The sequence below is a fragment of the Coregonus clupeaformis genome, chromosome 25, assembly GCF_020615455.1.
Source record: "Coregonus clupeaformis isolate EN_2021a chromosome 25, ASM2061545v1, whole genome shotgun sequence".
Lineage (NCBI taxonomy): Eukaryota > Metazoa > Chordata > Actinopteri > Salmoniformes > Salmonidae > Coregonus > Coregonus clupeaformis.
Window position 1 is genome coordinate 3,941,460 of NC_059216.1, and position 60,948 is coordinate 4,002,407.

Below are 60,948 nucleotides of genomic sequence, written 5' to 3' on the forward strand. Positions count from 1 at the left end.
TCAATCAATCATTAATTCGTTCATGCCATCACACAGCATACGAGACATTCATGCTTTGAAATGCATTCAAGCATTTTAGTTTTAAAATTAAATAACAAAAGGAGCTTTGAATAATTAGCTTAAAAGATAAATAAACCGCAATTCACAATTGCATGCAACTGTTTTTAGTCTGCTGTAATAAAGGCTTAATACATCTTTTTTTTTTCTCGTTAGAACAGACTCTCTGGTACACTTATTTATTTAGTGTTGTTTACACTGTTCCAAATGGTCAGAACAAATAATAATATTGTAATCTAATAGCAACTGTTTGGCACACATAATACTCACGCAACGCTTGATCCTACAACCTCCTTTTTCTTGATCTCAAGTCAAATGTCTTCCACAGATCTGACTTCCCCTTTCCCCCCTGAGCAACCAGTAAACAATTGCCCATTTCGAGTTTCTTTTTCACGTCCTCCCATTTTGCTGTCAACATTACTGTGTTCAGCGTTTTTTTATTGACGTGATTATGATAAGCTATAGGTCAGGCCCTATTGGCCACATGCATGCGATGCTTACATGTTTCACGTAAAGACAGCAAGGGTTGCTGTGTGTGTGTGTGTGTGTGTGTGTGTGTGTGTGTGTGTGTGTGTGAGCGTGTGCTCATGTCAGTCAGTCTCCAGGTATCAGCACAGTGCAAATGTCAAACCGCTTCCATTTAACTTCCATCTAAATGTCATATCTACCTATTTCCCCCTACCCCCAATTCTCATATCCTTTCTTCCTTTGTTGTGGTTGCCCCCCCCCCCACCCCCAACCCAACCCTTCTCTCTTTGTGCCCTTTCAACTGCCTCCCAACTCATGTGGTTAACCCCCTGCCCCCACCCCAAACACACACACACACAAACACACACACACACACACTTAACCCTGTGCATAGAGCTCAGGAATGCACTTACAGCGCTCATAAAACATGCTCTCTTAGAGCCAGTAAGGGGCTCTGGCTTCATCCTCTACTACCTCCATCCCCCTGCACTGCTGGTCAATACCACACACACACACCGTGATGCATACTCCAGTTATTCCAAATGACTGAAACTCTGGGATAGTTCATAGCTGTCCAGTCCTCTTATAACCAACTAGTTTCTCATTAAACAGAAGGAATGCTGGAAAATAACACGTCTTAGCTACCATCAGCTCTCAATTCTTTACCTCCTACGCTGCTTTCTCTTTATCTGTCATCACTCTCTTCTTGTCCTCCTTATTCTTCAACGTCTCTACCTTTTCCTCTCCTCCCTCTATCCTTCTTCATCTCCTCTCTCCATCTCCTTCTCTCTGTCATTTCACCTCTCCCCTCATTCTCTCCCTCCTTCCCTTTATCATACAGTAGGGAGGTACAAAGCTATTCCTACTAAATGTACAACTATCCCAGAACAAATGAGGCTGATCAGCCTCCGTACTCAGACGCTTCTATTGTGTCCTTATCTGAAGCTAGCTACTGTAGCAAGCCTTCTACAAGTCTTATGTGTGTGGGTCATAGAGATATACACTGAGTGTACAAAACAGTCTTTCCATGACATAGACTGACCAGTTGAATCCAGGTGAAAGCTATGATCCCTTATTGATGTCACTTGTTAAATCCACTTCAAGCAGTGTAGATGAAGGGGAGGAGACAGGTTAAAGAAGGATTTTTAAGCCTTGAGACAATTGAGACATTGTGTATGTGTGCCATTCTGAGTGTGAATGGGCAAGACGTAAGATTTAAATGCCTTTGAACGAGATATGGTAGTAGGTGCCAGGCGCACAGGTTTGTTTCAAGAATTGTAACGCCTCTGGGTTTTTCATGCTCAACAGTTTCCCCTGTGTATCAAGAATGGTCCACCACCCAAAGGACATCCAGCCAACTTAATACAACTGTGGGAAGCATTGGAGTCAACATGGGCCAGCATCCCTGTAGAATGCTTTCGACACATTGTAGAGTCCATGCCTCGACGAATTGTGACTGTTCTGAGGGCAAAAGGGGCGGAGGTCCAATGGAACCCAGCTGCTTCTACAGTACACTATGGCAGCCTCATATGAACTTAGCTAGCTGCTTCTACAGTACACTATGGCAGCCTCATATGAACTTAGCTAGCTGCTTCTACAGTACACTATGGCAGCCTCATATGAACTTAGCTAGCTGCTTCTACAGTACACTATGGCAGCCTCATTGAACTTAGCTAGCAGCTTCTACAGTACACTATGGCAGCCTCATATGAACTTAGCTAGCTGCTTCTACAGTACACTATGGCAGCCTCATATGAACTTAGCTAGCTGCTTCTACAGTAAACTATGGCAGCCTCATATGAACTTAGCTAGCTGCTTCTACAGTAAACTATGGCAGCCTCATATTAACTTAGCTAGCTGCTTCTACAGTACACTATGGCAGCCTCATATGAACTTAGCTAGCTGCTTCTACAGTAAACTATGGCAGCCTCATATGAACTTAGCTAGCTGCTTCTACAGTACACTATGGCAGCCTCATATGAACTGCTTTAGCTATCCTTCTCCTGTCTGTGTTCTCCTCTCAGCCCCTGTAGCTGTTACTGTGCTCTATTCTTCCTTCCTCCCCCTAAAGCTAGACAGCCTCTTGCACTGACTAACACGCACACGCACACACACACACACACACACACCTATACTGACTAACTCACCACAGAGAGAGAGGTTACTGTGACTTCCCTTAGTACTGAATATAAACACTGCATTTCAATATTCATTGTTTATTATAATTTGTCATTATCTCAACCCCTTTAGAAGACGCAAAGAGGAACATCTATACTATCACATAGCTTAAAGTGGAACTGACAGTGTTTTAACTACTTTGCAGATATTAAACAAACAGACAATCATAATATCAGTCAAAAATATCAAATTCCCAGTTTATGCTACAAAAACTACTTTATAACAGTTTTAAAAAAATATGTTCTATTTGACTCAAAATTCCATGACGTACAGTAAGGCATTGTTGGTAGAATAGATTAAATGCAGTTCAGTGCATGATTAATATAATCAAAGATTATGGATATACTGACAAGATACTAGTCTCAGCCCTAACAATGGGAGTCGTTGTCCACAAAGCGGCAAAGCTGGCTGTCTAGCTCCCGCCTATCCTTTCTTTGGATTGGTGGATACATCTCATTATTGTAATCTTTTTTTGAATATTTGATGAGGGTTTTATTTATATATTTTTTTGTTTAACTAGGCAAGTCAGTTAAGAACAAATTCTTATTTACAATGATGGCCTACCCCGGCCAAACCCTCCCCTAACCCAGACGAGGCTGGGCCAATTGTGCGCCGCCCTATGGGACTCCCGATCACGGCCGGTTGTGATACAGCCCAGGATCGAACCCGGGTCTGTAGTGACGACTCTAGCACTGTGATACAGTGCCTTAAACTGCTGCGCCACTCGGGTTGTTGATGTCAACCGCCTGAATTCAATGGAGAGAGATGCTATGCTACTAGCCTCATGCCATGAATCTGCATTGCCATCTCGAGACAACTCTGATATAAAATGTTTCTTTCTTAAAGTTGACAGGATGTCACGTGTCCTACTTATATCAGGACAATCGTAACAAATTCAGCATTACGAAACTTCTATTCGATCAAATAAACCTCACGTAGCAAATTAGCCATTCATTTTATTTATTTTTACGAAATTCGAAACTCTCTCCTTGAGAGAGGCCCAACTCCTTGCTTGGTGTGCGAAACAATGGAAATATGCCACCTGCTGGAGGGAGACAGATTTTCCGCCAAGTTGGGCCTCTTTCTTCTTCTTCCTCTCTGATATAATTAATCAATACATTTCTTGGTAGTCCAAAAACTATTGCTATCAGGTTGTAAATCATAGATGGCCTGGTACATAGTTTGCTGCCTCCACCCATTCGGGATGCACTGTTTCAGTTTCAATGACTCAATATTTTGGACAAAAACAGATGAATGTAACTAAGGCTGGGAATGTCAGTACAATCAAACTAGCAAGGGCAATGATCACAAATCAGTCATAAGGTGGTTAATAGGCTAGCGTATCTATTTATGTAGCTATAGCAAGCTAAAAACACGGAGCCTAACATTAGCTAGCTAGCTAGCTAGCTGCTGGGAGGATGTCATGTCATTGGAGGAATGGGTGAGTGACCGACTTTTTCCCCTCATATCGTTTTTTTCTGTCACTACAGCTAGAGATGCAGGTGCAGTGGTGTAAAGTACTTAAGTAAAAATACTTTAAAGTACTACTTAAGTAGTTTTGGGGGGTATCTGTACTTTACTTTACTATTTATATTTTTGACTACTTTTACATTCCTTAAGAAAATATTGTACTTTTTACTCCATACATTTTGAATGCTTAGCAGGACAGGAAAATGGTCAAATTCTCGCACTTATCAACAAAACATTCCTGGTCATCCCTACTGCCTCTGATCTGGCGGACTCACACATGCTTCGTTTGTAAATTATGTCTGAATGTTGGAGTGTGCCCCTGGCTATCCGTATTGTTATTACGGATTTTTTTTTTTTTTATGGTGCCGTCTGGTTTGCTTAATAAAATTAATTTTCAATAATGAGTGTAGCTCAGTTGGTAGAGCATGGCGCTTGCAACGCCAGGGTTGTGGGTTTGATTCCCACGGGGGGCCAGTATGAAAAATGTATGCACTCACTAACTGTAAGTCGCTCTGGATAAGAGCATCTGCTAAATGACCCAAAATAAAAAATTTACTTATTTGAGTAATTACATTTACTTTTGATACTTAAGTATATTTTTAAACGAAATACTTTTAGACTTTTACTCAAGTAGAATTTTACTGGGTGACTTTTACTTGAGTCATTTTCTATTAAGGTATCTTTACTTTTACTCAAGTATGACAATTGGGTACTTTTTCCACCACTGTGCAGGTGTCATTTGCTTAGCTAGCAAGAAATTTGAGTCGCTTTGCTAGCTAGCTAGCTAGCTAGGCTGAACTTGAACAACCGCTATCCAGTTAGCATATCTCTTGCGTTCGTAAACTCTGGCTATCTACTCGAAAGTGCAACCCCAGCCTAATATGACCGGTGTCAGTAAACGTTGGCAAAAAAAGTAACTCAATTGTTGCCAGCAGCACAGTTAGTCACTAACGCTCTAGTTAACATGAAAACATCCTAACCAGCTCTGCTAGGGCGTGTAAAATGGTCAGAGTGAGATGTTCTCTCATTTGTGTCCATAAATCCATTCAGTGGTATTTTGTGGCTTTTGGCGAATGCGTTCTAATAATCTAAAGTTGCATTGTTGCTACTGCCTGTAAACACACAGTCCAGTTCAAAGTGAATGATGGCAGGCCCGTGTGGCAAATGTCTTATTTGCATAAAGGCCTACTGTAGCTCTGATTGGCTATGGCACACCGGTCTGTGTAGACTCCGGTCCTGGACGAGATAGATGTTTTTATTAGGTTTTATTTACTGCAGTGTCTATTAATTGTCCAAACGCATGGCCGCTTTCCCACTATATTGCTATAGAATTTTCACAAATGCCTTACTCTATGTCATTCCCAAACATTCTATGAATTTATGGAAATGTGAAAATGACCATATCTAAGTGCTCGCTTGTCTGAAAAAGTAAAATAATATATATATATATTCTTCCTGGGGGTGTATATGAACAGATTTTAATAAGATAAACGCTGTCAGTTCCACTTTAAACATTTACATACTTCCCCAGATAGGGATGGAGGACTTATATTAATGTAGATCTATATGGTATAAAGGTGAGATCACACAACCCCTTAAATCACACAGCACTCCAACACAGTCATAACATTGTTCTAATAAATTCTGTAATAACACAAGAGTGTGTCTGTGTGTGTGTGTGTGTGTTTGTGTGTGGGTGCGCGTGTGTGTCCACTGTAATGACATCAACCAAGAGCTATAGTATTGAGCTGGCCTCTAGTCTAGAGAGCATAGGTGATGAGGTTCTCTATAGATTCAGCTTTGCCCTCAAGTCAGAGCTACATATTGATAACTGTTTAAGGAACTCGATGTGTTCAATGTGTCTCAACTGACTGACTGACTGTGTCTCTCTCATTCCCCCCTTGTCCCACACATGCACACACACTTCTCCAGTATCTGACACTTCCAACACCTCAGACTCAGAAATAACCATCAAACAACGTCAGTGAGAGCTGGGGGAGATGTCTAATGATAGAAGAGCCTTTAGCATTACTGTAAATAACCGCTTAGGCCATATTCCAACTACAAGATATGAAGGATAGTCTGAGGAGCGGGGTGGTGAAAGAGAATTCTACTTTTCAATTCACATTACATCCCTGTCTTACTTTTCATTGTGGCTGGCAACGCAACATTCTTGGTCCGCAGCTCAAATTGACCGTAAATATCACAGTAGCCACTAGCCAGTAAGCACAAACTATTCAACAATGACAGAAACTTTTTAAAAATCTAAACCACATTACACTATTGAATAATGCAACAATTCATAAGCATGTGCAGAAAATTAAAGGGTTTATTTTCTCATCTGTAGGCTATACTCATTACATTTTAGCTTCAAGAGAAAAGCACAGAGTTATTGACAGCATGTCTTCGCCAAGTAACGTTAGCCTATCAAAAATGTACGATTAACACTCTCATACCAATATAAAAGTACAGTAGGCCTACCTTACAACATTACAACAAACCAGGCTTCATTTTTATCAGTTCTCTTGCAAATCATCACATGTGGTAAAAGCAAATTGCGACGTGGGTATAAGTGAATTCACCGCAACGAGCTGTTTTATATGAAAGCACATACCCGCCATGTGCTCTGATCCCATCTGGGCCAGGGGAAACGTAACGTCATGTTTTTATAGCCTCAAATAGGCCCATTTATTTGTGTTCTGAGGAAAGGTGAATGAGATCAAATGTGGTTTCTATTCACATAGGCCTTTTTAATCCAAAATGATTAACTGGAATGAATCAATCAACAAAATGGTGATGACATACTGTATGAGTATCTTTTTAATTACAGATGCAAAGGCCTACACAATGGAGCTCAGCCCTGTTAGTTTTTGTTCAATCGCAGCTGTTTGTCTGTGTTTTCATCCTCCCCGGGCCAGGAGTTTTTCCACGTGTTTTTTTATTTAACCATATGACCTAATTAGAAAAATAATCTGGTCCCATCATAGCCCATATAAATCCGTTTTTTACAGCTGATTTACAGTGCATTCGGAAAGTATTCAGACCCCTTGACTTTTTCCACATTTTGTTACGTTACAGCCTTATTCTAAAATGTATTAAATTACACATTTTCCTCATCAATCTACACACAATACCCCATAATGACAAAGCAAAAACAGGTTTGAAAATATATAAAAAATTAAAAATTAAAAAATAAATACCTTTAAGTATTCAGACCCTTTGCTATGAGACTCGAAATTGAGCTCAGGTGCATCCTGTTTCCATTGATCATCCTTGAGATGTTTCTACAATTTGATTGGAGTCCACCTGTGGTAAATTCAATTGATTGGACATGATTTGTAAAGGCACACACCTGTCTATATAAGGTTGACAGTGCCAAGCCACAAGGTCGAAGGAATTGTCCGTAAAGCTCCGAGACAGGATTGTGTCGTGGCACAGATCTGGGTAAGGGTACCAAAAAATATATGCAGCATTGAAGATCCCCAAGAGCACAGTGGCCTCCATCATTCTTAAATGGAAGAAGTTTGGAACCACCAAGACTCTTCCTAGAGCTGGCCGCCCGGCTAAACTGAGCAATCGGGGGAGAAGGGCCTTGGTCAGGGAGGTGACCAAGAACCTGATGGTCACTCTGACAGAGCTCCATAGTTCCTCTGTGGAGATGGGAGAACCTTCCAGAAGGACAACCATCTCTGCAGCACTCCACCAATCAGGCCTTTATGGTAGTGGCCAGACGGAAGCCACTCCTCAGTAAAAGGCACATGACAGCCCATTTGGAGTTTGCCAAAAGGCACCTAAAGGACTCTCAGACCATGAGAAACAAGATTCTCTGGCCTGATGAAACCAAGATTGAACTTTTTGGCCTGAATCCCAAGCGTCACGTCTGGAGGAAACCAGGCACTGCTCATCACCTGGCCAATACCATCCCTACGGTGAAGCATGGTAGTGGCAGCATCATGCTGTGGGGATGTTTTTCAGTGGCAGGGACTGGGAGACTAGTCAGGATCGAGGGAAAGATGAACGGAGCAAAGTACAGAGATCCTTGATGAAAACCTGCTCCAGAGCGCTCAGGACCTCAGACTGGGGTGAAGGTTCACCTTCCAACAGGATGATGACCCTAAGCACACAGCCAAGACAACGCAGGAGTGGCTTCAGGACAAGTCTCTGAATGTCCTTGAGTGGCCCAGCCAGAGCCCGGACTTGAACCCGATCGAACATCTCTGGAGACACCTGAAAATAGCTGTGCTTCAGAAGATCTGCAGAGAAGAATGAGAGAAACTCCCCAAATACAGGTGTGCCAAGCTTGTAATGTCATACCCAAGAAGACTCAAGCCTGTAATCGCTGCCAAAAGTGCTTTAACAAAGTACTGAGTAAAGGGTCTGAATACTTATGTAAATGTGATATTTCCGTTTTGTTTTATTTAATCAATTTTAGAATAAGGCTGTAACATAACAAAATGTGGAAAAAGTGAAGGGGACTGAATACTTTCCGAATGCACTGTATTACTGTGTCATACGCTACAACTAGGGTCCGGAGTTGGTTAGGTTAGGTTAGCTCAGATCAGGAAAAACTCTGGGCCCCAGAAAAACAATTCCCCACCACGACTCTGGGACCTATGGTGCCACCTCGGAAATCACCACACAATGTTACAAATAAAAATATATATTATATTTGTATGATCTACATTTTACATGTTTTTGGTGGTGGGGATCGGCTTCCATAGTTTTACGTGGCTCAGTGCAGATGGCAGCTACTGCAACAATTTCAGAATGTAACATGCTGTTACTGCAATTTCAGGTAAAAACTCAATAAAACAGGTCTCAAATATTAGGAAAATGTCTATACATTTCAGCTGTTTCAAAAATATTGCTCTGCTATTACCATTTATACTGTAGGAGTGTTGGCTCAATGAGACAATTCTGTTTACACTGCCCTGCTTCAAGGGCGAGTGTCGTGCGTTACCTCCGGCGGTAGTGGTCGAGACGTAGCAAGTACACAAGTTTACATTTGAGTAATATGTGTAGCCGACAGTATTTTTACGCGAAGTGTATTAAGTGTGAAGAGGCTCTTAGTCGTCCACACGTCTAGTGTCTGCCTGAACAACAACACTAGAGCTGGAGGCCTGACAAAACACTCTGATTATAAGGGTTTTCATGGCTCTGTCTAGCACCCCAAAGTGATATGTGTTTACACACACACACACACACACTATTTGGAGAGGAAAGCCGTAACATGTAATCATAGCAGCAGAATGAGCCAGTGAGGCTAATACTAGCCAGGCTAAAACCAGACTCTCTCTGACTGAACCAGCGGTTACACCTCCACTGAGACTGAACCAGCGGTTAGAACCAGCGGTTACACCTCCACTGAGACTGAACCAGCGGTTACACTGAGACTGAACCAGTGGTTACACCTCCACTGAGACTGAACCAGCGGTTACACCTCCACTGAGACTGAACCAGCGGTTACACTGAGACTGAACCAGTGGTTACACCTCCACTGAGACTGAACCAGTGGTTACACCTCCACTGAGACTGAACCAGCGGTTACACCTCCACTGAGACTGAACCAGCGGTTACACCTCTATCGAGACTGAACCAGCTGTTACACCTCCACTGAGACTGAACCAGCGGTTACACCTCTATCGAGACTGAACCAGCGGTTACACCTCCACTGAGACTGAACCAGCGGTTACACCTCTATCGAGACTGAACCAGCTGTTACACCTCCACTGAGACTGAACCAGCGGTTACACCTCCACTGAGACTGAACCAGCTGTTACACCTCCACTGAGACTGAACCAGCTGTTACACCTCCACTGAGACTGAACCAGCGGTTACACCTCCACTGAGACTGAACCAGCGGTTACACCTCCACTGAGACTGAACCAGCGGTTACACCTCCACTGAGACTGAACCAGCGGTTACACCTCCACTGAGACTGAACCAGCGGTTACACCTCCACTGAGACTGAACCAGCTGTTACACCTCCACTGAGACTGCAGAGAGCAGAGAATATACGTCTATCACACCACATACCTCTACACACACACACACACACAAGCATACATGCACACACACATGCTGTGCAGAAATAGGGGTGACAGTCCGACATCAGCATGATAATCTAAGATCATCATACCAACCACACACACAAACAAACACGCACACACACATACATATATATATATATATATATATACACATACATCCAGCTCCTGTAGAGAGGAGCAGGGGAGGGAGGGAGGGAGGGAAGAGGGCGGAGAGAGGGAGGGAGGGAGGGCAGAGGGAGGGCGGAATAGTCAGTGACGAAGAAGGCGGAGGAGAAGGACCCCCCTTCTAAAGCTTGTTGTCATTGTGTCTATAGCTCTGTGCACAGTGAGAACCATGCTGGTCTAAACCAATAAAGCAGGAGCAGAAAACTCACAGCTTACACTCCCCTGTTGGGACCCAATCACACAGCCCAGCGTGCACGCATATGTGTGTGTGTGTGTGTGTGTGTGTGTGTGTGTGTGTGCGTTCATGCGTGCGTGTGTGTTCAGCAAAACCCAGTAGCTGGGAGGGAGGAAGAAAATCAATTTTCTCCACTTGTATTTATTTATTTATTTCCAGAAAATATTTATATATTTATTTGTCTATTTGTGTGAGAACGGAATTGGGGTTGGCCACTCTCTCAGTGTTGCCATGGTAGTAATGGTCCAGTGTTCCAAACGACACGGCAGGTAGCGGTGGTACAATCAGGGGCCGTATTCATAAAACATCTCAGAATAGTAGTGCTGATCTAGGATCAGGTCCTCCCTGTCCATGTGATCTTGTTCATTATAATCCAAAAGTTTATTTGTCGCAGATTTGTAGATGTTATCGCAGGTGCAGCGAAATGCTTATGTTTCTAGCTCCAACGGCGCACAAATATTTAGTAATACAATAAGAATACACACATAATCCAAAAGTTAAAAAAACTAGAACTAATAAATATCAGAACGAGCAACATCAGAATGAGCAATATCAGGGCCTCCCGACAGGCGCAGTGGTCTAAGGCACTGCATTGTAGTGCTAGCTGTGCCACTAGAGATCCTGGTTCGAGTCCAGGCTCTGTCGCAGCTGGCCGCGACCGGGAGACCCATGGCCCAGCGTCGTCCAGGGTAGGGGAGGGTTTGGCCGGCAGGGATGTTCTTGTCCCATCGCGCACTAGCAACTCCTGTGGCGGGCCAGGTGCAGTGCACGCTGACTCGGTCGCCAGGTGTACGGTGTTTCCTCCGATACATTGGTGCGGCTGGGTTAAGCGGGCACTGTGTCAAGAAGCAGTGCGGCTCGGTTGGGTTGTGTTTCAGAGGACGCACGACTCTCGACCTTCGCCTCTCCCGTGTCCGTATGGGAGTTGCAACAATGGGACAAGACTGTAACTACCAATTGGATACCACGAAAAAGGGGGTAATACCAAAAATAATAGAATGAGCAGAGTCCGGAATATAAATAAATACATAGTGCCTTCAGAAAGTATTCACACCCCTTGACTTTTTCCACATTTTGTTATGTTACAGCCTGAAGATATTGTTTTTGTCACTGGCCTACACACAATATCCCATAATGTCAAAGTGAAATTATATTTTTTGAAATTGTTACTAATTAATACAAAATGAAAAGCTGAAATGTCTTGAGTCAATAAGTATGCAACCCCTTTGTTATGGCATGCCTAAATAAGTTCAGGAGTAAAAATGCATGGATTCACTCTGTGTGCAATAATATTGTTTAACATGACCATCTCTGTACCCCACACATACAATTATCTGTAAGGTTCCTCAGTCGAGCAGTGATCCTGAGTGGGCAGCGGTCTAAGGCACTGCATTGCACTACAGACCCTGGTTCGATCCCAGGCTGTATCACAACCGGCCGTGATCGGGAGTCCCATAGGGAGGCGCACAATTGGCCCAGCATCGTCCGGATTGGGGGAGGGTTTGGCAGGGGTAGGCCGTCATTGTAAATAAGAATTTGTTCTTAACTGACTTGCCTAGTTAAATAAAGGTTAAATAAAACATTCAAACACATATTCAACCACAAAGACCAGGGAGGTTTTCCAATGGGCACCTTTTGGTACTTGGGGAAAAATAATAATAACAAGCAGGCTATGAATATCCCTTTGAGCATGGTGAAGTAATTAATTACACTTTGGCTGGTGTATCAATACACCCAGTCACTACAAAGATACAGGCGTCCTTCCTAACTCAATTGCCGGAGAGGAAAGAAACCGCTCATGGATTTCACCATGAGGCCAATGGTGACTTTAAAACAGTTACATAGTTTAATGGCTGTGATCGGAGAAAACTGAGGATGGATCAACAACATAGTTACTCCACAATACTAACCTTTTGAGTGAAAAGAAGAAAGCCTGTACAGAATAAAAATATTCCAAAACATACATCCTGTTTGCAATAAGGCACTAAAGTAAAACTGCAAAAAATTTTGCAAATAAATGAATTTTATGTCCTGAATACAAAGTGTTATGTTTGGGGCAAATCCAACACAACACATCACTGAGTACCACTCTTCATATTTTCAAGCATGGTGGTGGCTGCATTATGTTATGGGTATGCTTGTCATCGGCAAGGACTAGGGAGTTTAAGATAAAAATAAATGGAATAGAGCTAAGCACAGGCAAAATCCTAGAGGAAAGCCTGGTTCAGTCTGCTTTCCAACAGACACTGGGAGACAAATTCACCTTTCAGCAGGACAATAACCTAAAACACAAGGCCAAATATACACTGGAGTTGCTTACCAAGACAACATTGAATGTTCCTGAGTGGCCTAGTTATCGTTTTGACTTAAAATCGGCTTGAAAATCTATGGCAAGACATGAAAATGGCTGCCTAGCAATAATCAACAACCAACTTGACAGAGCTTGAAGAATTTTTAAAATAATAATGTGCAAATATTGTAGAATCCGGGTGTGCAAAGCTCTTAGAGATTTACCCAGAAAGACTCACAGCTATAATCTCTGCCAAAGGTGATACTAACATGTATTGACTCAGAGGATTGAGCAAGTGATGGTGAAAAATAAGCAAAAAGGAGAGAGACGGATACAGAAAGAGCCTGTATGAGAAGTTCTTCGAGTCAGCTATCAGCATCCCTCCATCCCTCCATCTCTCTCTCTGCCTTTTTATTTTTCATCCATTCATCCCATCTCGCTGTATTGACGAAGGGACCTCTTTATATGGTAATGCCTTTCCCACCTGTGAGTCATGAAGAGCACATTAACGCTGACACACACACAGGCGTGAAGAGCACATTAACGCTGACTGAGATATGTATGCATCTCACATGTCATATGTCGCTGCAACGGAGGGTGACACGGTTACGAGAGCGATGCTGTATGTGTGGGTGATTCTCATGAAACCAGTTTTAGCAATTTGAGTTGCAAAACCATTATGCATCTGCAAAGATCAACTACAGTATCATTCTGAGGACTAAGATGTCTCGTTTTTGGCAAAGTGTCTTATTTTAAATACATTTTACATTTTCACCTGAATTTTGTTCATTTCCATCCCAAATTCTCATTACCAAAATGCATCCAAATTAAATTATTTGGTCATTTTATACAATACAAATATGTTGCTGTCGTAGTTTGTCCATAAATCAGAAAAATTGTATACTAGTTGAAGTTTACATTAAACTATAATATGTATTACGAACAAACAATGTGTCTGTGGACAAGTGTCTCATTACCATAACACTTTTTCAAGTTCCTTTAAATAAAGTTGTATTCACCCATGATGCATCATATAGAGGAGTAGTAGTAGAAGTTAAGTAAATGTATTTGCTTATATGCCTTCAGAATGAGGTTCTTATTCTAAAACATCCCCTTTACCCCACTTGGCCTTCTCGGAAACAGCTAAAAATCTCAAAGTGGGAAAAATATAAAATTGTATAATTTAATTTTTAACATTTTTATTTTCAGTGGTATGTTTAACACAGGCCTTTTCATTAGGGCAGACATTTTTTAAAGTATTAATGAGAATTTGGTGGAAATGGTGGTCAAATCCAATAATATCTGATCAAAAAACATAATAATAATTATGAAATACAAAATCTCAGCGATCCAAGATGAAATGTTTTGAAAAATGACAAGCTCTCACAGTCTCACTGCAGAATCCAACTTTTGTCCATAAACGTCACATTTCTAAGGTTAAGTTTAGGCGTTAAGGTTTGAACAAAAACAACTCCACGGTTAAAGGAACGTTCCAGACATTTCTTTCCTCAACATTGTTGAACAGAACACATTACGAACATGTAGGACCAGATTTTACCCTCAGTGACTTATTTGGGGCTAATCACGTGTTTTTTGAAAAAACGACAACGGCTTCAGGGAGGAGTGAGGTTGATTTCCTGATCTTCACTTGTCTCACCCCCAAATGTGGGAATTTGAAAAAGAGGGTGCTCCTAGTTAAACAGCCATGAGCATGTAGTTCTGTGTCAGTCAGAGAGCTTTTCTCGTTAGTACTGTCAGAGAACCTATAGTGTGTAGAATGGCTGCTGCAAGCGATGACAACCCTGCAGAGTTGGACGATTACAACTTTTATCAAGGGTTGTTGAATGATCAGAATCAGAATCACCTTTATTCACCAAGTACATTTACACATACCCGGAATAGACAAGACACAGCCCACTGAGCACAGACGTCAGTTCAATGTTTCGTTTTGGTTGAGTTGTCAATTAACGTGAATTCAACGTGAAATCAAAAATAAATTCACCATGTCATTGGATTTAGGTTAACGGTTGGTTTTTGCCCTTACGTTGATTACTTTTTGCAAATCCAATCAGTTTTCCATGTTGATTCAATGTTTTTTGGTTGAAATGTGGAAAACAATGTTGATTCAACCAGTTTTTGCCCAGAGGAAGAATACAATATCGGAGCATAAAGCTCTGGAGTATAGGCTGATTGCTTAGTTTGTCAATTTTTTGGCAGAGTGAACGCATGTTGGAGAGGAACAAGCCAGGAAGCAAAGCACGGAGGCCCCGTCTCCTAAAGCGCACAAGAGCCCTTGGAGTCAGAGCTCGTGGCTTACATGTGACCCTCGGAGTCAGAGCTCGTGGCTTACATGTGACCCTCGGAGCCGGAGCTCGTGGCTTACATGTGATCTTTGGAGTCAGAGCTCGTGGCTTACATGTGACCCTCGGAGCTGGAGCTCGTGGCTTACATGTGACCCTCAGAGTCAGAGCTCATGGCATTCATGTGACCCTCGGAGTCAGAGCTCGTGGCTTACATGTGACCCTCGGAGTCAGAGCTCGTGGCTTACATGTGACCCTCGGAGTAAGAGCTCGTGGCTTACGCCCATCTGCCATCCCCGACGCCCGCAAAACCCAAGCCTACTTGTTGGTAATAGCGCTCACCGTTGTCCCCTAGTGGCCGCTTACCTGGACAGACATGGAATTTCGAAGTAGATGTTGACCATACTGTCTGGTAAGGTAGTGGCACTCTATGTTACATGGGAGTCAGTAACAGAAATAAAACCTCCCTAAACTGGGATCTGAGCCAGGGACACACCTACTTGTACATTATAGTAAATGTCCCTTATGGCTCATACGCATACATGCCCACACACACCCACACACACACACACTCTCTGACCCACTTCATTGAGCTGAACCTGACTAACCAAGAACAGACCGCTCACCAGTTACGATTTGGCCGTGGGTGGTTGAGGGTTACATGCGCACACACACACACGCACACGCACGAACCAGGTCTTAAATAACTTCAACTGTGTTACCAGATTTTTCTCTGAGCCTCCAGCTACAAGTGCGTCTATAAAAACCCTCCCATGCAGTGTCACTGACATCTACCTCTATTCCCTGACCCCTCTCCTCCCTTACTGTCTCCCTCCATCACCCCTCCTTCCTCTACAGTCCATTCCTTCCCTTCTTCCCACCCTCTATTCTTACATTTCTCTCCTTCCTCCCATACATTCTCTATCCCTGTTTTTCTTTGATAGCACTCCTCCTCCCCTCCTTCTCCTCCCATCCTCCTCCACCTCACTCCTGCAGCTGGCTTGTCAGTCATAAAAGGTGTAAGCTAACACAACGTCTGAAACCTGAAGCACAGCACAGCTAACAAACACGTCCACTTCAAAAACAACTATGATTTCAGATCCCTCCATTATGAATGGAATGGGAGAATGGGGGAGGAAAAAGCTTCTACCATCAATCCATGAAGTCCATCAGAAACAGAGACCCCTCTCTGCTCTGCTGTCCCTGTAGTCATGCAATAGGGTTCATCCCTTTCTTTCCTTTTTCCTTCTCTTTCCTTTTCCTTCTCTCCATCGCCCTCCAACCCAGAGCCTTGCGGACACACACGGCAGTGGCAGATATCGGCGAGTGACATTTTCTAACATGGACCCCGCTGCTGCACTCTTCAACTGTGCGGTGTCGTGTCTGTTTCAGTGCCCCCCTGTGTGTTTGTGTTTGTACGCTCAGCACGCTTCCTGGAAGCAAACAGCAGAGACTGAGAACCAGGTCTCCCCACAGTGGCTCTGTGAAGGTCATGATTAGCATAGGAACACTAATGTCTGCTGGTTCTGTCAAAGGAGGGAACAGGAAGCAGAAGATTACAGAGGTGATGGACGTATCATCCCTGCGTCCCAAATGATACCCTATTCCCTTTATAGTGCACTACTTTTGACCGGTTCCATAGGGCTCTGGTGAAAGGTATCGCACTATATAGGGAACAGGGTGCAATTTGGAACAGAACCCATGTCCCTGCCCTCTCAAAGAGACTTAGCATCTACCAGCCCTGTTCTTGTCAGAACAACACAGATTTGCCCAAACAACAACCCTCAGGTCAACCTCTCTCTCTCTCCCCATCCCTAATAGTCTTGTCCGAGCCAGAACAGCTCATAGGGCAGCAGCCTATCTCCTGTTTCTGTAGCGTGAGACAGATTTATGTACAAGTACACCCCCTGGACAGGATGCTAGTCTATCGCAAGGCCCAATCAATAATAACAGTACACTTTGTCCCAACGATGAGAATGAATCAAATGAATCACATCAAACCATTCTAGTTATGCATCTTTCTCCTGATAAGAACAGAAAGTTGCCCAGCCAGAGAGCTCAACCAGCAAATAAAGTCTACCAACGTCCCTTTACACAAATCAACAATTTGACCGCCCAGTGCCTTTAATAGTCCTGTATTAGTGGTCCGATATATCCGTCTGGAGCGCCAGCGCTGGCAGCACCCCACCCCCAAACTACTTCCCGTGGCTTTGCATATCGGGTGGGCCATTTAAAACGGTTGATGCTTATCATCACCATCATCATTATAATTATCATTGGAAGAGCAGTCACATTGATGATTCAAAAAAACAAAACAAAAATATTATTATCATTTTTTAAATTCTGATTTTTCAGGGGTGCTGCTCACCCTACTTCCTGCGGCTATGCTGATATTGTCACGAGTTACAAAGCCAGAACCCAGAAGCAGACCAGGACAAGGTAAGTTGAAACGAAGGTGAGTGTTTATTTACAAATTCAAGAGTGATGCTGAATAATCCAGGGAACAGAGCGGGCGGCGTTGATTAGTTGTTGGGGGTGCAGTGGTTGATCCCATCATGGCTCGGCAGCCGCCGACCACCAGGCAGAGGTTGGATGAAGGTTCCGGACGAGTGACTGCAGATGGAACAAAACGGAGGTAAGTAAACAACAAACCAACAAGGTGCAAAAACAACAAAACTAACGCTAGAAGCTCTAAGACTGATACTCTGGTAAACCTACTGTTCATGGCTAACGATCCGGCAGGGAATGGATGTTAGGCCAGAGCCTAAGAAGGGTGATGATCAGGACCAGGTGTGCAGATTGCTGATGGGATGCAGGTGCGGAAATCAAGAGAGCTCCCCGGAGCGTTCCAGAACCCTCGGGAAACTGGAGATCACGAGCAGAAAAACTAGTCCACAGACAGGACCCGACTCAGACTGCCGGGATCGTTACAGTACCCCCCCTCCGACAACGCCACCGGGCGGACTCCCCGGAGCGCCAGGATGGAGGCGGTAGAAGTCACGGATGAGGTCAGCATCTAGGATCTGTCGCCGCGGAATCCAACTCCTCTCTTCAGGACCATACCCCTCCCAGTCCACGAGATACTGGAAACCCCGGCCCCGCCGTCTGGAATCCATGATGCGTCGCACCGTGTAGGCAGGACCACCTCCGATCATCCGAGGAGGAGGAGGAGGAGGCGGAGGAGGCAACAGAGGACTGAGGAAAACAGGCTTGAGGCAGGAGACATGAAAGGTGGGATGGACTCTGAGCGTCCTCGGTAGTTTGAGTCGAACTGCCACTGGATTGATCACCTTCTCCACCACAAACGGACCAATGAACTTCGGTAACAACTTCCTAGACTCAGTCCGTAACGGAAGATCCTGTGTGGCCAACCAGACCCTATCTCCGATGGTATAGGTGGGAGCGGGGATCCGGCCACGATTCGCCTGGAGCTGATACCGGTCCGAAACTCTAAGGAGTGCCTTTCTGGCCCGATGCCAGGTCCGGTGGCAACGACGAATATGGGCCTGAACAGAGGGCACTGAGAGCTCCTTCTCCTGAGAAGGGAACAAGGGAGGTTGGTAGCCATACAGGCACTGGAAGGGAGACATCCCAGTGGCAGATGTAGGGAGAGTATTGTGGGCATACTCAACCCAAGGCAACTGAGAGACCCAGGAGGTGGGGTTGGAAGAGACCAGGCAGCGTAGCGTGGATTCCATCTTCTGGTTGGCTCTCTTCGCCTGACCATTGGATTGGGGGTGAAAACCAGATGTGAGACTGACTGTAGCTCCAATGGCCAAACAGAAGGACTTCCAGACAGCAGAGGTAAACTGAGGGCCACGGTCGGAAACGATATCACTGGGCAAACCGTGGACCCTGAAAACCTCCCTAACCAGGATCTCGGACGTCTCCGAGGCAGAGGGAAGCTTGGCAATTGGCACAAAGTGGGCGAACTTGCTGAATCTGTCCACGATAGTCAGAACGACCGTGTTCCCCTCAGAAGCGGGCAACCCAGTGACGAAGTCCAGGGGCCAGATGCGACCATGGTCGCCGGGGAATAGGAAGGGGGGTGAAGTAGTCCAGAGCTGGGCCGATTGGTACTCTTATTCTGCGCACACACTGGACAGGCAGCAACAAAACCCCCGAGTATCCTCGGCCATGGCAGGCCACCAAAAACGTCTGCGAAGAAACGCCATCGTCCGAGCCACGCCAGGGTGACAAGCCATCTTGCTGGCGTGGGACCATTTGAGGACAGCAGGACGAACCGACTCAGGCACAAACAACCGACCGGGTGGACCGTTACCGGGACCGGGCTGAGTCCGAAGGGCCGCCATCACCTCCTCCTCAATCTTCCACATAACTGCTCCCACGACGCAGTTCCGGGGGAGAATTGTCTCGGTCTTGGACCCACTCTCCTCCGTCTTGGAGAACATCCGGGACAAGGCGTCCGCCTTGCCGTTCTTAGATCCAGGTCGGAACGTCAGGGAAAACTTGAATCGTCCGAAAAACAACGCCCACCTGGCCTGACGGGAGTTGAGACGTCTAGCCGATTGCACGTAAGCAAGATTCTTGTGGTCAGTCCAGACAATAAACGGTTGCTCCGCCCCTCCAACCAGTGGCGCCACTCCTCCAAGGCAAGTTTCACCGCGAGAAGCTCCCGGTTACCCACATCGTAATTCCTCTCCGCAGGCGAAAGGCGACGAGAGTAGTAGGCGCAGGGATGGAGTTTACTGTCCGTGGAGCATCGCTGCGACAGGATGGCGCCAACTCCCACATCAGACGCGCCCACTTCAACGACGAACTGACGGGCCGTGTCCGGTTGAGAGAGAATCGGTGCGTTGGTGAATCGCCTCTTCAAATCCAGAAACGCTCGATCCGCCTCCGGATTCCACTTGAAGGTCCTGATACTGGAAGTCAAGGCAGTTAACGGAGCGGCCACACGGCTGTAATCCCGGATGAATCTGTGGTAGAAATTCGCAAACCCCAAAAATCTCTGGAGCTGCAATCTCGTACCGGGCTGGGCCCATTCCAGAACCGCTCTAACCTTCTCCTGGTCCATCCTAATCTCTCCCCTGGAGATGATGTACCCGAGAAAGGATGTCGTGTGGGCGTGAAACTCGCACTTCTCGGCCTTCACGAACAGGCGATTCTCCAACAATCGCTGCAGAACCTGCCGGACATGCTGGACGTGGTCGGAAGGTTCCTTCGAGAAGATCAGAATGTCATCCAGGTAAACAAACACAAAGAGACCGATCATATCTCTCAGGACGTCGTTCACCATACTCTGGAATACCGCTGGAGCATTGGTCAGTCCAAACGGCATCACCTGATACTCGAAGTGACCCATCGGTGTATTGAAACCCCGTCAACCACTCGTCCCCCTCTCTGATCCGGACCATGTGATACGCATTGCGTAGGTCTAGCTTGGTGAACACCGTAGCACCCTGTAAGGAGTCGAAGGCAGAACTCATCAAGGGCAGGGGATACTTGTTCTTGACCGTGATGTCATTCAACCCCCGATAATCAATACACGGTCGAAGAGAGCCATCCTTCTTACCCACAAAGAAGAATCCTGCCCCCCAGGGGTGATGACGAGGGACGAACGAGACCAGCAGCTAGGGACTCCTTGATGTAGGTCTCCAAAGCCTCACGTTCAGGTCGGGAGATACTGTATAACCTTCCCTTGGGGTAGACAGCTCCAGGGAACAGGTTGATGGCACAATCATATGGTCGGGTGGGGAGGGAGTGACAGAGCCTTCTGCTTACTGAAAACTTCCCCCAAATCGTGATATGTCTCGGGAACCAGGGACAAATCTGGGGGTTTAGCCTCAATCACCTGACTGGGAACCGAATGGGGACAGGCAGTCTTGAGACAGTTAGCATGACAATCAAGGCTCCAACTTCGTTACCTTGCCCGTCACCCAATCGAACGTGGGATTGTGTTCCTTCAGCCAGGGGTATCCAAGGACCAGAGGAACATGGGAAGACGGCAGAATGAAGAATGAAATCATCTCAGAATGATTCCCCGACAACAGCATCTTAACCGGTTCAGTCCTCATCGTGATACGTGCCAGACTACTGCCGTCCAGAGTGGTAGCTTCAATGGCTTCCGGCAATTGCTCCTTGGAAAGCCCCAGCTGTTCCACCAACTCGGCATCTAGAAAGCTTCCATCGGCACCTGAATCGATAAAAGCGTTAATCGCTAAGCTCTGATTCCTGTTCATAAGGGTAGCCGGGAAACGGGGTCTGACAGAGGTATTGAGAGGTCGAAACTGGCTCGCTAAAAGTCCTCCCAACTTTAGCGAGCCGCGCAGTTTGACGACCGCCGGGAACCAGTGGCGAGGTAATGTCCCGAACCACCACAGTAGAGGCAACAGTTAGTCCTACGTCTGTGTTGGCGCTCCTCCTTGGTTAACCCGTGCCGCCCCACTTGCATGGGTTCAGAATCGGGAGACAGAACCTCTCCACTAATCCTGTGTGGTGGCCGATGATCGACGTATTCTGATCCAATCCCCGACCCGACTGGAACCTGAGAAGCTGATCGGTTGGACGGAACCCATTGCTTCTCCCTCCTTCGCTCTCGGACTCGATTATCCACCCGAATAGACAAGGCTACCAAGCTGTCCAGGTCACTAGGCTCCGGATAGGAGATCAACTCATCCTTGAGCTGCTCCGACAGACCCTGGTAAAAGGCCGCTTGCAGAGACTCCTCATTCCACCCACTCTCCACAGCCAACGTCTTGAACTCGATCACGAAGTCGGCCACGCTGCAGTTCCTTGGCGAAGCGAAAACAGGCGCCTAGCTGCGTCCCCCCCCTCGGACGGAATGGTCGAAGAGCTTCCTCATCTCGGCCGTGAACCCCTGGTATGAAGCCATGCAGGATCCTGTCGTCCCAAACGGCTGAAGCCCACTCCAGCGCTCGACCACGCAGCAACTCCAATCACAAAGGCTATCCTAGCCTTGTCTGTGGCATAAGAGTAGGGCTGTAGATCGAACACTAATCCACACTGCATAAGGAAGGAACGGCATCTTCCCAGCTCCCCCTCATATTTATCCGGCGTCGGAACCTTGGGCTCACGGAAGGACACAGCTCCAGAAGCGGCAGGCGAGATGGGTGAAACCGGTAGTGGATCCTCCACCGGAAACTTGCGTTGGTTCTGGACCTCCGTCAGACCGGTAGAAAGGTTCCGAACTGACAACGCGATCTCCTGTAGTACCGTGCTATGATGGCCCAACATCTTCTCCTGATGGGTAATGGCATGGCGAACAGAGTCCAGGTCCGCTGGGTTCATTACTGGCCGGATCGTTCTGTCACGAGTTACAAAGCCAGAACCCAGAAGCAGACCAGGACAAGGTAAGTTGAAACGAAGGTGAGTGTTTATTTACAAATTCAAGAGTGATGCTGAATAATCCAGGGAACAGAGCGGGGCGGCGTTGATTAGTTGTTGGGGGTGCAGTGGTTGATCCCATCATGGCTCGGCAGCCGCCGACCACCAGGCAGAGGTTGGATGAAGGTTCCGGACGAGTGACTGCAGATGGAACAAAACGGAGGTAAGTAAACAACAAACCAACAAGGTGCAAAAACAACAAAACTAACGCTAGAAGCTCTAAGACTGATACTCTGGTAAACCTACTGTTCATGGCTAACGATCCGGCAGGGAATGGATGTTAGGCCAGAGCCTAAGAAGGGTGATGATCAGGACCAGGTGTGCAGATTGCTGATGGGATGCAGGTGCGGAAATCAAGAGAGCTCCCCGGAGCGTTCCAGAACCCTCGGGAAACTGGAGATCACGAGCAGAAAAACTAGTCCACAGACAGGACCCGACTCAGACTGCCGGGATCGTTACAGATATGGCTGCCCTCCAACATTGCTCTGAATGGAAAAGTTTGTAATGTCCGTTCTATTCTCATTCTATGTGAAAGCCTTTACCTGCTGAGTGTAATTCACTGGGAGAGTGCCCAACGTTCACCCTATAATCCACTATAATACTATAGACTGACACTCTAGCCAATTACCAGTATGTAATGGAGGCTGGGAAAGAGGTCAACTTTATCTGAACCCATACACAAACACGCACACGCACACAGGACTAAACACAGATTCTCCCACCCTCTTTAATACCATGCTCCATCTGACCGTGCAGCTTCTAGGGGATCATACCAACATCCTTTACCATTTCTACTGAATAAATCAGTAAAACAATGAATTGTCAAAGTCCAGATCCAGATGTTGGATTGGGTTTGTATAGGTAGTGAAATTGTCCCAAACATGATGGTTTCTCCCAGTTCCACTATGATTGTAATATAAATCTGTTAACCTGGTTGTCTGTCCTGATTGGTGAGCTCCTGACCTCGATAGGCTCCAGCTGTCTGGTGCTACACCCCTTGTGTCCACACTGGGGACTGCTCTATTGGCCTACCACAGTATGCTCTACCTGTCTGATGGTAAGAGATCCAGGGTGGTTGTCTCCACAGTATGCTCTACCTGTCTGATGGTAAGAGATCCAGGGTGGTTGTATCCACAGTATGCTCTACCTGTCTGATGGTAAGAGATCCAGGGTGGTTGTATCCACAGTATGCTCTACCTGTCTGATGGTAAGAGATCCAGGGTGGTTGTCTCCACAGTATGCTCTACCTGTCTGATGGTAAGAGATCCAGGGTGGTTGTCTCCACAGTATGCTCTACCTGTCTGATGGTAAGAGATCCAGGGTGGTTGTATCCACAGTATGCTCTACCTGTCTGATGGTAAGAGATCCAGGGTGGTTGTCTCCACAGTATGCTCTACCTGTCTGATGGTAAGAGATCCAGGGTGGTTGTATCCACAGTATGCTCTACCTGTCTGATGGTAAGAGATCCAGGGTGGTTGTATCCACAGTAAGCCCTACCTGTCTGATGGCAATAGAGGAGGTCACTCTGAGAAGAGATTGTTTACCGTAGTCACTGCGGTCAGTGCACAGGTGATGAGTTAGTGGATACAACCACCCTGGATTTCTTGCCATCAGACAGATAGAGAATACTGTAGATACAACCATCCTGGAATGGCAGACTATGGAGAGAACCCTACTTCAACAACCATGCTTGTTCCCAAATAGCAGGGTAAAAAAATGACAACTTTTATGTTCAGACCATGAAGGTTAGGCTGGAATGGGGAGATGGTTTAGTTTAAGTATAAAGTTGAGTTTATGAGTGCACTAACTCATAAACCCCTTAGAATAGACTCGTTTATGAATGGGACAATTAAGCACCACGGGAGTTGAACCCCATCTCATTTTTATCCTTTTAATTGGGATCATCCCATCACTACTTCCCCTCCCCCTGCGGTCTTTCTACAGCAGTCAGGGTCATGACGCATTTCCTCTGTTCGCTCTGGGTTTACAGTATGCGTGCTGTGCGGAGCAGAACGCTGTTATTTGTTACCAAATAACTCCCTCCCCAACCGGCTGCATTCGTCACTCTTTAGGGCCTAGACTCTTGGCAACGCAGAGAACATGGCAAGGCCGCATGAAATCCCCAATAAGTGTAAAGGCCTATTGCGCTTTACAGCGAGAGAACCTTCTTTAAGCAACACACGCGCGCGCACGCACAGACACACACCCCTGCACAGTGAAAATATTACGTATGCACCTCTTACTGTACATACAAATCCCTGGCGTTCATTTATCTGGGTTCAGAAAAAATAAATGGGTGGCCAAATTGTTCTATCCAACAGAAAATAACCCAACAATGGAAACGTAAAAAAAAACTATCATGGCAATAATCCATTAGGCCTTCATTAATCCCTATACAAAACGATGTGTAATGAATTAAATGGTACTGATTGATTTCAACTTTAGAAAAAGCTGATCGAACTGTATGTACATCATCATAATCATAACCAGGCCCAAGTTTGGGACCCCTGTTTACACCATAAAAATAAAAAACATTGTGTGGTCTTTGCCTATTGGTCGCCCGTCGCCAGATTCAGAGGCTGCTATAGCCGGGCAGCAGTGGATATAACCGGGCTTACCTTGCTGGAATAGGGGCCGGGAATCAGCAGCTTCAGCGCCTGCCTCTTCAGCTCTGCTAGCCGGGCGTTGCAGTTCTCACACCATATCCCCCTCTCTCTCTCAGAACCAGGGGAACTCCCACTGCCAGAGCCCGGCGAACCTGTACCGAAACCTGGCGAGCCACCCAGAGACCCGGGAGAACAGGTCCCGATCCCTGGGGATATGGTCCCGGGGGAACCAGAGAAGGAGCCCGGTGAAGAGGTGCCAGATCCTGGGGAGGGGGTGCCTGTGGAGCTAGGCATGGAGCCGGCTCCCTCTGGAGCGGGTCGGCTGCCGGTCCGGGACTCCTCGTAGGCCTTTCTGTACCATGTCTCAGGGGAGAAGGAGGCTGATTTAGTCGGAGACGTGTCGGTAATCTGTGGGGAGCACCATAAAGACAATCCTACCTTTAAGGTTCATTTCAATTGAGGAGACAAATATTAACTCACTAGAAGCACAACTTGGTCCATGGTATAAGACTTTACAATGTTTATAGGCTAAATTGCAGAGATGCAAAAATCCACGTAGGAAATAAACAGTTTGAACAAAAATAGCAAAAAAAACATGAACCTACAAAAACTAAAGTTGCGTATGATCTATCTGTTTACTGTTGCGTTCCCTAGCTAGCCTACCCGCTTCACCGCAGTAGCCTAATTAATTGCCAACGACATTCAAACCTGTAGCAAACATTATGGCACACCCTTACTGCTCTGATGGAATAAATGATAGCTCTGCTACACTTTTCACTGTTGTTGCTAGTGTTACAGATATAATCATCCAATCCACATAAACTAGAAAAATAGACTAGGCTACTTACCCCGTATTTTCTGCTCCTGCTGGTCACAGACCTCTCTTTGGTCCCAGACAGAGAAGTCATGCTGAAGGTGAGGAAAGGGGAAGCGAGGAGCGGGGAGAAAATATCTCGGTTGTTTTACATATAAGGAGACCAAATCGATTTCAATTAATTCCACGCCCCTCCGCGTGCTTCTCAATCATGAACCAATATCACGTAGATTGAATATAAATATAGCCTACTGTCTCCAACCATGAAAAACAATAACCTAACAGTAATACCGCTCAAATGGATCCAATACGCGCAATAATTAGTTCCTGTAACGACTTGAAATCCACAGTGAAAATGTGAACAGGTCCGCCTGTATGAGTGGGGTACAGACTGGTTTCTCTTTCTGGGAGCGGCGAAGTACAGCAAGCAGAGCAGTAGCAGAGCGAATGCAGCCGCTGCTGCACAGGCTCAGCGTAGACAGTGGGGACCCGCGTCTGCAGCGCTAGAGTCCGGAGTCCGAGGCAGAGGCACAGCTGTGGTATTCTGGCTGTCCGTGTGCCTGCAGGAGGCTCCGTGCTCATCTGAAGCCAGAGGTGCGGACTGGAGACAGACGCTCGCTCACATCTGGCTGGGGGAGGGTCCTCTCGGCCCCTTCCTCGCTGGCGGACCAATAGTGTATCAATGCTTGGTTGACTGACAGGTGGCAGCTCATTTGTCCTCTGTTAACTTTTGGAGGGGGTAAATGCTGATTAGAGAGGGAGGTAGTAGGCCTACAGCTTCGTAGCCTATTATAGACTATGGTTGCAAGATTGCATTAAAAGTATCTGGAGCAGATGTGGTAGGCTACAGTATGTTATGTTGGATCAAAAAGGTTTAAGCCTATTCAGTAATATCATTCATAAATACTCATCATCATCATCATGATCATCCGTTTTACCTCATTTCTACCAGCATATCACCTGTGCAACTATAGGAGAAAAAACTGTAGATCACCTTTACTCCACACACAGAGACACATAAAAATCTCTCCCTCACCCTCCGTTTGGCAAATCTGACCATAACTCTGTCCTCCTGATTTCTGCTTACAAGCAAAAACTCAAACAGGAAGTACAAGTGACGTGTTCAATACGGAAGTGGTCCGGTAAAGTGGATGCTAAGCTACAGGACTGTTTCGCTAGCACAGGCTGGAATATGTTCCGGGATTCATCCGATGGCATTGAGGAATTTACCACATCAGTTACTGGCTTCATTAATAAGTGCATCGACAACGTCTTCCCCACAGTGACCGTACTTACATATCCCAACCAGAAGCCATGAACTACAGGCAACATCCGCACTGAGCAAAAGGCTAGAGCGTCCGTTTTCAAGGAGTGGGACACTAATCCGGACGCTTATAAGAAATACAGCTACGCCCTCAGACGAACCATTAAACAGGCAAAGTGGATATACAGGTCCAAGATCGAATCCTACTACACCGGCTCTGACGCTCATCGGATGTGGCAGCAAACTATCACAGATTACAAAGGGAAACCCACCTGCGAGTGGTCCAGTGACGCGAGCCTACCAGACAAGCTAAATACCTTCTATGCTCGCTTTGAGGCAAGCAACACTGAACCATGCATACACCAGCTGTTCCGGATGACTCTGTGCTCACACTCTCCGTAGCCGATGTGAGTAAGACCTTTAAACAGCTTAACATTCACAAGGCCGCAGGGCCAGATGGATTACCAGGACACATACTCAGAGCATGCACTGAGCAGCTGGCAAGTGTCTTCACTTACATTTTCAACCTCTCCCTGACCCAGTCTGTAATACCTACATGTTTCAAGCAGACCATCATAGTCCCTGTGCCCAGGAACGCCAAGGTAACCTGTCCAAATGACTATCGCCCCATAGCACTCACATCTGTAACCATGAAATGCTTTGAAAGGCTGGTCATGGCTCACATCAACACCATCATCCCAGCCACCCTGGACCCACTCCAATTCGCATACCGCCCCAACAGATCCACAGATGACACAATCTCTATTGCACTCCACACTGCATTTTCACACCTGGACAAAAGGAATACCTACGTGATAATGCTGTTCATTGACTACAGCTCAGCGTTTAACACAATAGTGACCTCCAAACTCATCACTAAGATAAGGACCCTGGGACTAAACACCTCCCTCTGCAACTGGATTCTGGACATCCTGACGGGCCGCCCCCAGGTGGTGAGGGTAGGCAACAACACATCCGCCACGCTGACGCTCAACACGGGGTCCCCTCAGGGCTGCGTGCTTAGTCCCCTCCTGTACTCCCTGTTCACCCACAACTGCGTGGCCGCGCATGACTCCAACACCATCATTAAGTTTGCCACGACACGACGGTGGTTGGTCTGGTCACAGACGACGATGAGACAGCCTACAGGGAGGAGGTTAGAGATCTGGCAGTGTGGTGCCAGGACAACAACCGGTCCCTCAACGTCAGCAAGACAAAGGAACTCATCGTGGACTACAGGAAACAGAGGGCCGAGCACGCCCCATTCACATCGACAGGGCTGTAGTGGAGCGGGTCGAGAGCTTCAAGTTCCTCGGTGTCCACATCACTAAGGACCTGCCATGGTCCAAACACACCAACACAGTCGTGAGGAGGGCACAACAACACCGCTTCCCCCTCAGGAGGCTGAAAAGATTTGGTATGGGTCCTTAGATCCTCAAAAAGTTATACAGCTGCACCATTGAGAACATCTTGACTGGCTGCATTCCCGCTTGGTATGGCAACTGCTTGGCATCTGACCGTAAGGCGCTACAGAGGGTAGTGAGTACGGCCTAGTACATCACTGGGGCTGAGCTCCCTGCCATCCAGGACCTCTATACAAGGCGGTGTCAGAGGAAGGCCCTAACAATTGTCAAAGACTCCAGCCACCCAAGTCATAGACTGTTCTCTCTGCTACCGCACGGCAAGCGGTACCGGAGTCCCAAGTCTGGGACCAAAAGGCTCCTGAACAGCTTCTCCCCGCAAGCCATAAGACTGCTGAACAGTTAATCAAATGGCTACCTGGACTATTTGCATTGACCCCCTTATAAATATATTTTTGCACTGGCTCTATGCACCTTAGCCACATACATTTAAACTCAGTTTTTCACAATTCCTGACATTTAATCCTAGTAAAAATTCCCTGTCCTAGGTCAGTTAGGATCACCTTTTTATTTTAAGAACGTGAAATGTCAGAATAATAGTAGAGAGAATGATTTATTTCAGCTTTTATTTCTTTCATCACATTCCCAGTGGGTCAGAAGTTTACATACACTCAATTAGTATTTGGTAGAAATGCCTTTAAATTGTTTAACTTGGGTCAAACGTTTCGGGTAGCCTTCCACAAGCTTCCCACAATAAGTTGGGTGAATTTTGGCCCATTCCTCCTGACAGAGCTGGTGTAACTGAGTCAGGTTTGTAGGCCTCCTTACTCGCACACGCTTTTTCAGTTCTGCCTACAAATTTTCTATAGGATTGAGGTCAGGGCTTTGTGATGGCCACTCCAATACCTTGACTTTGTTGTCCTTAAGCCATTTTGCCACAACTTTGGAAGTATGCTTGGAGTCATTGTCCATTTGGAAGACCCATTTGCGACCAAGCTTTAACTTCCTGACTGATGTCTTGAGATGTTGCTTCAATATATCCACATAATTTTCCTTCCTCATGATGCCATCTATTTTATGAAGTGCACCAGTCCCTCCTGCAGCAAAGCACCCCCACATCATGATGCTGCCACCCCCGTGCTTCACGGTTGGGATGGTGTTCTTCGGCTTGCAAGCCTCCCCCTTTTTAATCCAAACATAACAATGGTCATTATGGCCAAACAGTTATATATTTGTTTCATCAGACCAGAGGACATTTCTCCAAAAAGTACGATCTTTGTCCCCATGTGCAGTTGCAAACCGTAGTCTGGTTTTTTATGGCGGTTTTGGAGCAGTGGCTTCTTCCTTGCTGAGCGACCTTTCAGGTTATGTCGATATAGGACTCGTTTTACTGTGGATATAGATACTTTTGTACCTGTTTCCTCCAGCATCTTCACAAGGTCCTTTGCTGTTTTCTGGGATTGATTTGCACTTTTCGCACCAAAGTACGTTCATCTCTAGGAGACAGAACGCGTCTCCTTCCTGAGCAGTATGACGGCTGCATGGTCCCATGGTGTTTATACTTGCATACTATTGTTTGTACAGATGAGTGTGGTACCTTCAGGTGTTTGGAAATTGCTCCCAAGGATGAACCAGACTTGTGGAGGTCTACAATATTTTTTCTGAGGTCTTGGGTGATTTCTTTTGATTCTCCCATGATGTCGAGCAAAGAGGCACTGAGTTTGAAGGTAGGCCTTGAAATACATCCACAGGTACACCTCCAATTGACTCAAATAATGCCAATTAGCCTATCAGAAGCTTCTAAAGCCATGAAATCATTTTCTGGAATTTTGCAAGCTGTTTAAATGCACAGTCAACTTAGTGTATGTAAACTTCTGACCAACTGGAATTGTGATACAGTGAATTATAAGTGAAATAATCTGTCTGTAAACAATTGTTTGAAAAATTACTTGTGTCCTTCACAAAGTAGATGTCCTAACCGACTTGCCAAAACTATAGTTTGTTAACAAGAAATTTGTGGAGTGGTTGAAAAACGAGTTTTAATGACTCCAACCTAAGTGTATGTAAACTTCCGACTTCAACTGTACGCTCACACACAAAACACACACACACACAAAACACACACTCACACATACACACTCTTCACATACGCTGCTGCTACTCTTGTTTATTATATATCCTAATTGCCTAGTCACTTTACATATTATCTCAACTACCTCATATCCCTGCACATTGACTCGGTACCTGCACTCCTTGTGTATAGCCTCGCTATTATTACCATTTCCTTATTTATATATACTGTATATATATTTTAATTTTTTTGCTCAACTTTTCATACTTTTTAACTCGGCATTGTTGGGAAATGGCTCATAAGTAGGCATTTCACGGTTAACTTGACACCTGTTGTATTCAGCGCATGTGACAAATACAATGTTATCATCATCCCCACCACCACAGAAACAAGGTTTGTCTATGTAATAAGCTATTGAATAACTCCTTGGAGAGGTTTTACGCAGAACACAACAATTGAATTTAAACATAACGAAAGCTCCAGTTTATAGTCCTATTCATGAATATCCTCATTCAATTCATCTGTGCTTCGCATTCCGAGGATTATGCACATAAGGTGGGGTGGTGGTGGTGTCGTGAATGAAAGCATATTGCTGCTGTGATTTATGCAGCGTGGGGTTGCATGTTGTTTGTGGATACACAGCGCCATCTGGTTTCACTGCATGGCCTAGCACAACAGTGGGAGACCATACAATATTGGGCGATAAACCCAGATCTGGGATTTTTTTTAAATGACACAGCAAATATTTACAATACCACATTATATTCTGTATCAAATTATGAATCTATAACAATATAATAATTACCCAAGACAATGGTTACATTTGTCATTATTCCCAGCAGCAATGTGTGTGCGTGTGTGTGTGATTGAGAGTCTATCTGGGGTCATCCACGGTCATCATGCTAACAAAGTCTTTGTAGAAGATTACATTCTTGTCAGGGTCAAGAGCAGCTGACAGCATCTCCTCCATCTCTTCCTGGGTGAAGGGCTCTCCTGCAAAGAGGGACACGTACGTACAATAGATCTTTATATGGGGCGGCAGGTAGCTTAGTGGGTAAGAGCGTTGTGCCAGTAACCGAAAGGTCGCTGGTTCTAATCCCCGAGCTGACTAGGTGAAAAATCTGTCGATGTGCCCTTAAGCAAGGCACTTAACCCTAATTGCTCATGTAAGTCGCTCTGGATAAGAGCGTCTGCTAAATGACTAAAATGTAAATGTAAATTTTTATCAATCCATTATACAGAGACAACCAAAACATTTGCTAACACAGCACCAAACACACCATACACACACACACCACACTGGGCACAGCACAGGGTCAACCACAGAGCAGCACCCCTGGAGCAGTTTAGGGTGTACCTTGCTCAAGGGCACAACGGCAGTAGGTGGCTCCTGAGGTATTGATGGCAGTTGCCAGCCTGCCTTTATAACCTTGAGGCTAGTGCCACCCCCTAGCAGGGTTTCTCAAGGTTGATTCTGAGGACTCATTATATGCTGAATGTCACTCCAGCTGAGCATCTATTACATACTAATAAGTCCTAAGTACACCTGCTTGGTCCAAGGGAACCAACACACTGGAAACTGGTCAGAATGAATACTAAAGTCTACCAGAGACTGTATTGTTGTTCTGGGAGATATATAATCATATAATGCTTGTAGAGTGGATTGTTATCAGTCAGTGTCTGCCTGTCCAAACCTTGGACCACTAGAGGGCGTGAGTACTGTAATATCACCTTGCCTTACACAAAGCCCACATAAATGTTAATAAACAGTGACAATATGTGATATATTTGTGACTTCAGGCCAATGATTCTGTGGTTTTATGTAAGGAGCTCTATGTTGCTTTCACCTTACCTTCCTGTGTCATGTACTTTGTGAGCTCCTCCAGTTCCAAATGTCCCTTTTTCTGCTTATCTAGAACCTGCAAAGAGATTTTAGATGTTTTTCCCTCTTAGCAAATATAAAGATCATAGACGGAACCCAAGGTATGATCCTATACAGTCGGCAATAGAGGGAATTAAACCAAGATGACCTATACCGTCTACAATAGAGGGAACCCAAGATAACCTATACAGTCTGCAATAGAGGGAATTAATCCAAGATAACATATACAGTCTGCAATAGAGATAATTAATCCAAGATAACCTATACAGTCCATCACCTCAAAGGCCTGGAGCAGCAGGTCCTCTGGGATGGGCCGGAACCTGCATAGCACACACACACACACACACACACACACACACACACACACACACACACACACACACACACACACACACACACACACACACACACACACACACACACACACACACACACACACACACACACACACACACACACACACACACACACACACACACACACACACACACACACAGAGAGAGATAAGAAGTTACAGAACACACACACCTTTAACACACACACACACACACACACACAATCTCATACAGAACATCACTGCAAGTAAGTCAACAATATCAATCATATTATGTTTGTATAAGGTGCTGCCAACAGAGTTTTTATCTACAACTGAGACCGGGCAGGAACAGGTTAGGATCATTATGCATGTTTCATCAGGGAGCTACGACTACCTCTTATATTAGATATACCTCCTCCTTCTGGACACACTCTGTCTGCATTTGGAGTAGGGTTTAGTTGCCCCCTTCACTCTTAGAAAAAAAGGTGCTATCTAGAACCTAAAATGGTTCTTCAGCTGTCCCCATAGGAGAACCCTTTAAAGAACCCCTTTTGGTTCCAGGTAGACATCTTTCAGGTTCCATGTAGAACCCTTTCCACTGAGGGTTCTATCTGGAACCAAAAAGGGTTATACCTGGAACCAAAAAGGGTTCTCCAATGGGGACAGCAAAGGACGCTTTTGGAACCCTTTCTTCTAAGAGTGTATAGACTGATCTAAGGTAAGTTTTGCTACCTGTAAGAACAGAGGCAGGGCAAGTGTTTCCAGTTCTAGGAATTCCTAGAAACTACCCAGACAGCCAGACAAGTCAAGTACAGGTAGATCCTCCAATTTGTCTCTGTCTGTCTGAGATCAATGTGTTTCAACTGATTGTATGTCTCTCTCTCTCTCTCTCTCTCTCTCTCTCTCTCCCTCTCCTGCTCTCTCTGTGTTCTTACATTGTCTGATACAGCCCCATCTACAGTGAGGGAAAAAAGTATTTGATCCCCTGCTGATTTTGTACGTTTGCCCACTGACAAAGAAATGATCAGTCTATAATTTTAATGGTAGGTTTATTTGAACAGTGAGAGACAGAATAACAACAAAAAAATCCAGAAAAACGCATGTCAAAAATGTTATAAAATTATTTGCATTTTAATGAGGGAAATAAGTATTTGACCCCCTCTCAATCAGAAAGATTTCTGGCTTCCAGGTGTCTTTTATACAGGTAAAGAGCTGAGATTAGGAGTACACTCTTAAAGGGAGTGCTCCTAATCTCAGCTTGTTACCTGTATAAAAGACACCTGTCCACAGAAGCAATCAATCAATCAGATTCCAAACTCTCCACCATGGCCAAGACCAAAGAGCTCTCCAAGGATGTCAGGGACAAGATTGTAGACCTACACAAGGCTGGAATGGGCTACAAGACCATCGCCAAGCAGCTTGGTGAGAAGGTGACAACAGTTGGTGCGATTATTCGCAAATGGAAGAAACACAAAAGAACTGTCAATCTCCCTCAGCCTGGGGCTCCATGGAAAATCTCACCTCGTGGAGTTGAAATGATAATGAGAACGGTGAGGAATCAGCCCAGAACTACACGGGAGGATCTTGTCAATGATCTCAAGGCAGCTGGGACCATAGTCACCAAGAAAACAATTGGTAACACACTACGCCGTGAAGGACTGAAATCCTGCAGCGCCCGCAAGGTCCCCCTGCTCAAGAAAGCACATATATATGCCCGTCTGAAGTTTGCCAATGAACATCTGAATGATTCAGAGGAGAACTGGGTGAAAGTGTTGTGGTCAGATGAGACCAAAATGGAGCTCTTTGGCATCAACTCAACTCGCCGTGTTTGGAGGAGGAGGAATGCTGCCTATGACCCCAACACCATCCCCACCGTCAAACATGGAGGTGGAAACATTATGCTTTGGGGGTGTTTTTCTGCTAAGGGGACAGGACAACTTCACCGCATCAAAGGGACGATGGACAGGGCCATGCACCGTCAAATCTTGGGTGAGAACCTCCTTCCCTCAGCCAGGGCATTGAAAATGGGTCGTGGATGGGTATTCCAGCATGACAATGACCCAAAACTCACGGCCAAGGCAACAAAGGAGTGGCTCAAGAAGAGGCACATTAAGGTCCTGGAGTGGCCTAGCCAGTCTCCAGACCTTAATCCCATAGAAAATCTGTGGAGGGAGCTGAAGGTTTGAGTTGCCAAACGTCAGCCTCGAAACCTTAATGACTTGGAGAAGATCTGCAAAGAGGAGTGGGACAAAATCCCTCCTGAGATGTGTGCAAACCTGGTGGCCAACTACAAGAAACGTCTGACCTTTGTGATTGCCAACAAGGGTTTTGCCACCAAGTACTAAGTCATGTTTTGCAGAGGGGTCAAATACTTATTTCCCTCATTAAAATGCAAATCAATTTATAACATTTTTGACATGCGTTTTTCTGGATTTTTTTGTTGTTATTCTGTCTCTCACTGTTCAAATAAACCTACCATTAAAGTTATAGACTGATCATTTCTTTGTCAGTGGGCAAACGTACAAAATCAGCAGGGGATCAAATAATTTTTTCCCTCACTGTAGCAGACTCTGTGCATGCCTCTCTCCTATGTTCTTACATGCGCTCCATCAGAACCTTGGTCATGGTGGGGAGGAACTTCTCAAAGCGGATGTATCCCGTCGGCTCCTCCTCCTCAATCTAGGGGAAGAGTTTGTTCACAAATATTATGGTCTGAAATTGTAGCAGAATTCGTGGGGAATTCACTGTATGTGAGTGTTGGTCCTTTGTTCTTTTTTTAAACTTCTACATTACGTGATTGTCCCAGGCTTCTAGCACCCTTCTACCTTTGCATTTGTTCTTCAAGAAAACAGAGTAAAACCAGCCATACATGGTTAGTTAAATATGTCCCTTTGTGGTCCTCTGTATGTTAATGTACGTATGCACGGTTGACTATAAACCACTTTGGATAAAAGCATCTGCTAAATGACATACTGTATATTATTATTATGTTATTATGTCTCTGATCAAAAGGATGCCCTTACCTCTGCTATGACGTCATGTAGCTCCCCTTCGTTAGGGAAGCAGCCCAGGGAGCGGATGATAGTGCCTATCTCCCTTTGACAGAAGCACAGCACCAGAATGAGAACACCACCACCATAGAATACAACACTGTATAAACCTAAATCAGTGTGGTATGCCTATTTAGTATCATATCTGTTGTAAGCCTGTCTAAGTGGGCCTGGCTATATCTGTGATACCTTATGTCAGGAATAACCAAGGTGAATCGGGAAAATCACTCTGGAACTCACCACTGTAAACTAACCAAGCTAGTCCAATCTCAGAAAATTTAAGAGGCCAACAATGGTACCGTGCCGCGCACTGTATTATATTAGCTATGTGTCTATCCGAGGCGCATCTCTGGTAGAAATGGTGTTACTGCAAGAAAGTGCACTTCTGCTCACCTGACATCCACTGTCTTGTTGAACTCGTGGTCAAACACATCAAAAGCACCGCTGATCTTCTTGTGGACCTCAGCTACTATGGCCTCTACAACAGCAAATACAACAGACAAATCAAAAGCCTGTCGTTAGCTGAAACTAGTGCCACCTTTCAAATTGATCTCAAATTAGTTTTATCTACAAGTTAGAGCGATAAAATAAGTCTTTAAATTGATTTTGAAGCCCATTTCATACCTGCGCTGTCCTTGTCTTCCGCCATTTTCTTTATTTACTGTTGTTGCTCGGAGACCATATCTAGCTTTTGATTGGCAGGACCACTCTGAAATAGGGCAGGACTCAACGTTTTGGAAAATTCAAATAGAAACTATTAATATAGAACAAACATGCCTCTCCGACAACAAGCAATCTGTTGGCTCTATTCATTACATTTCTATCTGCAACGTTCGATAACGTTTGGCAACTGAATGTGGCCCTAGTTGATTTTAGTCCAACAGTTAGATTCAGTATTTCACAACAAAAGCACCAATTAAAATAGGGAAATAAATGGCCAGATAGAAGGTTCTGGCCACACTGACAGTGAATGTCAGTTTATGTGTTCTAATGTCTCATTTATAAAATAAGTGTATATTTCTATTGCACGGTCCAAAGCCAGACTTTTTTGGATGCGTAACGAATTGTGAAAAATATTAGCTTCATATGTCAATGATGACGGTAGCCTTTGGCCACAACGATAGATAAAAGCCACGGTAGGGATGCACGGCTGTTATGTGGTATGAGACTACTGAATAAAAGCTGACTGGTTTATTCGTGTCATTACGGTAGGGCTATATTACTGCCCCTGGCATGCTCTCAGCAGCAGCACAGATGTCAGTAGTGGGACGTGGTTAGAAAGGGTGCGGGCTTGGCGCAGTGGAAATTATAGGCGACTGCTATCACCAAGTCCGCCATCGTTGCACCGGGCTTTTGTCTTCGTGTTTCGAATTTCAAAAACACAGTCGACAATAGGGATTTTTTTATCGAATTGTATCGATATTTATTTAATTATTTAATAGATAACACAATGAGCTCTATCAACGTGAAGAAGTTAAAGGTAAACGAGTTGAAGGACGAGTTGAAGAAGAGGCAGCTATCGGACAAGGGGCTGAAGGCGGATCTTATGGACCGGCTGCAGGCCGCGCTTAATGAAGAGGCTCTAGCCGGAGGAGCTGAGTCCGGGGAGAACGACCGCCAAGGCGACGGGGCTGTCGGCCTGAATGACATGGGCGTGGAGGACTTGGATGAAGACCTGGTTGAGGAGAGCATGGAGGCGGACGGAGTGGAGGATGGAGATAGTGGCGAAGGGAAAGCAGAGAATGAATGCGCCGATATCGACGATGATATGGGGGAAGAGGAGGATGCGGGAGTAGATATGGATAAATCGGACGAGGATGAAGATGCTCTACTGAAAGATGATGATGATGATGATGATGATGAGGAGGAGGAGATGGACAAATTCGATGATGATGATGATGATGATGATGCTGCTGCACTAGGGGCTCTCCCTGGCGAGGGTAAGCGATGCAAGCCAGCTAATCGACCCTGCTGCATGGTGCAGCGGCTAGCGTTCACGTCTTGAATGACAGTTCAGAATCAAAGATAGGTCAACCGGTTAGCCTGCTAAGCTTGCCAGCTAGGTCGGAATTTCTGCGAGGATCCATGTAGCTAGCTACTTGTAGACAATAAGGTTTTGTACGGTTGCACTTGACAGGTGTATGTTTTTACGCACTGGTTTTGTGTGCCGGGTTTGCATTTCTTCAAGCGGCAGACAAAGATACACTTTCTGGTGTGCAGTTGGTCGTTGGCTAGTTAGCTAGCTAGCATTAGCTGCTAAAGTGCGAAACAGTGGCTCCTACTGGCGAGAGAGAACGCAGCAGGCTGACTATATTTTCCCGTGAGACGGTTTGTTATTCCATAGGTATAAATAAGTCTGTGCGCATAGCCTAGTTTTATAACCTTGGTTTTAGGAAATGTGAAAGACAAGTTATCTAGCTAGCTGCTAGTCGTATCTAGCTTGGTTTGTTTTTTAACATTTTATTAATACAGTAAATACTGAGTTAGTATTTGGTCAAGGCTGGCATGGCTGTAGAAACTGAAAATGTGTGGTCCTTCACAAACATATCAATATCCATGGGGGGGGGGGTACTAACTGGTATTAAAGGGGGTATTGTTATTGCTTTTGATGGGTCCTTGTTATTCATGACTCCAGATCACCATATCTTTAATTATTTTAAGATCTACCCTTCCCTTTGTAGTGGATACATTGCAACTCATGTAGATACCTGACAAACCAAAACACCTACCTAGCCACCTAGCTGAACTGTGTGGACCATCATGTAACACCTGGGTCGGGACGCACCGCACACTTGGGGGGCGGGACGCACCTCAATACCTGCTTTGTTATTGTTTTATTTCCAAAGGGGATGCGGACAAAGACACGAGCGCTGAGCAGAAGAATAAGAAGGGTGTTAAGAGACGCCGGGAGGAACATGGAAGGGGCTACTTTGAGTTTATTGAAGAAAGCAAGTACAGCCGGTAAGGATGGTGCAGTAGCCGGGTTAACCCTTGGTTAGCTCCGAGTCGCCCTGGCCTGTACAACTCCCAGCTCTCTGCCTTATCGACCTGCTGTGTTGACATTAACAGCCAACACAGTCCTTAATGCTACCCCTGACCCCTGCTGCTAAGAAACATAATTTTTTCAATTTACCTCTACATGGGCATTACCTTACTATAACCTGTTATTACTGAATACAGGGTTGACAGTATGCATGCAAAGCCCAACTGTAGTGTAGGTAATGGTGGTTGGTGCTATAGCTAGTTAGTGATAGGAAGGGTTATGGTGTGGTCTGGGGGGATGCTTTATTGAATGGGAAAGTCTGGATGCCGCTGGGAGGGTGCCTGACCCTCGCGCTGTGGGACAAAATAGGGTGGGGTGGTCTGTAGAACAAGTGCACCAATTAAGTATCTGTCTGTCTCTCTCTCTGTCTGTCCAGTTGTGTTAAGCTTAGGCAACTTTTATATGCTCTATTTTTTCCCCATGGTAGGCTGCAATAAAAGTGTGTGAGTGTGAGTGTGAGTGTGAGAGTGAGAGTGACATTGGTGAACTTTAGGTTACATTTCTGACTGATTTGTTTTATCACGCCCCGCAGTTTCATACTGAAGAATGCGACAAGCATTTGACCATTACAACTTTAACTCCATTGTTGAAAAATCCTGTCAGAACTGGTCAAAATGTAGCCTAGTGCAGTCTTTCCCCTATATTATTCTCTAGTTGAGACACAAAGGCCCCCAAAGCAACATTTACGCCTGCATGCACCAAAGTAGTTAATTGAAACCCATACAATGATAGGTTTTGTTTTAAATTCTGAGAGTGATTCGATTTATTAGGATCCCCATTAGCCGACGCCAATGGCGACAGCTAGTCTTACTGGGGTCTGACATATAACGAAAAATACATTACAGACAATTTACATACAGTACCAGTCAAAAGTTTGGACACACCTACTCATTCAAGGGTTTTTCTTTATTTTAACTATTTTCTACATTGTAGAATAATAGTGAAGAGAACAAAACTATGAAATAACACATATGGAATCATGTAGTAATCCAAAAAGTGTTAAACAAATCAAAATATATTTTATATTTCAAATAAAATTGTATTTGTCACAAGCGCCAAATACAACAGGTGTAGACATTACAGTGAAATTCTTACTTACAAGCCCTTAACCAACAATGCAGTTTTAAGAAAGAATACAAATAATAATAATAATAATATTATAAAAACAAAAACTATAATAATTTAAAAAGTAAAAATATCAATCAAAAACAAACAAACAAATATACAAAAAAATACTATATAAAATAATACGAAATAAAGGTAACAAATAATTAAAGAGCAGCAGTAAAAATAACAATAGCGAGGCTATATACAGGGGGTACCGGTTAGTCGAGTAATTGGGGTAATATGTACATGTAAGTAGAGTTATTAAAGTGACTATGCATAGATAATAAACAGAGAGTAGCAGCAGCTTTAAAGAGGGGTGGGTGGGGGGGGCAATGCAAATAGTCTGGGTAGCCATTTGATTTGATGTTCAGGAGTCTTATGGCTTGGGGGTAGAAGCTGTTTAGAAGCCTCTTGGACCTAGAATTGGCGCTCCGGTACCACTTGCCTTGCGGTAGCAGAGAGAACAGTCTATGACTACGGTGGCTGGAGTCTTTGACAATTTATAGATCCTTCCTCTGACACCGCCTGGTATAGAGGTCCTGGATGGCAGGAAGCTTGGCCCCAGTGATGTACTGGGCCGTACGCACTACCCTCTGTAGTGCCTTGCGGTCGGAGGCCGAGCAGTTGCCATACCAGGCAGTGATGCAACCAGTCAAGATGCTCTCGATGGTGCAGCTGTAGAACCTTTTGAGGATCTGAGGACCCATACCAAATCTTTTCAGTCTCCTTAGGGGGAATGGGTTTTGTCGTGCCCTCTTCATGCTTGGACCATGTTAGTTTGTTGGTGATGTGGACACCAAGGAACTTGAAGCTCTCAACCTGCTCCACTACAGCCCTGTCGATGAGAATGGGGGCGTGCTCGGTCCTCTTCTTTTTCCTGTAGTCCACAATCATTTCCTTTGTATTGATCACGTTGAGGGAGAGGTTGTTGTCCTGGCACCACACGGCCACAGGTCTCTGACCTCCTCCCTATAGGCTGTCTCGTCGTTGTTGGTGATCAGGCCTAGCACTGTTGTGTCATCGGCAAACTTAATGATGGTGTTGGAGTCGTGCCTGGCCATGCAGTCATGAGTGAACAGGGAGTACAGGAGGGGACTGAGCACGCACCCCTGAGGGGCCCCTGTGTTGAGGATCAGCGTGGCGGATGTGTTGTTACCTACCCTTACAACCTGGGGGCGGCCCGTCAGGAAGTCCAGGATTCAGTTGCAGAGGGAGGTGTTTAGTCCCAGGGTCCTTAGCTTAGTGATGAGCTTTGAGGGCACTATGGTGTTGAACGCTGAGCTGTAGTCATTGAATAGCATTCTCACATAGGTGTTCCTTTTGTCCAGGTGTGAAAGGGCAGTGTGGAGCGCAATAGAGATTGCATCATCTGTGGATCTGTTGGGGCCATATGCAAATTGAAGTGGGTCTATGGTTTCTGGAATAATGGTGTTGATGTGAGCCATGACCAGCCTTTCAAAGCACTTCATGGCTACAGACGTGAGTGCTATGGGTCAGTAGTCATTTAGGCAGGTTACCTTAGTGTTCTTGTGGACAGGGACTATGGTGGTCTGCTTGAAACATGTTGGTATTACAGACTCAGACAGGGAGAGTTTGAAAATGTCAGTGAAGACACTTGCCAGTTGGTCAGCGCATGCTCGGATCGGAGTACACGTCCTGGTAATCCTGCGGCCTTGTGAATATTGACCTGTTTAAAGGTCGTACTCACATCGGCTACGGAGAACGTGATCACACAGTCATCCGGAACAGCTGATGCTCTCATGCATGTTTCAGTTTTACTTGCCTCGAAGCGAGAATAGAATAAATTTAGCTCGTCTGGTAGGCTCGTGTCACTGGGCAGCTCGCGGCTGTGCTTCCCTTTGTAGTCTGTAATAGTTTGCAAGCCCTGCCACATTCGACGAGCGTCGGAGACGGTGTAGTACGATTCAATCTTAGTCCTGTATTGACGCTTTGCCTGTTTGATGGTTCGTCGGAGGGCATAGCGGGATTTCTTATAAGCTTCCGGGTTAGAGTCCCGCTCCTTGAAAGCGGCAGCTCTACCCTTTAGCTCAGTGCGGATATTGCCTGTAATCCATGGCTTCTGGTTGGGGTACGTACAGTCACTGGGGACGACGTCATCGATGCACTTATTGATGATGCCAGTGACTGATGTGGTGTACTCCTCAATGCCATCGGAAGAATCCCAGAACATATTCCAGTCTGTGCTAGCAAAACAGTCCTGTAGCTTAGCATCTGCTTCATCTGACCACTTTTTTATTGACGAGTCACTGGTGCTTCCTGCTTTAGTTTTTGCTTGCAGAAATCAGGAGGATAGAATTATGGTCAGATTTTCCAAATGGAGGGCGGGGGAGAGCTTTGTACGCGTCTCTGTGTGTGGAGTAAATGTGGTCTAGAGTTTTTTTCCCTCTGGTTGCACATTTAACATGCTGGTATAAATTAGGTCAAACGGATTTAAGTTTCCCTGCATTAAAGTCCCCGGCCACTAGGAGCGCCGCCTCTGGATGAGCGTTTTCCTGTTTGCTTATGGCCGTATACAGCTCATTGAGTGCGGCCTTAAATTTTAGATTCTTCAAAGTAGCCACCCTTTGCCTTGATGACAGCTTTGCACACGCTTGGCATTCTCTCAACCAGCTTCACCTGGAATGCTTTTCCAACAGTCTTGAAGGAGTTCCCACATATGCTGAGCACTTGTTGGCTGCTTTTCCTTCACTCTGCGGTCCAACTCATCCCAAACCATCTCAATTGGGTTTAGGTCGGGGGATTGTGGAGGTCAGGTCATCTGATGCAGCACTCCATCACTCTCCTTCTTGGTCAAATATCCCTTACATTGCCTGGAGGTGTGTTGGGTCATTGTCCTGTTGAAAAACAAATGATTGTCCCACTAAGCCCAAACCAGATGGGATGGCGTATCGCTGCAGAATGCTGTGGTAGCCATGCTGGTTAAGTGTGCCTTGAATTTGTCACCAGTGACAGTGTCACCAGCAAAGCACCCCCACACCATCACATCTCCTCCATGCTTCACGGTGGGAACTACACAAGTGGAGATAATCCGTTCACCTACACTGCGTCTCACAAAGACAAAGCGGTTGGAACCAAACATCTCTAATGTGGACTTCAGAACAAAGGACAGATTTCCACCGGTCAAATGTCCATTGCTTGTGTTTCTTGGCCCAAGCAAGTCTCTTTTTCTTATTGGTGTCCTTTAGTAGTGGTTTCTATGCAGCAATTCGACCATGAAGGCCTGATTCATGCAGTCTCCTCTAAACAGATGATGTTGAGATGTGTCTGTTACTTGAACTCTGTGAAGCACATATTTGGGCTGTAATTTCTGAGGCTGGTAACTCTAATGAACTTATCCTCTGCAGCAGAGGTAACTCTAGGTCTTCCTTTCCTGTGGCGGTCCTCATGAGAGCCAGTTTCATCATAGCGGTTGATGGTTTTTGCGACTGCACTTGAAGAAACTTTCAAAGTTCTTGAAATGTTCCATTCCAATTGACTGACCTTCATGTCTTAAAGTAATGATGGACTGTCGTTTCTCTTTGCTTAATTGAGCTGTTCTTGCCATAATATGGACTTGGTCTTTTACCAAATAGGGCTATCTTCTGTATACACCCCCCCTATCTTGTCACAACTCAACTGATTGGCTCAAATGATTAACAAGGAAAGAAATTCCACAAATGACCTTTTAACAAGGCACACCTGTTAATTGAAATGCATTCCAGGTGACTACCTCATGAAGCTGGTTGAGAGAATGCCAAGAGTGTGCAAAGCTGTCATCAAGGCAAAGGGTGGCTACTTTGAAGAATCTCAAATATAAAATATATTTTGATTTGTTTAACACTTTGTTTGTTACTAGATGATTCCATATGTGTTATTTCATAGTTGTGATATCTTCACTATTATTCTACAATGTAAAAAAAATTGTAAAAATGAAGAAAAACCCTGGAATGAGTAGATGTGTCCAAACTTTTGACTGGTACTGTACATTTAAAAACATGAACATGTAGTGTGTGTGTGTGTGGGTATGTGTGCATCTATCCGTTACACATACATGTCAGTACATACAAACAACAAGTAGGTCACATGGGGGTGAGACGTTCTGCCGTGAGGTGTTGCTTTATGTTTTTCGAAGCCAGGTTTGCTGTTCACTTGCGCTATATAAGATGGAAGGGAGTTCCATGCACTCATGGCTCTGTATAATACTGTACGTTTCCTTGAATTTGTCCTGGACCTGGGGACTGTGAAAAGACCCCTGGTGGCGTATCTGGTGGGGTAAGTGTGCGTGTCAGTGCTGTGTGTAAGTTGACTATGCAAACAATTTGGAATTTCCAACACATGTTTCTTATAAAAACAAGAAATGACGCAGTCAGTCTTTCCTCAACTCTTAGACTGGCATGTACAGTGAGGGAAAAAAGTATTTGATCCCCTGCTGATTTTGTACGTTTGCCCACTGACAAAGAAATTATCAGTCTATAATTTTAATGGTAGGTTTATTTGAACAGTGAGAGACAGAATAACACCAACAAAATCCAGAAAAACGCATGTCAAAAATGTTATAAATTGATTAGCATTTTAATGAGGGAAATAAGTATTTGACCCCTCTGCAAAACATGACTTAGTACTTGGTGGCAAAACCCTTGTTGGCAATCACAGGTCAGATGTTTCTTGTAGTTTGCCACCAGGTTTGCACACATCTCAGGAGGGATTTTGTCCCACTCCTCTTTGCAGATCTTCTCCAAGTCATTAAGGTTTCGAGGCTGACGTTTGGCAACTCGAACCTTCAGCTCCCTCCACAGATTTTCTATGGGATTAAGGTCTGGAGACTGGCTAGGCCACTCCAGGACCTTAATGTGCTTCTTCTTGAGCCTCTCCTTTGTTGCCTTGGCCGTGTGTTTTGGTTCATTGTCATGCTGGAATACCCATCCACGACCCATTTTCAATGCCCTGGCTGAGGGAAGGAGGTTCTCACCCAAGATTTGACGGTACTTGGCCCCGTCCATCGTCCCTTTGATGCGGTGAAGTTGTCCTGTCCCTTTAGCAGAACCCCCCCCGTTATCATAATGTTTCCACCTCCATGTTTGATGGTGGGGATGGTGTTCTTGGGGTCATAGGCAGCATTCCTCCTCCTCCAAAATACAGCGAGTTGAGTTGATGCCAAAGAGCTCCATTTTGGTCTCATCTGACCACAACACTTTCACCCAGTTCTCCTCTGAATGATTCAGATGTTCATTGGCAAACTTCAGACGGGCATGTATATGTGCTTTCTTGAGCAGGGGGACCTTGCGGGCGCTGCAGGATTTCAGTCCTTCACGGCGTAGTGTGTTACCAATTGTTTTCTTGGTGACTATGGTCCCAGCTGCCTTGAGATCATTGACAAGATCCTCCCGTGTAGTTCTGGGCTGATTCCTCACCGTTCTCATGACCATTGCAACTCCACGAGGTAAGATCTTGCATGGAGCCCCAGGCCGAGGGAGATTGACAGTTATTTTGTGTTTCTTCCATTTGCAAATAATCGCACCAATTGTTGTCACCTTCTCACCAAGCTGCTTGGCGATGGTCTTGTAGCCCATTCCAGCCTTGTGTAGGTCTACAATCTTGTCCCTGACATCCTTGGAGAGCTCTTTGGTCCCTTTAAGAGTGTGCTCCTAATCTCAGCTCGTTACCTGTATAAAAGACACCTGGGAGCCAGAAATCTTTCTGATTGAGAGGGGGTCAAATACTTATTTCCCTCCATTAAAATGCAAATCATTTTATAACATTTTTGACATGTTGTTTTTGTTGTTATTCTGTCTCTCACTGTTCAAATAAACCTACCATTAAAATTATAGACTGATCATTTCTTTGTCAGTGGGCAAACGTACAAAATCAGCAGGGGATCAAATACTTTTTTCCCTCACTGTATAGTATTAATATATCTGATTACAATGAAGAGCAAGACGTGCCACTCTGTTCTGGTCCAGCTGCAGCTTAACTAGGTAATAATCAAGATAAGATCAAACTAGAGCCTGCAGGACTTGCTTTGTGGAGTGTGGTGTTAAAAATACAGATAATCTCTTTATATTATGGACAGACCTCTCCCCATCTTTACAACCATTGAATCTATATGTTTTGACCATGACTAGGGCTGTTGCGGTGACCGTATTACCGCCACACCGGCTGTCACGAGTCATGAAGTCAGTCAAATACCACATGACCATTTAGTCACGGTAATTAGGCTTCTCCAAGCTCTGATGCTGCTGCTGGTCATTAGTAGCCTACCAAACTTGCTAACTGCCTGGTACTCAGAACTCTATTGTCCCTCTTATCACTCTGACGTCAATGCAAATGTTTTCGAAAATCTAATCAAACACTTCATGAGAGCCCATGAGCTCATGTTGCTCAACATTTCTATAGGCTATGCAATTGTGGGAGAAAACAGAGTGATGGCCTCTAATAAAAAGAGGAGGATCCCATCAGCTTTCTATAGGCTAGGCCTACTATATTTATTTCTCAACTTTCCTCATATTAAGCACATTTCTTATATTTACAAAAGGAGTATAGCCTACCTGGCTGGCATGAAATAAAACACGGGGAAAAGCGTCCTCCATTTGCTATTTAAGTGCATAGATGACATCTATTTTTTCCCGCTGCACCTGTTTCTGTCACGATCGTCTGCATAGTGAGTGGACCAAAACGCAGCGTTGGTAGCGAACATTACTTTATTAAACAACGTACTCGAACAAAACAATAAACAAAGACGAATCGTGAAGTCCTCAGTATCAAATGACTGAAACGGAACAAAAACCCACAACCACAAGGTGAAAACACATAGTTTAAATATGGCTCCCAATCAGAGATAACGAGCCGACAGCTGACACTCGTTACCTCCGATTGGGAGTCATATGACTAACAAGAACAACCAAAACCAAACACACCCAAATACCCAACATAACCAAACCAAACCCAACAAAACGAATACACCCTGGCTCAAATACAAAGTCCCGGAGCCAGAGTGTGACAGTTTCGATACAGGTGCATGATAATGGTCCATTCTAAATCAAAACAAATGTCATACATATATTATTTAGTAAAGACAAGATGAAATCAAGAATAGTCTGATGGGTGACAATATTAGCCTATCACTTGTGAATTATATATTATCACTTGTGAATGATGCCCAGCATAAGAAACAAAGCTTTTTTTTGCAACTTTTTCGAATCATAGTGGCACACCTCATGTACCCTAGCCCATAGGCCTATATGTTTTAATAAGGTTTGGATCACAACTAAAGTGGCCAAATAACTTCTTAAAATTAAGCACATTAATCCGCTTTACAAGGGGTGTAGAGCCTAACTGGCATATATAAGCAGCGCGTGAGTTTCAAATTTGGGGAAGATAATTTTCACCCAAAAAATTCACCTTTTATAATAAAAGCATTACATGCATAATTGCATTTGCGGTCACTTTTGATAATGGTGTTTTCAGCTATTGGAACATACGCGCTTATAGCCTACTACCATGTGTGCATTGCTGCGCTTATAATGTGAAGAAATAGCCTAATAGTTTATCAACATTTTAAGCTAAACGTTATGATCTGTTGCGTCAGCCACATTGCATAAAAAGGTTTTTTGATGCTAGTGGTTGTATTAATTTGGGATCTATCGAATCCCGCAACTGTCCCAGACTATGTTTGGAATATTTATTTATCGCACAGAATATAATAGGTCGATTTTTGTACTATGGGGGATAGTAGATTGACATAGGCTAGTGCATTTGCTGTTCGTAAGGCCTACTCATCTTGTTGGCTGACGAAAAGTAAATGTGGACAGTTCTTCCAACATTTTCAACATGCACCTCGGAATTGGATAAGAACGCGCGCAGTTGCGTCCCGGATGTGTCTGTCTTAACTTGTAGCCAGTGAGAAAAACCCGATCACGTGAAGGAGAGCAGTGCGAGTTAGAGACGTTTCGGATTGCGCAGCACACTCCGGGAGAAGGGCACAATGCAGCACTACGCGCCGCAAAAGGCATGTTTTTTTTTAGGGTGCATTACGGCAAAGGGGATGCCGCCGTGAAATTTGAGGCATTATCAAATGCTTGTCAAATTGTGAATGAGAGACTATTGGAGTGTGTACAGCCTGCGCAAAAAACTAAGCAGAGCTCATGCCTTTTCAAGCGACTTTTGCATGCAGCCTTTCAATGTATTAAAAATCAAAACATATAGCCCAACGTTGTTAGAATAACTAAAGTTACATTAATAACTCTAAATTAAGCATATAGGAGTACCCGTGTAGCTCAGTTGGTAGAGCATGGCGCTTGCAACGCCAGGGTTGTGGGTTCGATTCCCACAGGGGGGCAGTATGGGGGGGAAAAAATGTGTGCACTCACTAACTGTAAGTCGCTCTGGATAAGAGCGTCTGCTAAATGACTAAAATATAAAATGTTAACCACTCAACACAGAATAGCCGCATGTGCGCACTCCCTCAAATCATTTGGAGAAAATATTTATTTTTTATTCAGCTTTGTTCAATTGTATTCTTGATACTATAAAATAATACAAAATAATGCCACGGAATCATAAGCAAATCTTGTCTGCTAAATTAAACTAGTGTAGCCCACAGTCATTTGGCATAGGCAGATCAGGACCTAAAATAAGGACAACTCAAGAGTATCCTTGTCATGAGCACTCTCTCTCCCTGGTAGCAACATTAATTGCATTCAATTATCTTCCACTCTGCTCACCTCCCTCTCTCTACTCAGCCTAACTAGCTCCACCTGCCCTGCTCTGCTCTTGTTACCTGGCCAGCTGCACTGCATTTCCCACTCACCATCCTCACCTTGCCTCACTCTGTTCTAATTACTCTGCCAGCTGAACTGCATTTCCCCACTACCTCTCCCAGTATATCAAGCCCTGGTTTTCAGCCAAGCCCTGTCAGATCGTCTTCAAACCCGGACCAGTAACCTGCCTGTCTGCGCTCTGACTCCTGTTTGTGATACCGATCCTTTCTTGACTGCCTCCTTGTTCTACTGCCCCGTCTATCCCAACCTGCCTTCTGGACCTCGACTACTCTCCGATCTTCAGCCCCTCCGGTAACTCGTTTCTGCCTTCTGTCTCTCACCACGATATTTGCCCAGCCCTGATCTGTACTTCTGCCTGCCATTCATATTGCTGTTGTGTGTGTGTGTTCCCCCAGGTCTCCGACCACCAGATGAGCGTGCCCAGACGTTTCACCACCCTCAGCCCGATACGCCGCTCCATCACTGGGGAACACACACACTAAGCACTTGGACTGGACACCCCCGGACATTTGGTGACCCCCGGAGCACAGGTACCCACAGGAGGACCCTGAAAGACCCCTGACACCCCTGGGACTCCTCTTCCCGCCTGTAACCTTGAATAAAGAACTCTGAATTTGAACTTGCGCTCTTGGGTCCTCTTCTGTTCGTGACAGAACGATCTGACCATCATGGACCCAGCGCACTCCCTGACCACGATGGAGGAAGAGCCAGAGAGGACTGCCCTACAGCGACTGGAACGCTCTGAGGGAGACATAAATCGGATGGCTGGCGACATCGCTTCCCTTCTCCAGCTATTCAACCAGCAGCAACAACAGTTCCAACTGCAGCAACAACAGCTAGCCCAAGCCCTGCAACTACTCTCAAGCCCGGCTACTCCACCTGCACCCCCCTGGTCCTTTTGTTCCTGTACCACCGATACTCCTTCATCCCTCCGCTGGAGGTCCCAATGCTGCAGGCCCGGCAGTGCTGCCACCAGATCCCCACGCTCCTGAACCAAGGATTGGGAACCCGGAACGCTTTTGATGGCAACCAGAAGCAAGTAAGACCATTCTTGAGCAGCTGCCGAATCCAGTTTGCACTACAGCCCAGGACTTTCTCAACAGAGGGAGCCAAGGTGGGGTATGTCATCACACATCTCACCGGTCGAGCTCGGTTGTGGGGAACGGCGGAATTCGACCGGCAAACCCCAGCCTGTGCCTCCTTCAGTGCCTTTGAGGAGGAGATGTTAAAGGTCTTTGACCTAGGCTCGCCAACAGCCGAAGCGTCACAAGCTCTGCTCACCATCCGTCAGGGCAATCGGACAGTGGCAGACTTCTCCATTGACTTTCGTACCCTGGCCAGTCAAAGCTCGTTTAACCCAGAGGCACTGGTGCAAGCCTTCCTCCATAGCCTGGCGGACTATATCAAGGACGAGCTTGTTTCCCATGACCCGCCCTCAACGCTTGATGCCGCCATTGACCTTGCCGTTCGCATTGACCGCCGTATACAGACCCGGAGGAGGGAGAAGGGCCGTCTCAGTCAACCTGCCATCCGTACTCGGGTCGATACCGCTTCTGTCCAGCCCCTGCCTGTCAAGTCCCATAGCCAACTCAATCAGCCTGAGCCCATGGAGATTGGCCGTGCCTCTCTGACTCCCGAGGAGCGTCGGCGCCGTCTAAGCTCCAACCTTTGCCTCTACTGTGGTGGCGAGAATCACCGTGTCGCTACTTGTCCGGCAAAAGCCGCAGCTCACCAGGTGTAGGGGAGATCCGGGTGAGCTCAACAAGCCTTCAGTCTCCCTCCATCCGAAAGACCCTGCTTCATCTCCGCCTTCAGCTTTCTGACAAGACTCATACATTGGCCGCCCTTGTGGATTCCGGAGCCGAAGCAAACATCATGGACCCTGAGCTTGCACAGCAACTGGGCGTGAACCATCATCAACTGACACAACCCATTCCTGCACGAGCCCTGGATGGGCATCATCTTGGCACTGTCACTCATATCTCCGCCCCTGTGACAATCCTGCTGTCAGGAAACCACCAGGAGTCCATCCAGTTTCACCTCCTACACTCACCTGGCCAACCACTCATTCTTGGATACCCGTGGCTCCGTCAGCACAACCCCCACATCGACTGGGAGACAGGAACAGTCCGTGAGTGGGGAAGGAGTTGTCACCAGACCTGTTTAAGGGGGGCCACCCTGCCCGTTCACCGGGAAGGATCTAGCGCTACCTCCGACATATCCAATGTTCCGGCCTGTTACCACAGCCTGAAAGAGGTGTTCAACAAATCCAAGGCGACATCTCTACCCCCCACACAGACCCTATGACTGCGCGATTGATCTCCTGCCTGGCACAGCACCTCCCAAGGGTCGTCTGTATTCACTGTCAGCCCCGGAAAGAAAGGCCATGGAGGACTACATTAATGACTCTCTTGCCTCCGGGATAATTAGACCGTCGTCTTCCCCCGCAGGAGCGGGATTCTTCTTTGTCGGCAAGAAGGACGGTTCTCTTCGTCCATGCATAGATTACCGGGGTCTGAACGACATCACGGTTAAGAATCGCTACCCACTGCCCTTACTTTCGTCTGCCTTCGAACTGCTGCAGGGAGCCACTGTATTCACTAAGCTGGACCTTCGCAATGCCTACCATCTGGTGCGGATGAGGGAGGGAGACGAATGGAAGACAGCGTTCAACACACCAACCGGCCACTATGAATATCTCGTCATGCCCTTCGGCCTCACCAATGCCCCAGCAGTTTTTCAAGCCCTAGTGAATGATATCCTCAGGGACATGCTAAATACGTTCGTATTTGTGTACCTTGACGATATTTTAATATTCTCAAAGACTCTGTCAGAACACACGCACCACGTCCGGTTGGTCCTGCGCCGCCTGCTGGAGAACTCTCTTTTCGTGAAGGCAGAGAAGTGCGAGTTCCATGCCAAGACCGTTTCATTCCTGGGGTATGTGGTGACCGAGGGCAGCATTCAGATGGATCTCACGAAGGTGTCGGCTGTCACTTCCTGGCCAGTTCCTGAGTCTCGGAAGAAGTTGCAACAGTTCCTGGGCTTTGCCAACTTTTTATAGGAGATTCATCAGAAACTATAGCACAGTGGCTGCACCCCTCACGGCGCTAACCAGCACTAAACAACCGTACCAATGGACATCAGCTGCTGATAAGGCCTTCAATATCCTCAAGACATGTTTCACTTCTGCTCCCATCCTCCAGATGCCAGATGCAGCAAGGCAGTTTGTGGTGGAGGTAGATGCTTCGGACGTGGGAGTGGGTGCAGTGCTTTCTCAAAGAGCAGCTGAGGATGGCAAGATGCACCCCTGTGCCTTCTACTCCCGTCGGCTAACCCCTGCCGAATGCAACTACGACATTGGGAACCGCGAGCTGTTGGCTGTCAAGCTCGCCCTTGAAGAATGGCGGCACTGGTTAGAGGGGTCAAAGGAACCATTCGTAGTGTGGACAGACCACAAGAACCTGGAGTATATCCAAACAGCCAGGAGGCTGAACTCCCGTCAACAGCGGTGGTCTCTGTTCTTTACGCGCTTCAATTTCACGCTCTCCTACCGCCCGGGATCTCGCAACATCAAACCTGATGCTCTTTCCCGGATGTTTCAGAAGGACGAGACCACCGCCATGACAGCTCCCATTCTTCCCAGCCACTTGGTCGTAGCGGCCCTCACCTGGGAGATCGAGAAGCAGGTCATGGAGGCTCTTCGGGACCAGCCAGGTCCAAGCACCAGCGCCCCCCAACCGTCTGTTTGTTCCAGCAAATCTCAGGTCACCTGTGATTCAGTGGGGGCACGAATCCCGTCTGGCCTGTCATCCCGGCATCACTCGCACCCTTCATCTGGTCCGCCAGCGGTTCTGGTGGCGGGGGATGAGACGGGATGTCCGAGAATTCATCCGAGCTTGTCCCACTTGTAACCGAAACAAGACTCCCAACCAGCCTCCTGCTGGGTTGCTGCAACCCCTACTCATACCCAAGAGGCCCTGGTCCCACGTTTCACTGGACTTTGTTACGGGCCTTCCGCCCTCTGACGGACACACAGTCATCCTTACCATTGTTGACCGCTTTAGTAAGATGACCCACTTCGTGCCCCTTCCCAAACTACCCTCTGCTAAAGAGACCTCCCAGGTGGTCCTGGAACATGTGTTTCGTATCCATGGCCTACCCCAGGATATAGTGTCAGACCGGGGCCCGCAATTCTCAGCAACCTTTTGGAAGGAGTTCTGTCATCTCCTTGGGGCCACCGCCAGCCTATCGTCTGGATTCCACCCGCAGTCAAACGGCCAGACTGAACGCATGAACCAGGAGCTGGAGAAGGCACTGAGGTGTGTGGCTTCCCAAAATCCCGGGCCTGGGCTCAACACCTGCTCTGGGTGGAATATGCCCATAATTCACTCACCAGTTCCTCCACCGGGCTCTCCCCCCTTTCAGTGTGTCTACGGGTATCAACCTCCACTGTTTGCCAGCCAGGAGGCGGATGCCACCTGTCCGTCTGCTCTTGCGTATGCCCGCCGCTGCCGCCGCACTTGGGCCCAGGCTCGCACTGTGCTCCTGAAGTCTGGAACCAGCTACGCCGTCGGTGCCAACCGACGGAGGACCCCAGCACCTACTTACCGGGTTGGTCAGAAGGTCTGGCTGTCTGCCCGGGATCTGCCGCTGCGGGTTGTATCACGAAAGCTGGCCCCTCGCTTCATTGGTCCTTTTCCTGTGCAGAAAGTCATCAGTCCAACGGCGGTCCGACTTCAGTTGCCCGCTTCCATGCGGGTCCACCCCACCTTCCACGTCTCCAAGGTCAAGCCGGTCCATGAAAGTCCCCTGGTCCCTGCAGCTCCGGCGCCACCTCCTCCGCGCCTCGTAGATGGCGGTCCTGTCTTCACCGTCCGGCGGCTGCTCCGCTCTAGGCGAAGGGGTAGGGGGTCTCCAGTACCTCGTTGATTGGGAGGGATATGGTCCAGAGGAGAGGACCTGGATCCCGGCCAGGAGGATAGTGGACCGGACCCTTATCACTGACTTCCACCGACTACATCCTGATCAGCCTGCAATCCGTAGGGGCCGTCCAAGAGGGGTTCCTAGCCGTCCGGCCCGCCCTGCTCCTGTCTCAGTGCCTGTCCTGTCTCCCGACCGTGACCCTCCAGCTCCTTCTGAGGATGAGGAGATTCACTCGGACCGCTCGGAGGAGTTCTGACCCGCCGCCTGCTCCCCTCCACCCTCCCGGCATGATGTTGTTCTTGGGACTTCTGGGGCCGTCCCTTGGAGGGGGGGGTCCTGTCATGAGCACTCTCTCTCCCTGGTAGCAACATTAATTGCATTCAATTATCTTCCACTCTGCTCACCTCCCTCTCTCTACTCAGCCTAACTAGCTCCACCTGCCCTGCTCTGCTCTTGTTACCTGGCCAGCTGCACTGCATTTCCCACTCACCATCCTCACCTTGCCTCACTCTGTTCTAATTACTCTGCCAGCTGAACTGCATTTCCCCACTACCTCTCCCAGTATATCAAGCCCTGGTTTTCAGCCAAGCCCTGTCAGATCGTCTTCAAACCCGGACCAGTAACCTGCCTGTCTGCGCTCTGACTCCTGTTTGTGATACCGATCCTTTCTTGACTGCCTCCTTGTTCTACTGCCCCGTCTATCCCAACCTGCCTTCTGGACCTCGACTACTCTCCGATCTTCAGCCCCTCCGGTAACTCGTTTCTGCCTTCTGTCTCTCACCACGATATTTGCCCAGCCCTGATCTGTACTTCTGCCTGCCATTCATATTGCTGTTGTGTGTGTGTGTTCCCCCAGGTCTCCGACCACCAGATGAGCGTGCCCAGACGTTTCACCACCCTCAGCCCGATACGCCGCTCCATCACTGGGGAACACACACACTAAGCACTTGGACTGGACACCCCCGGACATTTGGTGACCCCCGGAGCACAGGTACCCACAGGAGGACCCTGAAAGACCCCTGACACCCCTGGGACTCCTCTTCCCGCCTGTAACCTTGAATAAAGAACTCTGAATTTGAACTTGCGCTCTTGGGTCCTCTTCTGTTCGTGACAATCCTATTATTTTCTTCTGAAATAGACTACATTTTCTTCATATCATGCTTCTTTAGACCTGTCTAAAAAAAATGGATTTATTGTGAAGGTGTGGGCTATATTACATGGATTTATTAGACTTATTAAAATGGCTTGTAGGCTATGTGTGGAAGCCAGGAGATGCTAAATGTGTTGATGTTAATTAACGGTCAATTACCGTGAGACCGACAGTTATTTGCTTGACAATCACCGGCTGATGAAATTTCGTGACCGCCACAGCCCTAACCATGACCGTTTACAATCTAAGGTAACACCAAGTAATTTAGTCTCCTCAACTTGTTCAACAGCCACACCATTCATTACCAGATTCAGCTGAGGTCTAGAACTTAGGGAATGATTTGTACCAAATGCAATGCTCTTAGTTTTAGAGATGTTCAGGACCAGTTTATTACTGGCCACCCATTCCAAAACAGACTGCAACTCTTTGTTAAGGGTTTCAGTGACTTCATTAGCTGTGGTTGCTGATGCATACATGGTTGAATCATCAGCATACATGGACACACATGCTTTGTTTAATGCCAGTGGCAGGTCATTGGTAAAAATAGAAAAGAGTAGAGGCCTAGAGAGATGCCCAGCGGTACACCACACTTTACATGTTTGACATTAGAGAAGCTTCCATTAAAGAATACCCTCTGAGTTCTATTAGATAGATAGCTCTGAATCCAAAGGACAAAGACTTTCCTCTAGGCTCAGATTAAAGATATGACAGATAGGAGTGGCAATGGAGTCAACTACCATCCTCAGTAGCTTTCCATCTAAGTTGTCAATGCCAGGAGGTTTGTCATTATTGATCGATAACAATAATGTTTTTAATCACCTCTCCCACACTAACTTTACAAAATTAAAACTTGCAATGCTTTTCTTTCATTATCTGTTTTTTTTATACATGAGTACGATGGCTCACTGTTTGTTGTTGGCATTTCCTGCCTAAGTTTGCCCACTTGAGTGAGAGACGTGTCCCTCCAGTGTCCTCCCCTGCCTGACCCCTCACCCCTTAATCTGCTCTCTTCCAGGGCCAAGTCCCCCCAGCCCCCCCTGGAGGAAGAGGACGAGGAGTTTGACGACACCACTGTCTGCCTGGACACCTGTGAGTACACACACACACCTGCAGCAGTGCACATTTTTTACTTGAACTGTGAAGTTCACAAGTGTGTGTGTGTGTGTGTGTGTGTGTGTGTGTGTGTGACCACAGATAACAGTGACCTGCACTTCAAGGTGTCCCGGGACCGTTACAGCGCGTCATCCCTCACCATGGAGAGCTTTGCCTACCTGTGGGCTGGAGGCAGGGCTTCCTACGGAGTAGCTCAGGGCAGGGCCTGCTTTGAGATGAAGGTGAGGAGAGATATCATCATCATCAACAACACACACACACACACACGTGGTCAATCAATCAATCAATCGAACAAGTTTATTTTATAAATCCCTTTTTACATCAGCAGTTGTCACAAAGTGCTTTACAGATACTCAGCCTAAAACCACTGATGCCTCAAGATGGTGAAGAGACAGAACATCATGACAAACACCCATACACACTCCTCACCCTCGGTGTGTTCTCCCCAGATCATCGAGAAGATCCCAGTAAAACATATCTCCAGTAAAGGCATGGAAATCCACGAGGTTCTGGTGGGCTGGTCACTAGCCAATGGAACACTGTTACTGGGTGAGTGAACCATTAGACCAACCAATAGAATTCAGTGGACTCCTGATATCTGCTAAGGGAAACCTGTGGTGTGTTGTGCTGTTGTATGGTAACTCCTTGTCTGACTGTGTGACTGTCTGCTTTGACGTCCTCAGGAGAGGAGGAACACTCGTATGCCTTCTCTGCCAAAGGGAGGAAAACAACCAACTGTGTCACAGTAGACTTCGGAGAGTGCTTCGACGAAAACGATGTCGTCGGATGCCTGATAGTAAGATATTTGAATGATCACTTTGTTTGTCACATTTCGCTCAAAGAGCTAAATAGCCACTTGTTGTCTCAAGAGAAGTTTCTAAAAAAAAACATCAGCTAACAGATAAAACTGCTGCTGCTGCTTTTTCCACTGATGATGATGATGTTTGTCCTCCCTCCTCCAGAACTTTGAAGGCTCGGAGGTAGAGCTGTCGTTCAGTAAGAACGGTCAGGACCTAGGCGTGGCCTTCAAGGTGGACAAGGCATCTCTGGATGGACGGCCCCTCTTCCCTCACGTCCTCTGTCACAACTGTGCTGTAGAGTTCAACTTCGGCCAGAGGGAGGCACCACTGTTCGTCCCACCGGCCGGCTACTGCTTCCTACAGCAGGTCCCCGTGAGCAAGAGGGTCCGAGGCCCCAAGGGGCCCGACGCCAAGGACGACTGTGAGGTGAGTGCGTGCTGGATTTCATATTATTGAATGCCCATGTGGTATTTTCGTTGCAGCCATGATTCAAATGTCTCTTACTCTCCCAGGTGATCGTGATGGTAGGGCTGCCTGGCGCTGGGAAGACGGCATGGGTCACCAAGCACACTCAGGAGCACCCAGGGAAATACAACATCCTGGGAACCAACACTATCCTGGAGAAGATGATGGTGAGTGATGCTGAAAGGGAAAGGACAGTTCTACAGTTCAGCAGTTCAGCTTAAAGGGACAGGACAGTTCACCTTAAAGAGACACCTCACCGTAAAGGGGCAGTTCAGCTGAAAGGGACACCTCACCGTAAAGGGGCAGTTCAGCTGAAAGGGACAGCTCACCGTAAAGGGGCAGTTCAGCTGAAAGGGACACCTCACCGTAAAGGGGCAGTTCAGCTGAAAGGGACAGCTCACCGTAAAGGGGCAGTTCAGCTGAAAGGGACAGCTCACCGTAAAGGGGCAGTTCAGCTGAAAGGGACAGCTCACCGTAAAGGGGCAGTTCAGCTGAAAGGGACAGCTCACCGTAAAGGGGCAGTTCAGCTGAAAGGGACACCTCACCGTAAAGGGGCAGTTCAGCTGAAAGGGACACCTCACCGTAAAGGGGCAGTTCAGCTGAAAGGGACACCTCACCGTAAAGGGGCAGTTCAGCTGAAAGGGACAGCTCACCGTAAAGGGTCAGTTCAGCTGAAAGGGACAGCTCACCGTAAAGGGCCAGTTCAGCTGAAAGGGACACCTCACAGTAAAGGGGCAGTTCAGCTGAAAGGGACAGCTCACCGTAAAGGGGCAGTTCAGCTGAAAGGGACAGCTCACCGTAAAGGGTCAGTTCAGCTGAAAGGGACAGCTCACCGTAAATGGGCAGTTCAGCTGAAAGGGACAGCTCACCGTAAAGGGGCAGTTCAGGTTGAAGGTACAGTTACCCCAAAGTCAGATGATTCCATACCTCAAAATTCTCTATTCTCCTTTGCCAGATCGCCAGTCTGAAACGCCAAATGAAGGACGTCATCAAACTAACCGCCATCTCCCAGCGTGCACCTCTTTTCCTGGGAAAATTCATTGAGATCGCTGCTCGCAAAAAGCGCAACTACATCCTGGACCAGGTAACCATGGTTACCCACACTGAAGCTTTTATTTTTGTGTATCGTTTCAATTGTCGTTGTTTTTGAATATTTAGATGCCTTGTGAACAAACAAAATGTTATTAAGTCAGCATCATCATGAGAAACAAATACTACTCGGTTGTATGGCAGTGTGAAAATGGAATGATTTCAGTAGGTGTATGGTTGGATATGACTTTAACTCTTGTACCTGTCTCTCTTCCCTCTCTCTCTCTGCCAGACCAATGTGTCGGCCCCGGCCCAGAGGAGGAAGATGTGTCTGTTTGCAGGCTTCCAGAGGAAGGCTGTGGTGGTGTGTCCTACTGACGACGACTACAAGCAGAGGACACAGAAGAAAGCCGAGACGGACGGGAAAGACGTCCCCGAGCACGCCGTACTCAAGATGAAAGGTGAGCTACAGCAACCTAGAACACCTGACAGCCATAACACCTGTTACCTGTATCAATAACACATGAGAGCTTACATTACATTTTAGTCCTTTGGCAGACACTTCTATTCGGGCTGACCGACTGATTTGGTAGGGGTTGATATATCTGACTGTTTCCCTCCCTTCCCCCTGTAGGCATCTACACCCTGCCGGAGCCAGGGGATTGCTTCAGTGAGGTGAGCTTCGTGGAGCTGCAGAAGGACGAGGCCTCCAAGCTGCTGGACTTGTACAAGGAGGAGAGTCGCTCCGCCCTGCCCCCAGAGAAGAAGGCCAACCAGGGTGGCACGCCGCCCAAGAGAGGGGGCAACCACCGCGGCCGTGGGGGCAGAGGGCAGGGGCAGTGGGGAGGAGGTCAGGGACAGAGGGGGGGGCGAGGAGGCTTCCAGATCAGAAGCAACTTCAGGGGAGGTGAGCAGTGTGTATTTGACTCTGCAAGTAACTCTAATACCTGAGGTGTATGTCTGTATGTTTGTGTACTTGGTATGTACAATATATATATTGATCTGTGTGTTTGTCTCTGCCCAGGCCCAGGACCTCGTGGTGGATTCAGTCGTCCTCCCAGAGGTTTCCTCCCTCCTCCGGCCTTCCGAGGGGGCTTCTCCAACCGGGGCAACTTCAACAGGGGGGGCGGGGGCATGCCCAGCAGGGGGGTCGCACCTAGGGGTGGTCATGGCAGGGTCAACATGGGGAACATGGGGGGTAACAGGGGAGGCAATATGCACAGAGGCAGCATAACCCACGGAGGAGGTGGAGGTGGAAGAGGACGTGGGGACAACAGGGGCAACTTCACACAGGTGGGTCACTAGTTACCTGATAGTATCCTTGACTACGACTACACCGAGTCTGACTATCAGCTAGAGTGGATTGTTGGATTATTTAATTTCTATATAGGTTTCTGTATATAACAACAACATACAGTACATTTGTATAACTCACCAATTGTACTGGAGGTCAGCTGGCAGTCCCAGGTGTCTGATGGCTGTTGTGTTTTCTGCAGAAGTTCAGAGGCAGAGGAGGCAACAATCGCGGCTTCCACAAGAACAGCAACTTTGGCATGAACAAGGCTCAGGCCTTCAACCAGAGCTGGCAGCAGGGGGTATGTACTGCTCCTGATGGAGCTGGACGTTGCACCTTAGGACCAATGGAATGGTTAAAAACTCTTACCTTTAACCTCTGTCTTCCATCTTTAGTTCTGGAACCAGAAGCCATGGAGCCAACAGTACCACCCAGGATACTACTGAGCATGTGTGGTAGAGAGACTGACTGACAGCACACAGACACATCCCGTCCACCCCGGCGAATCCCGTTACTCTCCATTTTACCTTCTTCCCCTCCTCCTTTTTCCTCTCCTCTTCCTTCGTTTTAGGAAGAAAGAGCATTCCACTGCTGAGATGGACTGCGGGTTCCGAGACAAAGACAACGAACGCTTTCTGGGCTCCTTTTCTTTCTGCGTTTTGGTTTTGTGTATTGCTTTTACGTTTCAGGGCCGGAGCTCTCGAACGTTCGCCTTCAGAAACCTTGGCTTTCATCCAGCATGTGATGTCTCTTCAAAAATATTTTCAGGGTTCTGTGTTTTTATCTGTAAAGATGTACTTTTTACAACAATGATGATGATAGATATTTCTTTCTGATTTTTTGCTTCATATTAAGTTGTTTTATGTTTTTAAGAATCAGGAGAGGCTAGCACTCACTTTAGACACGTGGCATTCGTGAGGTGTCGTAATTCTAGTCTTGCTGCAAATACGTTAGTTTCTAGTAAGTAAAGTGAAGTTTAAGCTGTAATAAAAAATGATATGCTTAAAAAATATATGTAAGTGTAATTTAACTAACAGACAGCCAACGTTTACAATAAACACAGGAATTGCTCTCAATGGTGCATCTTACTTGGTATGCAAATCCAAATGTTTGAATGTCAAAGGTATTAGAAGAGCCTTTGATATGAGAAGCACCCTCTCAGATAGAGTAGCTGTCTTGTTAAAAATGAGTAAAATGTCTAGCTATATCCTGTATCTGTGGCTCATACATCCAATCTTAAGACCAAGGCCGTCCAGTAAGGCACTCCTTTATCTATCTTGAGTGGTCACTTACCCAGTA

At 46.4% G+C, this 60,948-nt stretch overlaps 3 protein-coding genes across 4 annotated transcripts in view; 1 reads left to right on the plus strand and 2 right to left on the minus strand.

Annotated features, from left to right (window-relative positions):
• The window catches only part of kif26ba (kinesin family member 26Ba), a 183,242-nt gene extending 156,633 nt beyond the window's left edge, over nucleotides 1-26,609 (minus strand). Inside the window, exons 1-2 of the mRNA XM_041847853.2 lie at nucleotides 26,036-26,609; nucleotides 25,200-25,595 (exon numbers count right to left, since the gene is read on the minus strand). Of these exons, the coding sequence (XP_041703787.2) occupies nucleotides 25,200-25,595; nucleotides 26,036-26,095 (456 nt within the window). The 5' untranslated portion in view covers nucleotides 26,096-26,609. The remainder of the gene's footprint in view (nucleotides 1-25,199; nucleotides 25,596-26,035) is intronic.
• Nucleotides 26,610-31,451: 4,842 nt separating this feature from the next.
• efcab2 (EF-hand calcium binding domain 2) lies at nucleotides 31,452-36,711 on the minus strand. Its single transcript, XM_041846996.2, has 7 exons — nucleotides 36,570-36,711; nucleotides 36,339-36,423; nucleotides 35,919-35,991; nucleotides 35,495-35,574; nucleotides 32,857-32,899; nucleotides 32,550-32,616; nucleotides 31,452-31,690 (listed from the first exon to the last, which is right to left on the minus strand). The coding sequence occupies exons 1-7, from the start codon at nucleotides 36,592-36,594 to the stop codon at nucleotides 31,572-31,574; spliced, it is 492 nt and encodes a 163-aa protein (XP_041702930.1). The 5' UTR covers nucleotides 36,595-36,711; the 3' UTR covers nucleotides 31,452-31,571.
• A 479-nt stretch (nucleotides 36,712-37,190) lies between these two features.
• hnrnpua (heterogeneous nuclear ribonucleoprotein Ua) lies at nucleotides 37,191-60,661 on the plus strand. 2 transcript variants are annotated; one of them, XM_041847855.2, is made up of 14 exons: nucleotides 37,191-37,885; nucleotides 38,792-38,906; nucleotides 55,964-56,037; nucleotides 56,143-56,282; nucleotides 56,511-56,610; nucleotides 56,745-56,857; nucleotides 57,024-57,287; nucleotides 57,374-57,493; nucleotides 58,282-58,410; nucleotides 58,648-58,816; nucleotides 58,990-59,262; nucleotides 59,380-59,648; nucleotides 59,852-59,950; nucleotides 60,045-60,661. In XM_041847855.2, exons 1-14 carry the CDS (start codon nucleotides 37,396-37,398, stop codon nucleotides 60,093-60,095), a joined length of 2,406 nt encoding a protein of 801 aa, XP_041703789.1. In that variant the 5' UTR covers nucleotides 37,191-37,395; the 3' UTR covers nucleotides 60,096-60,661. The 2 variants fall into 2 exon arrangements, with proteins under 2 accessions (XP_041703789.1, XP_041703790.1); XM_041847856.2 differs by having other exon boundaries at nucleotides 59,855-59,950.
• The last annotated feature ends 287 nt before the right edge of the window (nucleotides 60,662-60,948 follow it).

What these genes read in the sequence shown, in the direction of transcription:
- efcab2 (XM_041846996.2), bottom strand. Translation starts at nt 36,594, where the DNA reads ATGGCGGAAGACAAGGACAGCGCAG. An exon ending in AACAAGACAGTGGATGTCAG is followed by an intron (nt 35,992 to 36,338) that starts GTGAGCAGAAGT and finishes CTTCTGTCAAAG; the next exon opens with GGAGATAGGCACTATCATCC. An exon ending in TACATGACGTCATAGCAGAG is followed by an intron (nt 35,575 to 35,918) that starts GTAAGGGCATCC and finishes CTCTTCCCCTAG; the next exon opens with ATTGAGGAGGAGGAGCCGAC.
- hnrnpua (XM_041847855.2), top strand. Translation starts at nt 37,396, where the DNA reads ATGAGCTCTATCAACGTGAAGAAGTTAAAGGTAAACGAGTTGAAGGAC. An exon ending in CAGAAGCAACTTCAGGGGAG is followed by an intron (nt 59,263 to 59,379) that starts GTGAGCAGTGTG and finishes GTCTCTGCCCAG; the next exon opens with GCCCAGGACCTCGTGGTGGA. An exon ending in ACAGGGGCAACTTCACACAG is followed by an intron (nt 59,649 to 59,851) that starts GTGGGTCACTAG and finishes TGTTTTCTGCAG; the next exon opens with AAGTTCAGAGGCAGAGGAGG.